The sequence below is a fragment of the Megascapheus bottae genome, chromosome 20 (assembly GCF_031878675.1).
Source record: "Megascapheus bottae isolate mThoBot1 chromosome 20, mThoBot2.hap1, whole genome shotgun sequence".
In the NCBI taxonomy this organism is placed as follows: domain Eukaryota; kingdom Metazoa; phylum Chordata; class Mammalia; order Rodentia; family Geomyidae; genus Megascapheus; species Megascapheus bottae.
In genome coordinates, this window is record NC_143528.1 from 34534888 (window position 1) to 34606976 (window position 72089).

The window sequence follows — 72089 nt, forward strand, 5'->3', positions numbered from 1 at the left end:
TGCTTAGGGCACTGGACTTGATCCTCAGCACCATTCAGAGAGAGAAAAAGAAGCTAGAGTCTCTTCTTCCTGCTATTCATGCTGCTATTGTTTTGACTGAGGGACCATTTGATCTAAGGTCACTTGTTAACTTCAGGGCTATATTCACTTTAGAAACTTTCTTTCTGTGTGTTCAAAGATCCAGTGCCGGTCCAACAAGCTGTGCAGGAAACTTTCCAAATGTTTCCCAGTTTGTGAACCAAAGGGCATCAGGCATAGTAAGTTGTCCCTCTCATATGTGAGGGAGGAGGGTAAGTAAACAGATAACTGAGTTTTGCAGTGGAGGAAGAACCACAAGGACATGGCATTCTCCCTGCCAGTCCCAGTGCTGCTCAACAGTTAATCACCCTCTGGGAGGGAAGACACTCAGGAAATCAAAGTGCCTGGGCTCAGAGCTCTCAGTTAGCCTCATAGCAAAGCACATGCAGTAGGAAATTCTGAAGCCAGACCACTAATCAATGATCATCAGGCGATGAAATTTCATTCCTTCCCCACAGAGGGCAGGGCTAGTGACCACTGTTCACTTCCCAAGACCCCTGTTGTTTAAAGTTTTCAGGCTGGTCTCAGTGCTTTGAAAGTTTACCCAGCCATTCACCGCACCGTGGGAGGGAAAGAGGCTGCATACAATGTAGCCTGCAGGATGGGTGCTCAGTCCTGTTGTCAAGTGATGTACCAGGCTAACTGTGGTATTGCTTCAGCTCTTTCTTCCCCAGAGAGCTAGGTTGAAGCTGTGGACTGTTTCCAGCTTTCCTTGCCATGTTTTCCAGTTGTTCTGTTAGGTCTTTCATGATTCCTGATGTTCTTGTCCTCTCTCTTTGAAATAGTCTGTCCTTACTTTCCTCATTTTTCTCTTTTACAGTCTCACAGAAGCGGCTCCTAATCCTTCATCCTGCCCAGAATTCCTGCTCATGACAACATAGAGAGAAAAGTCAGTTGTCACTCCTTCGTGGTTATCTGACATGAATTATTTCTTTATTTTTCTTGATTAACTTAGAGATGGTTTTTTAGTTTAGCTTTGATTTGATTTGCTTGATTGTTTTTTCTTTATTGCAGACTGATTGTGTAGTGTGCCTGATTTTTGAGTTGATCCCTTTAGCAGTTGATTAATGATTATACCCTTAACTATTTCTACTGGTCCTTCCCTCCTCTTCAAGGATTATTTGGATATTAAAATATTAGATATTACATTAAGGGACTAAATTATTTTTGTTTTTATTTACCCATTTTGCCATGTATTTAATTTTGGACACCTTGCTCTGATGTATCTTTCCACTAGACTATAAATTTTCTTTGTGATTGTTTCTTCATAATTTAACTGACAATTCCAATATCTAGGTCATCTCTGATCTCTCTACTATATTTTCCTGTCTTAGCTTTGGGTTGCATTTTCTTGCTATTTTGTGTTCTTATGTCACACAGCAGAACAGTAGATACAGGAAAAAATAATATTTTCTTTTAGAAGGGTGCTCTTTTTTTTTCATCTGCTGTAACATGAAAGTAAAGGTTAACTCAATCCTGATAGTGTTAGGCAGAGTCAAGATAGCTCATGGCAACTTTAGTTTACTTCTGTTCATAACTGGCTTCTAGTATCTTGAGGATATAATAAGCATTTTATCTTCTGGTAGGATTCTGAAGATTTGCCTCTGACTTACAAGTGAGCCACCAACTCTCAGACATATGGGAGACCTCTCACTACTGGATAGCTAGACTGACAAGCATTTTTTTTTTGCCAGTCCTGGGCTTGAGCTCAGGGCCTGAGCACTGTACTTGGACTTTCTCAAGGCCAGAGCTCTACCACTTGAGCCTCAGCACCACTTCCGGCTTTTTTGTATGTATGTGGTACCAAGGAATCGAACCCAGGTCTTTGTGCATGCTAGGCAAGCACTTTAACCACTAGGCCAAACTCCCAGACCGCTGACAAGCATTTTAAAGGCAGAAAATTCTTTTTGGCTTGACCCACTCTCATCAATATCTTGTGAGTTTGGATTCGGTCATTCTGTCCTACACTCCGCCTTTGGAGATTTGGGAAAGGTCTCGAACACATACATGAACAGTTCTCTCTTGTTTGTTCACTTCAGTTTCCTTGTATCCTTGGTCCTGTGGTAACTTTTCTTCCCCGGTAAATAGGCTAAAAGTGCTGGCCTTTAAAGTTTTTAAATCTAAGTAAGAAGCAGAAGTGGCGGGGTGCTACTGGCTCACACCTGTAATCCTAGCTATTCAGGAAGCTGAGATCTGAGGGTTGCAGTTTGAAGCCCTCCTTGGCAGAAAAGTCCATGAGACTCTTATCTCCAATTAATCACAACAAATGCCAGAAGTGGTGCTGTAGCTCAAGTCAGTAAAGTGTCTTAAGCAAATGGAGCTCAGGGACAATGCCCAGGCCCAGAGTTCAAGCCCCAAGATCAGGGGATAGGGAGGGGGAAGAAGCAGGAATATGTGATAATGGTTGTCATTGTTTCAGTGTTTGCATTCTTGTTTTTGTTGTTATTGCAGTTTTGCTGTTGTTGGTTGTAGTAGGTGAAGCATGTGTTGTGTGCGTTTAAGTGAATGCACATGTATGAGTGAGTGTGTGTAGTTGAGTGCTGTAGAGGAAGGAAGGAAGGATTCATCTCTAGTCAGATCACTCAAAGTGGTGTCTTGAGCCATGATGCATATTTTAAAATCATTATCCCAGATAATGACTGACCTATGGGTCATGCTGTCTGTGCACAACCTCCATTATCCCATCGTCATGCACATAGATCTTAATATTCTTGCAAGAGTCTTCTAATGCCTTGGCACTCATTTTCTGTTTGGGTGCCTACATTAGATCTATCTTCTCCCCTCCTGCTTATGGGTGCACACGAGCACTCACTGGGAAGATGGAAGCATTCATCTGGAGTCTACTTCTGGAGTCTGGTGTTGAAGTCAGTGTTTTGGTGCCATTGCCACTGGCATATAGAAGTAACAACTGTATCACTAAAGAAGTATCTCATCACACACCAACTTCCTTGAGCATTTGGCAAGATTCTGAACCTGAAAAGCTGAGGCTTTCTGGGCTCAGAGTGGATGGCTTTGATTGTTTCACAGGGAAAGATACCATTTGCCATAAAGCATTAACACTTCAATATTCAGTTCCAATCATTTCATTTCAATGCAATGCAATTCAGTGCAATCCAATCTGATGCATTAAGTATTAACTACTATAGGTGCCCAATGCTATATTAGTCATTGTGATGATTACAGAAAAAAGATTGTACAAAGTGGTTCTGTTCTCGGGGAGATTGTGAGCATATAATACTATAGAAATTACTACTACTCAACACTCAACCAAAATTACAGAACAAAATAAGAGAACTCAATTGCAAGTCAGCTTGGAGTTTTAATTCCAGATCAGCCAGTTCATGATTGGACCATTTAATCTCTCCTTACCTCACTTCTTTCCTCTGCAAAATGAAGTATTGTAATAGATCAGTGATTCTCAAATTTATTGTACTTAATATTCCTTTTTATAACAAATAATTTGTAATGCCTCATTTACCAAACCCAAATGAAATTTGCAGATATTATACTTAGATTCATAATAAAAATCGGTGCAATGCACTAAATATAATGTAGAGGCATAGAAAGCAAGTATTTTAAATAAATAATGTGTAGTTCAATATGTAAATTTTTGGATATAGCCAGGCTGGAAAATGTAATGAACTAATCAGATAGTTGCATCTTCTTACAATGAATACATTAGGATTCAGGAATCATAAGAACACAAGCATCCCACGAAGAGGTATGTATCTACACATATATTCTAGAACATAAATGCATGGTGAGTAACCAGTAGCAAGCCAGGCTTGTATATGAAAGGAGAAGGAAAAACTAACTCTACTTGAAGTATTGACTCCAGTTCAAAGTACAGGCTTAAGAAATCAAGAAAATGAGAAAGAATTATGCTTTTATCCAAATGACCCAATATGGTGTCAAAATAATGCCTGAAGTTATAACATCCAATGAGAGTGGAGAAAGATCATACATGGTACCTATGGGAAATCCCAGCGTATCTTGAGGGGTCTTTGCTTATTTGGTGGGACAACCAAGAACAGCACCTGATATGAGACAATTCTTTGTTGTACAGGACTGTTCCCCAGAAGGGTAAGAGCTCAAGCACCCTGTTCTCTTTCCAGCAATGTGCCAATTGCTTTGCAGGAATAACTTATGACACCCAGAAATATTCTTTAAAAAATCTCAGAATTATTTCCTCAATTAAAAAGTCCTTATGACTAATGAAGTTCTATCAGTTAATGTTCAAATAATTCAGAGCCAAATGTGTGGAACAGATAATGAACACAACGACAGCTCATAACGAAAAGGATCAATGAGAACAGAACCATCTTGGTGAAAGGAGTGTTTGAATTTGCCTAGAAGGATACACATTTGGCCGGCAAAAATGAAATGTTGATAGCACAAACAAATAATAAATGCATACAAACATACTTACATAGATAAAGTGAGATAAATATTCCGCATTTTTGACATTTTGTAGTTACGGTTTTCCAGAGTTCAAACTACAATGACAATGATTTGTGATAATAGGTAGAGATTTCAACTTAGCAAAAAAAAAACCCAAAAGATACTTAAACATAGCCATATTGGACAAAATGGAGGAAAAAGATTGCAAACCTAGGAATCCTGTGATTTATTGATTTAATCTATTGATGTGCAGAGTATCCATGTGTGTTTCCACCCTTGCTAATACAGAGCTCTTCCCTGACAGCCCATTGAATGTCTCCATGCATGTTGCTAAGAGTTATGCTTTTAAGATCAGCCAGGGAATCTTTTTGTTACAAGCAGAGTTTTGATGATAGCACTTAAGACACCAAGGAAATATGTCATCACATGAAAGTAATTTAATAGCTGCGGGACTGACAGAATCAAGTACACCTGAGACACTGCTCCCTGTTGACACTTTAGAGGGGCAGCCTGAAGCAAGAGACACCATTGAAAAAGTAAACCAGAGCTGCTTCTGGAGGCAGCTTTGTCTGCAAGTCTGATTCCTGAGGATGTGTTGGAGTGTGGACATGAACAATCCCAGAGAAAGGAACCACATCCATTGCTATGGCTTAGTGTGGTTTGTCCCCACTAAAACTTGTGCTGATGCTTAATTTCTCAATGCAACCCTGATACTTCCCAGAGAAGCTGTCTTGACTTTATTTCATGTGTTTGCTTTGTGAATGAAATTTACATAACACACTCATAGTCTTCATTGTGAACAACATACTATAGGCCCTTTGCCTATAGGTTAGAATATTCAACCTCCACCTCCTTACTTTTTCTCTCTGGGAAAGGAAAATTAACTTCCCTGTAACACACCCCCAACGCACACCACACACACACACACACACACACATACACACACACACACACACACACACACACACACACACACACTCTTCATCAAAATACTACATACAATGCAGAACACTAGGTAACCCTTGGCTTCCTGCCTCCTAAGAGGCCATGCAATTGAGGCAAGGCTGGGATGTTAAGTTGGCGCAAGTGGTGAGCATACCTTTGTGGTATGAAACTCCCATATCCACACACGTGAGACCCTCTGTTCCTGTGCTCAAGTGTTTCAATTGGCATCTCCTAGTGACATTCACCTTTCATATAATGAATTGCACAAATCTCAGACTTCTTAATATGGAGGTAAGTAGCTGCAATCTGTCTTCAGTGATTTTCCTGAAAACACCCCGATAAAGTCTGAACTAATTAGCCTGGCATTCAAGTCCTTTAATGGTGTGGCTAAGTGATTGTTCCAGGCTGTGTGGGCCAGCCTCTCAAACTCTGCCTTCCCCAACCTTCCTCAGCTTCCCAGAGCCAACACAAGGCAAACTCTGATCCCCAGAGCCTTTCCAAGGGATCTTGCCATCTTACAATTTTCTTTCCTGTTTGAGGAGGTTATTAATTATGTCTCTGCATCCTTCTTTTAATTTTAACTTGTTATTTGAGTACTTGATCTTAAATATCACAGGGATAATTATTGCCTAAAGTCTGAGAATTTGTACCTTTTCTTTAGAAGAATATTATTAATATAACTTATTGATCACTGCAATCTCTGGATACACATAAAGATGCCCACTGGGTAAGTGATTAAAAAATACCTTCCCACCTCAGCCTAAATTTCAATGAGAAGAAATTCCACATCTTAAGAACCGGGTTCTGGCTGCTATAACCCCTGCCCGCATTTTATCTTCTAACCTGGAGGACATGGCTCCTTTCTGATGAGCTCATCAGGATGGTAGTCGAGATTCTGCAGATGGGCCCATAATCCAGCATTCTCAGTTTCTTCCCACAGGCTGAGTGTCATCTCTGTTTCAATAGGGGAAGCGAGGGAGGGCTTCAGGCTCCCTTGCTCTTCTCTCATGATCTCCTATCCTTCATTTGTTGGCTACAGGGTTTATTCTTTGTGGCCTTAAGAGAGATGGAGAAGGGGTAAGTGTGACAGCTACCCTAAGAATCTGAGGATTCCAAGTACGCAAGCGAGCACCAGAGACATTGGTAGGAAGAAGCTCCAGGGCTGCTTGGGCTGGCAACTGTCAGGAAGACCTGTTGTCATGGTAACTGTAGATGGCAGAAACATGGAATGCAGGGTGGGGGGGGAGAGAGAAGAGAGAGAGAGAGAGAGAGAGAGAGAGAGAGAGAGAGAGAGAGAGAGAGAGAGAGAGAGAGAGAGAGAGAGAGAAGAGGAGGAAGAAGGAAAAAGGAGAAGAAAAGAAATAGAAACAGTTTATGCAAGGAGATGGGGAAGAAGTAAGGAGAAAGAAACGAGATAAAAGATTCCAGAGAAGGAGGATGAGAGAGCAAAAAACTAGAGAGGGAAAGGGAGATTTCTGGGAAAGGGAGGTGGGGGAGTGACTTGGGGAAGTCATTCTGAGCCAGGTAGGCAATAGCCATGGTTGTAGAAAGGAAAGGACCTGTAAGTAGTGAAAGAAAAAGAGATATCTAGGCAGAAAGAAGAAGAGAGATGAGTGGATAGAGGAGGAGGCTGAGAAGATGAAAAGGTTGAGGAATGAGCAGGCCTGGATACAGGAAGGGAGGGCAGCTAGCTCAGCTCTCAGAATAATCCTTAATTATTGCCTGGTGTTTTCTGTCTCTATCTGCTCTTTGATCTCCTGTGTTACACATTAAAAATGAGCAGTAAATGCCTGCATCTCGTGTCTAAAAAGTCGACGAAGCGAGACTTCAAAGTGAGGAGAGGAACAAATTGGGGGTGGTACGCTTGGCTTTTTGTATCTCCAGTTTCCTGGCCCAATTAGGTTAAATGGAGCCTTGAAATCTCTTTACAGTCTGGATCAGGTTCTTTAACTTGTTCCCATCACCAGCTGCCAGAGTTAAAGAGATCAGGAGCCTGGGCTGGTTAGCCACTGATGACCCCTCCCAGGGGCTGCTTTGAAGTTGGACCCCATGGAAACCAGGCCCATCGGACTCAGGGTAAGGCGCTGGGGCCCAGCAAGCTACTGTGTGAGGACCTTCCTGCCCCTCCAAAAGCAGGAGAGGAAGTTACTGTGTCCTGACTGTCACCACCATTTCTGGATTTCCTTCCAGATGTTCAGAGCCCGAGGCCAGGGGGATCCATGCTCATAATTTTTGGGTCTCCTCTTAAGGTTTGATCTGCCAAGATCAGTGACTTAGTTTTCTCTTCTATGTGAAGGACTAGACCAAGTCTTGTTAGCATTCTTTCTCATGTTGCTCTAATTTTTCTGGACCTGCAGAGGCCTCCCCAAAGAATCTTTTCAGATGTTTCAGCAGCATTTCTAAGTCCTAGGAAGGAAATCCTCTTCCTATCCCCCCTTACACAGATCTTTCTCTCTTCAAACACCTTCCCTTCTTCCCAAGCTTCCAATCTTGCCTGCCATGTCTTCTAGAGTTCTCATTTTACTTCAGCCACACCTATCTGAGAGAAGGAAAACTGATTTGCATTGTATCAGGAAAAAGGAAACAAAAGTACAAGTGGAATATTCCTTATCTAAAAGAATATTGGACTTTGGATTTTGATGGAGGGGTTGGAATATTCACCTATCCATAATGAATTATCTGAAGGAGCCCAAGTCTAAACATGAAAGTCATTTATGTTTCCTTTACACTTACCCACATAACCTAAAGTTAATTTTGTTTGATAATTTTAAGAATTTTGTGCCTGAGACTAAGTTTCATAGTGGGGAACTTTCCACTTAGGGCATTAAGTTAACCCCCCCACACACACACAAAGTTTCAATCTTTGGAACATTTGAGATTTTTGGATATTCCTATTAGCAATATTCTGCTTGTATCCATATCTTGAAGACATGCATCAAGAGACAGGAGTGTCTTTGAGGATTCAGTTGCTTAATTTTCTTTTGAAGAACAAGTGGAATCTCCCCAAGGGGAACACTTACTCTGTTAGCCAAGTCGAGAGCATGGGGTGATTGCATGAATCTGGGTTATCATCTGAGGCTATACATCTTGAATGTGTCTGCAGCATTCATATCTTCCCTCCTTCCTCATTTTTCACTGTCTTGAGGTGGTCATGAAAACCCCTGGCATTGGATCCAGGCCTAGAAGGATGGAGAGAAGATGTGACCATCAAGTCCAGAAGCACTCACAGCAAAGATGGGCAGAGCACAAAGCTATAGAAAGGACACATCTCCTTTCCTGAGGGCAGAGAACAGAGCTGGGCTGTTTCTGCCTATGCTTACCACTTCATACTTGAGGCTAAGTCTGTTATGAGTCTTTTTCAGGCAACCTCCCAGGTCCCCTCCCTTTTGGAGCCCTGTCAGAGTGGCAGAGGAAGGTTCTAAGTGCCAGACTCTCTGAGGGCTGCTGGCAGTGACAGATGTGCTTTTACAGAGCGTGGCCTAGAGACGTGGTGTGCATAGTTTGTGAATGCCACAGAATGGAAAGCCAGACAAGCAGGGTGTGGGGGGAAGATGATGAAAAAAGGAGAACTATAGTTTTTCTTCAGTGGGCTCAAGTAAAGACTTTTCTTTTCCTGGTATTTAAAGGCTGCAGGGACCAGGCACTTCTGCCTGACTTGTGAGCTTATGAACAAATCAATAAGGTGGTTTCTTTTTGTGGTGGTCCCAGGAATACCTTGCATGCTTCTGTATCTTTACAGACCTCTAACAACTCAAATAAAGAAAACATGATGCAATTTGTTTTTTGCATCCTTTCATTTGGTTCTCCATGTACCCTAGGTACTAGCTATTGTAATGAGACAGGTGTAACTCAGTTCAGCTCACAAATGCTGGAATCTTGCCCTTTGCCATTTTTCTATGACATCATGTATGTTGGGCTTGATACACATCCATCTTGATACACATAGTAGCCACTGATTTTGTTAACCAGTTATTTCTAGTTGTTTATCTTTATGGTAATAGAGAAATGATGGCTAGAACATTATCTTTGACAGATACTGTGCATGGAGAAATTATGTATGCCCCCACATTTCTGCCCAGGTGGGTGGAAGTTCTGAGACCTAAAGTCCACCTTGCTTAGATGTCTCCCCAGCTGCAGTGATTGCATGAGCCCTCCATGACAGGAAACTTCCCTCTATGATCCTGGGTTCCTGTAGGATCTCATGGGATATGAAGGTTGAGGAAGACTGTGTTGATTGTGTTGAGCCACTGACTCATGGGTACCATTTGTTAGCACAGCACAGCTAAGCATTTCCTGACTGAATCCCTATCAATTAAACCAGCATTTCTAGAATTCCAATGCCTGCTACCCAGGTTTAGTAAAGCCCCATTAGATGGAGGCTTTTGATTTTTAAAGCAATTTGATTTTTCAATTATGTTTTATTTCCTGATTTCCCCTCCTATCCCTAAGTTATGAAGTATAGTTTTTATATAATGTATCTTGAATATAATGACAGCTTGCTCACTTTTCCTCTCTCCATTCTTGTGACCCCCCATACATTGCCTTCCCCTTGTCCCCAAACATGTTTCTGCTTCTTGATCTTTTTAACCAAATACGAAATTCAGGGATTAATTTAAAAAAAAATCAAATCACTGAGCTTTGTCTTTTCCCCTATCAGTCTTGGTCTGCTTAATTTCCAAGTGGCTGGAATTCAGTTCATGTGGAGGACACTACTGTCTCAAATGAAGTAGAGAGAGCTAGGTAATCATATCAACACAAGTGGCCAAGACAGGTTTTGAATATCACTGCGGGTACCCTTATTCTTGTTCTTCCTTAAGAAGTTGATCTTTAAACCTGAAGAATTTAGAGTGGGGTTAATATTTAGAGATTCTTTACTACTGCACTGGGCCCATACGATGTCCCAGACCAAACATCCTTCTCCTTCCAGGAAAGGAAGTAAGTTCTGAGAAGCCATAGCTAGGCCTACAACTGTGTAATTTCTGAAAAAGCAAGATAACTCCATAGACATTGACTGTTGACATCAACACAATGACTGTTGGCTATAGCAAACTAGGTGACTCCTTCTGTTGAGCTTGTTCTTTTACAAGAGGGTGAAATGGTCTGCTTTATCCCGACAATCATACACTACTGGTTTATTGTCAAATGTGCATTCATTCCATAAAAATAAACCATTCTTCCCTGGCCAGGAAGTACCGTTCTAATTCTATTTCCAGCTATTCTTGTATTCTGTCGAATCTAAGAGGCAGACGGGAATAAAAAAATTCAAGATGGATGAAGGTGGGCTAGAGCTCAACTTCTTCAGGATGAGGATCAGGTATGTGGTCAGATTGAGGGTAGGTACTTGGTCTGGGAACTTTTCTGGATCTCTGGAACTTCATATGCAGCTGAAGGCTGGGGCCAAAAGAGACAAGAAAAGGGGAAAAGAAGGTATGAAGGTGTCCCTGTGAATCTCTGAAGACTCCCAGCCCTGTCCACAACACCACAAACACAGCCTCTTCCAGCCCCATCCTCTCTCCAGTGTTACTAGAATGGTAATTTGAAGCCTCTAATAGTGCCAGGACGCCAGGTTGAAGCGAGAGGGGGATGTATTTATGTTCACATTTGCTAGCCTGTCTTCCCCGGTGACAGGAGGGCTGATGCCACTGCTGATGAAAGCTGCTGCAGAGCAGGGGTTGTCACATCTCCCCTGTGACCAGCCTGCCTGCTGCTCTCGGCTCAGGTTGAGCCAACCCACTGTGTCCTCTCACCTGCTCCTGGCTGGATTCACATCAGCCCCCGTAGCCCATGCATATTTATGTAGAGATGGGAGCACCTTCCTCAGAAGGTTGGCGTCCTGGGTGTTTGTTAATGATTGTCTCCAGCTTTTGTACAAGAGGCCACCAGACAGCAGGCTCCCTGAGCGGGAGAGCTACAGTATCACTGGCAACAATAGGGTTAGTAGAGTGGAAAAGAACAATGCCATACTATTAACGAAGGTTCGGCATCTGCAGCCGAAGCTCTGGGGCATGGAAGAAGTAGTTCTCAGCCTGTGCTGAGCCCAGAGGCGTACCATGAGCCAACGCTATTGTGGTGGCTGTCACTCAGTGACAGAAGAGCATCTGAAACCCTCTGTACACACAATGGATTCTTTCTGGGCATGGATTCTTTCTGGGCATCGGCTATCTGCTGGGTTTTCAGAACTGGCCTTCCAGACCATGCTGCCTTGCCAAATGTTTTCAGCTTTGGGAGATGAGAATCCATTTGGGTTCTGATTCTGCAGGTGAAAAAGCGAATAAAGCTAGTATGTGGAGAAGAGAGGTGACTATTCCATGTCGTGTAGCTGTGATGTCATAGACCCCTGGCGCAGTCTATTACGGCTATGATGGCCTCCACTGCAGGTGGTCCATGGAGATGGTCACACTCCCTCTTCCCTTTTTAACACCTGGGTATACAGATTCCACATTGACTGTTTGAGGAATTCAGAGCTGAGAGAGGCCAGGAGAGAGCCCCAGGTCCACATTCCTTGCTTAAATAAATTAGGAAACTAAAATGACAGCCAGATCTCAAAGGCGATTTTTTTTTCCAGCATCTTATTGTCATAGAAGAAACCATCTTGTGGCCTCATCACCAAACTCAGACTCCCCGGTGTGGTTCTTTAGACCTTAGCTAGTCACCATCTACTCAACAAAGTCTGCTAGTCTCTCCTGTCCCTCAACCTATTACTCCATCAACAATCTCAAGCAGTCTCTGTATTACCTTAAAGACACACACACCCTGTCTGCATCTTTCCTTAAAAAAACCTGCCCTTTATTGACCTCTGTCTGAAACTTTTGAGTGACACTTCCTTTGTGGATACATACCCAGCCCCACCCTATGTTTCCTTCTCAGACATTCCACCACACATAGAATTATACAGACAGCCATATATATATATATATATATGTATATATATATATGTATGTATCTGTGTGTGTGTGTGTGTGTGTTCTGTGAGCTCTTCACCTGCTGATTCAACTGATCACCAATCAAAACTATTCAGAAGCAAAAAATTCCACACAATTCCAAAATATGAAAGTTGAATTTGTTGCATGCCAAACCCTCTGCTGAATCTGCAGGAATGGGGTGAGGCACTGGCTCACCCCAAAGAGACCTCCCAGCTTTGCACAGATCCTCAGCCCTTCCTCACAGTCCTTATTTGAGCAGTGATGGCCGCATGTTTTATTTGTGTACTACATAGTTAGGCCTATCGTAGTTGTGCCTGAATGGAACAATGCAGACTCATAAACATTTGCATAGTATTTACATTTTATTAGGTATTATAAATAATCTAGACGTGATTTGCAGTTTAGGAGGATGGGCAGAGGTTATATGCAATCACTGTGCCATTTCATAGAAAGGTCTTGAACATCTGTGGATTGTAGCATCCCCCAAGAAGGATCTGAAACCAATCTCCTGCAGTTACTGAAATGACTGAGTTTAGTTTCTCTTTACTTCTAAGTCCTTGCTCAGAGCTGGTGTGGGGGGAAGGGCTTCTCTAATCAGTCCCTAGATTTCATTGGCACCCAGAATATGCACACGATGTGATGATGTTTCCCATTTATGACCCTGTATCTTTGATGTCTCCATTCTGTGCATTCCCATGACTTCAAGAAGTATTACTGTCCATGGTTCAGAATGGACATCGTGGAGTGCAGCAATGAATCAGCCTGCCTTCCAACTTGGAGCTGATTTTCTAGAGGAGAGAGAATTAACAAGCTGGTGAATGATAAAGAGAAGAAACATAAACCCGTTGGTCACACGGTGAAGAACTGACATGTGGTCACAATCCTGTTCCATCTGAAGTGAGTAAGGCCCACGTCAGTCATGTCAGCCTGGAGGAACACTGAATTTCCATTTCTGTGTCTCCCATCTCTGGAAGTTCCAGTCTGCTGTGGTAAGCTGTTTCCCTTCTTCTGTTGAACCTTCCCAGTCACTGTCTCTTTCTTATACCCCTATGAACTCCATTTGGTGCTAATGACTGGGAACCAATTTTTATTGCTGCCCTTTGGAGACAATGATGAATGAACGATTCTAATGGGAGGACATTGGGCTTATTGTCACTTCATAAACAAGAAATATCTTTAGATTGATTCCCCCTTTTTCTTCCTTTCACTTACACAGTAATAAAAAGAGTAAGTCAACCTTCCATTGTTCATTAGGGTACAATTGCACAATTGCCCGAGAGCACTGTGATGTTGTCAAGTAAATTGTATAAAGGACACAGGTACCCGGAGGGATTGTAAGACATAGTTGGTGTTCATGATTGGACCACCAGACTCAGAAGTTAGCTAGTCACACAAGCATGATAATGCATGCATTACAAGAAGGCTGCCTTCAGGGAGGCCTTTGCTCATTCATTCCTATCCAACACTTACTGGTGAATGCATTCTATAGCATACACACTGGGTTAGGTCTGGCAATTTAAACAGAAGTAGATGCTTTAAAGAATAAATAAGCAAACTGACAAATAATCGAGTTTAAAAATGATGATTTCTATGAAGGGAACAAATGAATTTCCCCTCCATAGGCTGGTCATATTCCATGTTACTCCTGTAGGTACATGGGTCAAGAAATAAAATGAGCTGACAGTGAAGTAAGTTGTCAGATATCTGTGGCTCATGCCTATAATCCTAGCTTCTCAGGAAGGTGAGATCTGATGATCTCAATTCTAAGCCAGACCTGGCAAGAAACTCCATAAGACTCTTATCTCCAATTTACTACCAAAAAGCTGCAACTGGAACTGAAGTGGTAGGGAGCTAGCCTTGAACAAAAATGCTCAGTGATAGTGCCCAGGCCCTGAGTTCAAGCCCCAAGATTGGCAACAACAACAAAAAGAAGTTAGTCCTGATGGGCCAGGAAAGTCTGTTTCTATGTGGAGGGAACCATAGGTACACAGGTCTCTGGAGTGGGTGGGCATGATTGGAGAGGGAAGAAAGGCTGTGTAGTCAGAACACATGAAAAAAGGGAAAACTAGGCAGGATGAATTTGGAACTGAGTCCCTGTAATTTTTCTTTATTAAAGATGCAAGTGGAAATTGAATCAATGCTTCCAAAACTCCCTTCTCACTTGATAATAACCCTAGGAAATGTTGGCATATTGGTTGGAAGGATATTACAATGATCTAAGCCAATGGTGGGTGACGTGGAGGTTAACTTGGTCTAAGGAATAGAGACAGGAAAAAAATCCAAAATTCCTCCCAGTTTTCTGGTCCAAGTAGCTTACAAGAGGAATGGTCCCATTTATTGACATGAGATGAAGTAGAGAAGGAGGTAGGGGAAGGGAATTTTAACCTATAAATCCTAACATATATAAATTTATACATGTTAGGATAACATATGCTGTGTCTAAAGCTTGTGTACTAAGTCACGTGGGCTTTGAATAGTGATTAGCAATTAGAACTCTTTTGTTTTCGATACTACTGAGATTTGGACTCAGGGCTTCCTATTTGCTAAGAAGGCATTCTGACCCTTGAACCATTTCTCCTCTTCGCATTGGTTATTTTCAAGGAAAGGTCACACTATATGCCAAGCCCAGCCTGGACTGCGGTTTTCCTTTTGGTGCTTCCTGTCATTGCTGGGATGGCAGGAGTGTACCCTCATGAGTAGCCATGATTGAGATGGAGTCATGTGAACTTTTACGTTTCGGGTGGCCTGGAAACTTAATCTCATGATCTCCACCTCCCAAGTAGACAGTGTTATAAGCTGAGACTACAGTATCCAACCCAAAGCTCTTCATTGAGTGTCTACCATGTGAGAGAAATAGTTCTTAGGGAATTGTTTTCTGCGTTTTTTTCACACTTAATTCTCAAAACAACTTCCAATTTTTTTTGTACTGAGGTTTGAACTGAAGGCCTTGGATCCTAAATCACCCAGCCTTTTTTTTGCCCAGCACTGGCTTTGAATGAGATCCTTTGGGTCTCTGCCTTGTGAGTGGCTAGGATTATAGCAGGAGCCATCAATGCCTGGCTCAAAAGAACTTATTGAGGTGGGGTGTTATTAGCATTATAATTTAAGAACTGGTGAAAGTGGGGGCTTAGAGAGCTTGACAAGTAGGCCTGTGGTGGCATGAATGACAGGAGGCGGCAGAGGCAGGATGTGAACACAACTGCACAAAGCCTGTGATCCTACCCACTGTGTGATCACAGGCTAGGTGCTGCCTTGAGAGCTTAGTCCAGCAGGAACTCCTCACCAGCTTCAGCTAAGGGATTTTTCTGCTTTACCCTACCAAGTTAAGAATACTTATCCTGAATCTAAATCATTCTCAGTATTCAATGAGGCTGGCTTTGTAAGACTTGACTTCCAAGCTCAGAGTACTTCCCCAGCTTTCTTAAGACAGCTAGGATGCTCATGGCTGGCAGGACAGCTCAAGGTCAGCCTGAGGCACCTAGACTCTGCTTGAAGGGCTGCTAGTCTCAGAAAGGAAATCCTGCTGGCTTGGTTCTCGGCCAGTAATTCAATTGGAAACAGATGTTTATTGACCTTCATTCAGATAATTCCAGATAGGCCAAATGCGGCTCAAATATAAACTGACTTCTCTGAATTAAATTTGACCTAGACAGAAGAACACCTTTTGCTTTTCCTTAACCTTATGCACTGGTCTCTTTCTATTTACATTTCTTTTCTAGCCAGAGAGAGCACCATGGTTTACCCTGGCCATGTGTCCTATTATGATCCTTCTCTTCCTCTTTAAAAATGAGTCTTTGAAGGCATAGGTAGGAAGATCTGTTTTCAAGCCAATTCCAGGCTAAAAAAACATAAGAACCTATCTAAAAGAATAGAGAAGGTGTACAGTTGAGAGATATGGCTCAAGCAGTAGAACATCTGCTTAGCAAGTGTTTGTCCCTGAATTCTATTATTCATTTATTAATTTATTAATGAATTAATAAATTAATTCACACTACTAATTAATTCACACTACTTATGGTAATTGGTATAATAGCCAAGGATAGGAAAGCTAAATATTTATTATCTATGTTCAAATCCTAGGAGTCTCCTAAACTCTTAAAAGATTATCTCATTCTTCTGATTCTCAATTATTTAAAATTTTTTGTCAGGATAATGTATAGAGGGGTTATAGTTACATTTGTCAGTTAATGGGTACATTACTTCTTGAACATTGATAACCCTTCTCATATTTTTGTTGCCCTTTCCCTCCCCTCTCCCTATCGCAATCATCTTGTTTTCCCCTTTCCTTCCCTATTTCAAGTAAATGAATAAGTGTATATACAAAAAAATAAAAAATAAAAACGAGTCTTGGTTAGAGTGTGAGAAAATACAGGGTGTTCTCTCTTTCAGGTAATCCATCCCTATCAAAGGTTGAGGTGACAGGTAGAATTGAGCCCAGGACAGCTGGAGTTATTCTGAAGAGGGGTGGGGGCTGAGGACCAGTTAGGAGGGAATCATAGAGAGGGGGGAGAAGAAAGACAAGAGCAGACAATGCCCTTCATAAAGGGGTGTTTACAATGGATTTCTGCTAACCTGTCAGAAAGAATGATATTGTACCACCTGGAAGGACATGGAAAGACTTAGAACACATTCTATTAAGCAAAGCAAGGCAGACACAAAGAAACATAAGTTGCATGGTTTCCTTCATTTGATAGTTAGAATATACCTGTAAATCGACATTTAAAACACACGGGATAGTAAAAGAAAAGACATTGGGACATGATAAATTATGCAGGCCTCTAGGAATTTACACAGAGTAAGATCAAAGGAGGATAGTCTTAGGAGAGGATCACATATGTGCAACAGCTATGTGCATCTGACCATATAACATGGTATTTATTGAAATGAACTCTAGGAGGTAGAAACAAGCGGGACAAGTGTGGCGGTCATTCTCAGTAGACACTATGTTGAAAATGAACTATGCAACTTTCAGGTGGGGATGGGAGGGAGGAACTGAGAGAGAGAGAGGTAAGGAATACTGTTGTTCAAAAAGAAATGTACTTTATCTGACTTATGTAACTATAACACCTCTGTACATCACCTTCACAATAACAATAAATACATTAAAAAAGAAAAAAAGAAAAGAAAAGGGATGTTTAGAGTGATGGATTGTGTCCTGCAGAAGATCGTGACCCGAGGCCCCTTTCACTAATCCTGCAGAGCCTGTTATATACCTGAGCCTGTAGTACAGGCTCTCCAGCGACTGTCATGAGCTGATGAATGCTATTCTAAAATGAAGTTGATTAAGGATAAACTTACATGCACTAAAAGCTGTCATGTTGTTTGGCTAGTTCTATGAATTTGCACATATATGTACGATCAGATAACCACTTCCATAGGTCAAGATCTAGACTATGTCTACCTCTCCTTTGTTGGCGGTTTGTCTTCCAAATCTTGCTTCTGCCAAGTACTGATCTGTTTTCTGTCACTGTGATATTCCTTTTCCCAGTACAACCTAAAAGTGGGATCCCCACAGTACTTGGCCTGTGTAGTCTGGCTTCCATTTCTTGGCAAAAAATATATTTGGATTTGCATCTATGTTATTGCATGTATCAATAATTTGTTTACTCTTATTGCTGAATAATTTTTAGTTATGTGGATGCAACAGGATTTATCCATTTAATGGCTTATGCACATTGGGTAGCTTGTAGCTTCAGGCATTTATGAATAAAACCACTGTAACTGCAATGTATAAACTTGTATGTAAGTAGAGATTCTTTATCTTAAGTAAATAAGGTGTTTGCTGTATTGTCTGGCGTTTGGCTTTATAGAAAATCTCCACACTAGTACAACCACTCTGGAAAGCAGTTTGCAGTTTCCTCAAAAAGCTAAAAATAGACCTTCCCTACCACAAAGCCATACAACTCTGAGGCATCTACCCTGAGCATCATAGCCCAGGATATGATAAGGACACCTGCTCAGCCATGTTCATCGCTGCACTGTTCACAATAGCCAAGTGATAGAAACAACCCAGATGCCCCACTATAGATGAATGGATACAAAAAATGTGGTACATATGTACAATGGAATTCTACATACCCAACAGAATAGATAAAATAATGCTATTTGCAGGGAAGAGGATGGAGCTAGAGCAAATCTTGTTGAGTGAGATAAGCTAACCAAAGGAACAAAAAAGGCCCATGGTCTCCTTGATAGGTGGGTATTAGATCCAAACAATACAAGAGCGATGACTTAGTACTCAGATACTCTAGGTCATTGACATGAATTTGGAAATATAAATATATCTGTATAGACATATACGTCTACAATGGGACATATATTCTATAGGCATATATTGCTATATTATATAACTTGATATGTACCTATGAGAAAGACTCAGCTTAATTTGAATTATGTTCTTAAATTTATGTGCCAGCGATTGCAAATAGAAATTCTTTCCTTGAATACTTGTTTATAGAACATGACATTTGAAATATGATACAAAAAAAACTTCAATGTTAATAAAAACTTTTAATAGAAAGGAGAAAAATCTCCACAATGATTTTACCATTTTCTAGTCTTACTAGCAAGACATGAGACCTTTCATTTTCTGAATATTCAACATTTGGACTTATCTGTTTCTTGTGTTTATAAATAAAAAGTTTAAAAATATATTTAGGTCTTCTAATAGGTATGTACTAGAATCTCATTGAAATTTTCATTTATATTTTCCTAATTATTTATGTTACCAAGGACCTTTTCAAGTTTTTTTTTGTCATCTGTGTATCTTGTTTGCTTAAGTGTCTATTCAGATTTTTTGCCCAGTTTTTAAGTTATTTGTTTTCTTGCAGAGACTAGCTGCCTGGATAAGCTTTCATGCATTGTAAACTGAAACTGGCATAAGATCTATATCTACATCTGATTTCCATGTATCTGGAATTACATGTAGGTACTACTGTCCTTCCATGAGTTTATCTATTAAGACAGGTTCCTGGACATTTCTTTTTGCCCAAACTGACCTTGAACCTCATTTTTCCATCTTTCTCTCTCATAGCTGGAGTTATGGGTAAGCATCAACATGTCTTGCCTGGATTTCAATCTTTCAATGTTCTTGGGTTAGATTCTGGGATTCCCTAGGGTGTTCTTAATATTTTTGCCAGAATTAAAAATAACAAATCTTTAAAAACTTTAAATTAAAAAAAACAAATGATTGGAAAAGCAGGCTTTTAAAGAGTGATGTTGGGTCCAGGTAAATGGCTCCTTCTTAATAATCATACATGAGAACATATAAGAGAAGCCTGCACTGAATCTTTCTGGAGTAGGTAAGATAAGCTTCTATTCCCATATCTTACCCAAGGAGCAGCAGGCCTAGTCATTTTCCTAAAGCTAGGTCGAGTGGAAGTAGCAGAGAGGGGATTTGAATGTAGCTTGTCAGACCATAAACCATAGGCGTGGCTTTTCCCCACACGGTTGGCTGACGAGTGAGTCAGCAAGCATGGCACTTCTGAGAACACTTAGTTCTCAGCTGCACAAATGTTCCACATCATGGCCACTAAGGACATTCAATCTGATCTTTGATCTAAAGAAGCACTTGGGAAATGGAAGAAGAATTACCACAATGAGTCATTCCATGTCAGCAGGCAAACTGCAGCAAAGTTTTGATTACTATTTCATTATTCATGTAATTGTCTGAAACAGTGAATGGAAAAAAAGCAGCAGCTGGTCCTGGTAGCTATTTCCTCACCAGGACCTGTCTAGACTACACCCTGCCCTATGAGTTTGGGGCTGGGGACGGTTTGTGTAAAGTGGCCTTTAAAGGATCTAAAGCTATTTGTAGGGATTGAGTGTGAGACTGAGAGAATGTAAGCAGGCTGTGTATATTATCAAGAATGCGCCTTCTGAAATAACTGTTTTGTGAATTAAGGAGACCTTGTACTTCCCTTCTCATCCAAAAAGGAAATGTACAGTGGCCTAAAACTCTATGTAGTCCTTGTCTTCCATTTTTCATGGAAACCTATTTTGATCTCCTCTGGCACAATCTCCTCTGTCCTTAGCTCAAGAATTCTCTAACATTTCATTTACCCTACTGCTAGTCCTTTCTCTTTCCCTCAGAAGTTGTCCAAACCTCACAGCTAAAATCTCTTCCAATATGGAGGAATCCTAACTTTACAATGTAAACTTTGACCTCAGTCTTAATTGAGTCAATCCATCCCCATGCTCTCCCTCCTCTTTCTGGGTTTCGCAAGAAGGATTCTGGACTTCAATGAGTTAATACTATAGATGTGGTCTTTGCCTACATACATATAAAAGGTCATCCCACAAAGAGAGGACTTTGAGTGAGGGATCTGGAATCATACTCTTAAAGGGTGAGTTCTTTCTTTAGGGGCTCTTCATCTACAGTGCCCTTAAGCTGGAATTAGTAAAAGTCATTCTGTCCATTTATATTGAAGATGTAGGTAAGAGATTTAAGATGGAGGACACAAAAGTATCAGGTAAGATGAGGTCCCTGTCCCATGATAGCAAAAGTCTACTGGGGAGGTAACAAGTAAAGTCCAGTAACAATCTAAGATAATACATAGTTGTTAAATTATTCTGGACTTAACATCATCCGGAATATGAGAGTATATTGACATCTATGACTTTCTTATCTAGGCTGACTGTCAGCATAGACAAGCATATACCTAGAACATAGTAGTCAGTAAACATAGGTTTATTTAAGGAAAGAATAAATGAATCTAGAAGCCTACATTACAGATATAGTGATACTGTTAAAATTCAACTGATATATGTTAAGAAAATTACTTAAAAGTTATACAGTGTATATTATATTTTGATACAGTCATGAATATTTATCTTTTTAACAATAATTCCAATCAAGTCTTTTATGGAAGAAACTTAAACCACAGTGAATGGCCACAGGCACAAATCACAGACATGGGGCAGAGGTTGGATTTGAACTCAGATCCTTACTCAGATCTCCTGTGACTGCATTGCTGTGCTTTCTCTTCCATTTCACATATGGCTTCCTGTAGTTATCTCTTTTGTGTGGCTTCCTTCCTTCCTTCCTTCCTTCCTTCCTTCCTTCCTTCCTTCCTTCCTTCCTTAGTACCCATAGATTTCATCTTGATTTTCTGGTTCATCCAGAAAGGTCAGTATTCCTCAGCTCAAGATTCTAAATAGACTTGTCAAGTCTAATGCCACTTGATGGAAAGGGCCAAACAAATATGAGTAGAACCCAGCTCTATTGCTTTCCCAACACCAAAATGCATTAATAAAGTTAATTAGCATTGACCTGGAAAAAAAATCGCAACAATAACCTCCTGGCATTAGAATCAAATGCAATGAAGCACAGGCAATAAAAACTCCATTACCGTTCCCTTCCCAGAGGCTGCTGATGATCTGAAGGGGAGGAAAGAGGCGGAGGATCCCATCTCCAAGCATCAACCTGCCTCTTATAAGGTTCATTGAGGAACTCTGAATTCCATCTGGTAAGGCAAAATGCAGGCAGGCATTCAAATGAGCTGTGTTGCAGTCCAGGTAGAATTACCTGTGGTAGGTAGGACACGTGACTTCTGATGGGGAGGGGTGGTGAGGCAGGCTGATATACATATTCTTTATTTCTAAGTGAATCTATAAGAATCTGTGCAAAGCCTGGAGGAGGCAATAGACCACTGGAGATGGCCACTGTTTCTCTGCCAAATGATGATGTAACTGATGTGACGGTAAAGATGTCAAGCCCATTTTTCCAGCAATTCCTTGTCTCCATGAGAAAGATTACTTAGAACAATGAACCTCCTGGTCTACCAAATGAGTAGACAACAAACAGAATGGGGTTAGGGCCCTGGGAAATCACATAATCCCAGAAAACTAGTGCCCAAGAGTCTTTTGCAAAGAAACATGTCTGATGACAGTAAAGATAATTCTAGCTACCATTTCCTGGCAGATGAATGATTGGTTTACATCTCTCTTGCTTAGAATTGTTTCAGACAGTGTAAAAATCTGTAAAAAGTCATTACTGATGCTTACCTGAAAGATCCTGGGTGGCGTTAAGTCACTGACATTTCCTGTACAATTCCCCCTCCATTTTCTGGGGAAGGAGTTTTCCATTATTTGCAGATGGCCGCTTCATGTCACTCTGAAGGTGCTAAGCATCTAGCATCTACCACACAAATAGGCCCTCCCATGGCTTCAGTGTAGTGGGATGTTTGTAAGCAACTCATTGGATCTCTGCCTCTTTTGTAGAAGTCATTCCAAGGACTAAGTTGGCGCATTGCAAGAGTTTCAAGGTCTTCTTTCCTTACTCTCCACCTGGACCTCCCCTCTCTGTGGCTCCATAATCAGATCCAATTCAGAGTTCCCTGTGTTAAATAACCATGTGGGGTTCCCTCATACTGGTGCCACAGTTCTGCAAATTCTCACTGTTCCATGGACTCAGAAAAGCATGATGGGAGTTTCTGTGTCCCTTGAGAAGAACAGAGGCACACCAGAGGCATACACTTTCAGACGTTGCCTCCAACTACAGAGGACGTTTGAGGAGGCGGGCCAGGGCTCCTGAAATTGGAAAGGAACACCTACAAAGAAACTGTCCCTTTTTATGCAACACTTGGAATATACATACTTTGGTCCCAAAGCCATAGCAATGAGATGCTCAAAAACGAAAGGAAGGTAGAGTGAGAAACAAAAGCCCAGGACTGGATACAAGGAGAGAAAAAGGACTGATTGTCTGAGTACCTGAGGAAGTTTTAAAATATTTTCCATTGAGACAACTTGTTCACTAATATTCATTTCCACCACCACGAGGTCTTTAAATATTAATGTATTTGGTGAACAGTGGTTCAAAGTAGTATGGAGGGGGGACAGACTCATAGGAAAAATGCCCTCCTTTATCTCCCCTCCTTCCATTCACTGCATCCATTAAAGTCCTCAAGTCTGACCTCCATGGTTTGCAAATGGCCACTTCATGGTGCTCTTTGCTTCTCATTTATCTTCTCTGTTGTCACAAACCAAGTCCTCATTTAAGAAGACCTGAGATTATCTATGAAATTCAGGTTCTGATGCAGACTACTCCCATCTTGTTTCCTGCATTTATTCTGTTGACAGCACACCTACTATTCTTCAGAGATTGCCATCTCCATCCTCTTATAAGAATTTAGTCCAGAAACATACATTTGTCCTATGCTTGTCCAGAGAAGTCCATGCTTGGAAGTTATTTTTCTACATGCTTATTTCTACTTCTGGTACATAGGCTCTTGGGCTTTGTAGATGCCAATATAATGACATTAATTTCAAATGTTCACTAAGCAATTCTTGTGTGACTTTGCATGTGGCTTCTCATAATCTTTAAAGGTAGGTACTATTATGAGTATTATTATGCCAAGAAGAAAGCCAAAGGAGAAATACACAAATACAAGGAACAGAACCTGTAGGGAAATCAGATAAATTGACTTCAACATTTGACCTCTAAGTCATTACTGAGTCTTCAAAGCAGCCAATGAGCATAGAGAGTCTGCATTCTGCTAGTGGGCCTGGTCAGTGAGTTCAGACAGAAACAGAAGGCATGTGAGTTCATAAGGTGGGGAGGAGAAAGACCAAACCACTCTGGAAAGATGAGACAGGCAACAGGAGTGAGCCAATAGGAAGAGTCTAAGGTGCTAGTATGTTTGAGGCCTCCCTTTTGACCTGCTGGCTGACATTGCAGAGGCAGCCTTCAGTGTGATTGTCTCAAGGGTGCTGTAGAGGTCTTCCTTCTCTCCAAATGCCTCCCTCAGCTGCTCGATGGTGCCTGAAATTGTACCATTTCAGCCTAATTCCTTTAGCTTTGGCTGCTATTCCCCGGCTAAAATGCAAATACTCCTGGGAGAGGCAAGTTATTAAACTTTATTAGTCTTTTATATCTCATGGTGAATTTATTGATCAGACCCTTCTCCTTAGAAATGGCTGGGTTTAAGGGAGAAAGATGGAGGCACTTTAAATGTCCCAGGCTCTGGGGAATGAGGTCATTCAGAAGGCCAGGGGTGGAGGAAGGGGGCTTAGAGAAGATTAATGAGAGTTTGGAAGCCTAGAAAGCAAACATTCTCATGTGAATCAGAGCACAGCACAGAGCCATAGGCAGTCTATGTTGTGTGGTTTAGAGTAAACTGGTTGAGGCTGAGGGGTCACAGGTCCCAGCGTTGGGCAAACCAAGCTCCGTGGTCAAGATGGAGCTTGAATTCAGTGCAGGAGCCTTCATGGCCCCTGTCTGTGCAAGAAAGCATCACGGGAACCTCATGGGCCCTATCAACAGGGTTCTTTCCTGTACACACGAACAAGTTCTTGAGAGCAGTGTCCCTATATCCCTTTGGATGACACCCAAGTCCTGCACTTGACAGGCACAGCTCTCTGCCATGTTTTGTTGCTTGTCTGTGGCTCTTCTCTGGATCCTTTGCTGGAGATGATTTCAGCTTAATTCTCTACCCTGGCACAGCAAGTGCTTTTCTAAAGCTCTCCCTTGCTGTGTACCCAATACTTGGGTGACAGTGAAAAATGGGTTAAGAGAGAGATCCTATTCTAAGAGCACATCAGGGTTTTGAGAACAATATTATTTTATGTGTTTTCAAAAACATTTTGTTCTGCCTTTAGATTTATGTGGTGGCCTTTATTACTTCAATAAAATATTTAAAACAAAAAATAAGAGAGAAGCCTGAGGTTTCCAGTGTCCATTTCTCTGGAGCCAGCACATATAGAAATATCCTCTAATCTTTGTACACATGCCTAGTTCCTGCAGCATTAACTCTCATGAGATCCCGAGGTGAAAAAATTAGTCAAGGCTGTAACTTGGGGGTTGTACCTTTATTTAACTATTGCTGTTTATCAATTACTAAAGAAAAAGGAGTGCTGGAATTCCACCACAGGGCTTATAATTTTTGTTGACCAGTGATTCATTACAGTGTTTGTGCCTTACTTTTGAAATTGAAATAGCACACAACAATGTTTTAAAATGGGAAAGCAGGAAATTGCTCTACTTAGCAGTGGCAACAAGATAGCAGGGAAATCTAGGTTGGATGGATTGCAAGAAACACTCAACTAAGGTACCGGACACCGGGGCATTGAATCAGCTTCAAGCCAAACAAATTGCAAATAAGCTTTGGTGGCAGTGGTGTCCACTTCAGGACCACAGGTTCATTGATTGCATTTTTCAGTCACAATATTTGTAATTATTTATTTGTCTACCATATATCAAACACTACACTTATCAGAAAAAGCAGACAACTGAATGTAATGCCTTCTTCCCACTCAAAACTCCAGTCAAGCTAGGCACGATACTTCACACCTGTAATCCTAGCTATGCAGGAGGCTGAGATCTAAGATGGAAGTTCAAAGCCAGTCTGCACACTAAAGACAGTGATACTCTTAACTCCAATTAACCACTAAAAAATCGGAAGTGGCACTCTGTCTCAAGGGTTAGAGCGGTAGCCTTGCGCTGAAGAGCTCAGGTACAGCACCCAGGCCCAGAGCTCTAGCCCCACCAAAAAAAAAAATCCAGTCAAAGAACCAATTGTAGTAGGCCTTGCACACGTTGCATAATTGTTAAAGCAAAGGACGAAGATGTGGAGGTCAGTAAGAAGCCAAACCAGGTGGCAGAAGGTACAAATCTTGCATTTCTCAATTTCCACTGGAATTGTGCCAGCTTTATAGTTCACCTGATAGTTAAATCTACTTCCTTCCCAGTGGAGTTTGTTTTCTTGCTGTGAAGGCAAACATCTCTTTCTCAGGGGTTGATCTCAGAGTGGTGGCTGGAAAAAAATCCAAGTGGCCTCCATTTTAGTCCATTCAGAGGTACCTTTTCCTTGTTGCCTTCCTGTTTCTTCCATGGAAAGGTTTGAATCTGTATCCTTGCAGGCATTCCCCCAGGCTTTCAGCCTATGGGTCCGTGGTTCAGCTTGCTTGGAAGCTGAATCTTCAGATATCTGACCCTCTTACCTCTAGGCTTTCAGCAACTCCATCCCTGGGAAGCCATAGAAGTGTCTGTTTCCATCATTGCCACTGTCAGGACAGAAACTAACTTATTGCAAAGTTGCTTCCCCAGTACAATTCCATCATCTCAGTTATTCATCACGGAAACCCTTTGAGGCAAGGGTCATTAACCCCACTTTTATAGATGAAAAATGGTTACTGTGAAAGATGGAGTGGCTCTCTGAGTTCACATGGAAAAAGAGTAGATTGAGAGGTTTACTCTGATCTATGAGTGTGACACCTATTTTTGGGTCAATGATGTGTCTGATTTGTATCTCATTTGATGTGAACATCAAACCCTCAGGTAAGAATGTGGGCTCTTTAAAAAAGCACATTTGCAGCTAAACAGATGGGTTATGATTTTTATCATTGCATATAGGTGTCCCCTTATCTCTGTGTCATTCTCTCTGGTTCCTTCTCACTGTGCCTCCACTCCTGAAATGTCTGTTAGGCAAAGAGAGCCAATGATACCATACAACCTGCTTCCTGGGCTCTCAGTGTTTGGGGGTTAGGAATAAGCATAAGGAGAGATTTAGCTATTTAAGACGGCACCAACCTGCAATCCCTTTGAAATTGGTTGTTCTAGAAGCTCTTTTAGACTCCTGGCTGCCCTTTGGCTCTGCCTCAGGCTGCCCACTTAAGAAACCACTTCATCATGCCTCCTTGTGATTATATTTGCCCCAGAACTGAGCTCAGAGCTCCTTTTAAATTAAAAGGTTTTTAAAAAGACCTCTCTGAACAGCAGAACACTGGGGAGCGGGAGGAAGGGAAGAGTGCACGCATCACATTGTAGTCTATTGGCTCTCTTTCACTTGGGTTGAGAGTCAGAGCCAGTGTTTAGGGATAGCACTGAATGATCTTTCAGAAAAGGTCAATACTTGATGTGATGGCGAGTCCTAAAACATTGCGTGCATGGCATGCGTGAAGGACTTCTCTGAGAACACAGTCTGAGGGTTTGAAGTCCTGCTCCAGGAATCACCTCATTCCCAGGGTGATTTGTGTCATGACAGCATCGACTTAACATATATTCTCTTGATATGTTACCCTCCAAACGATGAAAGAAGTTGATATTTTCCCACAATGTTTAATAATGGAGAAGATCAAATAAGGCAGAACAGTAGCCTTTAAAAATGTCTAGGAACTTTGGTGAGGGATAATAGCAGATTGATTGCTGACAGTCGTTATCTTTCACCCTTGCCATGACCCCATTATGGACAGAATGGACCTCTTCACCCCTTCGTTGAAGAATCCTTCCATCAAAGAGATGCTTATAGATAGGATACTAGCTATCTTTTTTCACTGAAGGATTTTATTAACACTGATTTTTACATCATATTTCAAATGCCATGTTAACAAACAAGTATTCAAGAAGGGAATCTCTATATACAATCACTGGCACATAGCAACTAAAATTCAACTGATAGTTTGCATGTCATAGATACATATAGATCTATATAACATTATGCCTATAAAGTATATATCCCATCATAGATTTTATATCTATGTAGTTATATTTATATCTCCAAGACCGTGTCAATAACCTTGGGTACCTGAATATTGAGTCATTGCTCATGTACTGTTTGGATCTAACATCCACATATCAAGAATACCATGTGCCTTTTGTTCCTTTGGTCTTATCTCACTCAACATGATTTGCTCTAGTTTCATCCCCTTCCCAGTGAATGCCATTATTTTATCTTGTTGGTAGCTATGTAGAATTCCATTGTATAAACGTACCACATTTTTCATATCCATTCATCTGTAGTGGGGCTTCTGGGTTGTTTCCATCACTTGGCTAATGTGCACAGTGCAATGATGAACATAACTGAGCAGGTGTCCTTATCATATCCTGGATTATGATGCTCAGGGTCAGTGCCCTGGAGTGGTAGGGCTGGAGTGTAGGGAAGGTCTACTCTTAGTTTTTTGTGAAGCCTCCAAATTGCCTTCCAGAATGGCAGTACTAGTTTTCATTCCCACCAGCAGTGCAGTAGGGTTAGTCTTTCTCCATATTCCTGCCAGCACTTGTCATGAGTTCAGAATCTTGGCCATTCTAATTGGGGCAAGGTGGTATCTTAGGATTGCTTTTGTTTGCATTTCCTCTATGACCATGGATGATGATCATTTTCTCTCTTTTTTTGCCATTTTAACCTCTTCTTTTGATAAGTCTTTCTTTAGCTCCATTGCCCATTTAGTGATTGGTTTGTTGGGTTTGGGGAGGATTCATGTCTTGAGTTCCCTGAAGATATTGGATATTAACCATTTGTCTGATGTATTACTGGTAAATATCTTTTCCCAGTTGGTTGGCTGTCTTTCTACTAGCTGTCTTTTGAAGTTCATTTGAGCAGCAGAGCCACCCTTCTGCCATGCCCATGAGAAATTATGCCTCCTCTAATCCACTACTTGGACTGGGAATGATTCCCTTTAATCCCAGACATTTAGGAAGCAGAGGTAGGAGAATCACAGTTTGAGGCCAACCTAGGCAAAAGCATAAGACACTATCTAAAATAAAACCAAAAAAAAAAGCTAAGCACAAAAGGGCTAGGGTGTAGAATGCTCTAGACAAGCTCTGGGTTATTCCCTAGTAGTTGAAGGAGGAGCCCTCCTGTCTCGTCAGGACAGCATAGAGCTGTTCTGGTGGAGAGAACGCTTCATGGCTATTTGTTTCAGTTTGTCCATTTGTATAAGAAGGCCTGTTTGGGGGTCTATACAGACTTCTTTCCATAAGCTATTCCATTACAAAACTCTTCTAGATTTCTACTTCATGTCAGTATAATGCTGGGTCTTGTGGAGACAAGAAGAGGTTGAAGAAATGACTCATCTCCAGAAATATCAACTTTTCCAAGGTGACAAAACAAATACTGCCATTCAACCTGGTGTCTTATTAGGGTGTCATCATGGTTATCTTTACACATCAATGATCTTTGGATCTGAAAACTACACGATGAACCAATAACTATGTTTGTCTTTGGTTCTTGCATCTACTCTCACACACACGTGTGCACCACACTAAATGACTGAAATAAGAAGATAGTGTTTATTGTTGCCATGACTTTATGGGTCCTACATGTGTTTTGAAAACCAGTTGTCTGCAATAGAGGAATCTGAAGTGAAGAAGGCATGCTATGCTGTTTGTCATCATGGGGTGACTATAGAGGTTAGAGATGGGGTGACTCTGAGGTCAAGTTCCTTCTTGATCACTCCTTGGCTATCCCTCTTGGATTAAGAGACAGTGTGATGTGGTCACTGATCTCAGCCTGGTCAGAGCTTGGTCTGGTGCTCATTCCATCTCTGTATTGGTTGAATGACTTTTGGCTTATTGTCTCATTTTGCTTGTATTGTTGTTTCATATCTTTAAAATGGGGTTCATTTTTATACCTGATTAGAAAGAATGTATCTGCTTGCAAGCTCTAAATTTGTATGCAGAATCTCTAACTTTCAATATTTTAGAATATGACTGTGTGTGGAAATAGTGCCTTTAATGGGATAATTAAATTAAAATGAGTCATTAATGTGGGCCTTAATCCAGTATGGCTGATGTCCTTCTATAAAGATTAGGACACACACACACACACACACACACACACACACACACTCACACACCCCACATGGAAGACTAAGTGGGACACACAGAGAAGATACCATCTATAAGCCAAGGAGAGAGGCCTCAAGAGAAATCAACACTGCTGACACTTGATCTCGGGATTTTTAGCCTCCAGAATGGCAAAAAGATGAATTTCTGTTGTTTCAGCCACCCAGCCTGTGGTACTTTGTTATGGTGGCTGCTGCAGATTAATTCAGTGTCTAAACCCCCTGGCATAGAATCACAAGTGATCCTTGGAAGTGTAACAGATTGCCCTCATCTTCTTTCTTCTTTTGCTCCTCCACTTTTCGCCATGATCCTTCCTCCATTCTTTCCTCTTCTGCAGCTTACTGCTTCTCTCTAAAGACCCCCTCAGCTTCCTCCCATTTCTTCTCCTTGTCTTATTCTTTTACTTCCCCCAGACTACACAGAGGGAGAGCTGCAGTAGGGAAGTGATCAAAGGAGTATTTATGCCCACATAAAAGGGAAAAGGAAGACTGACATTTTCTCCAAGCTGCCCGGAGTCACAGAAGAATAACAATCAGGTGAAATGCTGAGCCGCTCGTGATGAATGTCTCTGTTAGGATTATGGAGTTTAACTGAATTGGAATGGGGAGAATAGGAGCGTTAGACTTTGTAATGTCTCATAAATACCTTTCATTTCACTAGCAAAACAAGAAACCGCTGTACAGGGAAGTCCTGTCTGTCCTTCCCCTTCATATAGCCTGGGATCCTGTAAAGCCTTTTGGCTTATGAACCTCCATTGTCTGACTTCCCACATTCAAATGATAGGGCAGGATGGGCAGGAGGTGACCCGGGTTGCCCTTGGAAAGTGCCCAGGCCCATCCTGCAGTTTCCTTATTTGGCAATCAGCTTGCCTTTCAGAAAATACACTTTTCTCCACAAGAAAAAAAAATGAGTGTAATCAGACTGCCTGGCAAAAGTGTTCTGAGATTTCTTGGATGAGAGACTCTGTGTAAACCCAGGGCACTGTTGTTTTCATACCTGACTGCTGGGCCAGGATAGCAGGGAAATAGGAAGGTGACGCTAGAAGGCGTCTTTGGTGGGCAGACTTCCAGCCTCTCAATCACACCTGACAGGGGCCCCAGAACATTCGACACAGAGCAGCCAGGGAAAAAGGCAGAAGTGAGCCAGATGGGCATTCAGGAAGAAATTCTGTAAGAAGTAAGAGTGAGTGTGTAAGGCCAGACAGGAGACAGCCACACCAATGCCAGGAAGAGCAACCGGCTGAGCCCACTGCTTCTCCCATGCTCTCTTTGCATTTGAAATAGCATTTGCACCCTCTTATCACTTCTGGATTTCAGATTATACAATTTCCAGAATCCCTTATTGGCAGGAGGGAGCCTAGATTAAGGGTTAAGGGAAGAATGAAAAGTAGAGAGGGAGGTGAGGAAGGGTTTCACTGTCTTTCAGAAATCAACGTTACAGACACATTGAGGCTCTCCCATCCATCAGCAGGATGCATGCTCCTTTGAAAAATCTTCCTGGTGTTTACAGGGAGCATGCATTCCTGGGTAATATTAGAACAAGCAAGGCAGAGTCTTAACAGCTTAGTGTGGGTCTCACAGGGTGGTAAAAAGTTAGCCCTGATCGTCTTTTTCCGTGATTGCTTGTTTGTGCCCAATGCAGAACATCACTTTGAGACAAGAAGAATGTGAGGGGCTTCCTGGCCCAGTGACAGAGACCTTTCTACACCTCTCATTCCTCAACCTGGGGCTTGAAGTGTTGCTGCAGGAAGCCACTTAATATGCACAAAGAAGGAGTCATAAAGCCCAAAGCCTGTGACATCTAACGTGAATGATGAAGGACAGTGGGGCACCCTGAGTAGAAGGCAAACTCCTGCGCCTCATTATGAATGAATGGCAGAGGCTCCACCTGGCATTGCAGCCAGAAGCTTCTTCCATGCTGGTATAGGTGTGTGCATGTTAGGGGGTCTTGCGCATGTGCAATCTGTTTACAAACACAAGAGAACACATACACATACACTGCCATCATGGGTGGCAGTTGAAAGTAGACTTGAGGATGGTGTAATCTATGAAAAGTGACTGCCATGGCTGCGTCCAATCAGAATTTTCCACTCTCAGAGAAAATCACCTTCTCAGCATTAAGAATAATTACAGAATCCACCCTCTGGCTTTGCTATTCCAGCTACCGCAGAAACTAAAGTTAATAGTATCAGCAGAAACAAAGTTAATAGTATCAGCTATCACAATAGGGCAAAACCTAGATACATCAGGCCATATAGGATGAGGCTAAATGAAAGGACCTTTAGGATATGGAAATAAGAGCCATACAATGAGTGATTGTTGTTCTTAATATACTATGTTATTTCTCATCTCTTTTGTTGTCCCTTGGTTATCTCATATTGTTACAGTATCTTATCTTGTTATCTGGAATATTGTATATATGTTTATTTGAAATAGGATAGGGAGGAGGGAAAACAGATGAAGGAAGGGGATGGGGGAGGGAAATGGGGAGTAAGACTTGAGAAAGGGTATCAATGTTTGTGAAGTAATGCACCTTCTGTCTGGTGAATAGAATGTAACCCTTCTATTAATTACAATAAAAAAAGCAAAAAAAATACTATCAGCAATCAATGGTCTTCAGTCATGCAATCTCATCTGGTGGCTGGAGGTTCCTGGTCTCTGCACATACTTGGATACACATAGACATCTTTCAGAACATCATTGCTCTCACAGCGGCAGGAAAATCCACCTCCATCCTCAACTCCTATTGGCTTTTTGTCAGAGAGGTTGACCTCTCCTTTCCAACAGATTTGTCTTCTCTGGAGAACTCTGGAAATGCGATCTTGGGTAAGGTCACAGGATGTTATGGGAAGAATTGCCTTGGGTGAGTGAGTCACCTGCTTATTTTAATTAAAGCCACAGGAAAGGCCCAATTGGCCAACTTCAACATCCCTATTCTTTCACACGGACCATGCATCTTCAAGCAAATGTCACTCTTGGTGGCACAGGATTGCATGCCAGTATTCTTTCAGTAAACACACTGAGGTGTTCACAATTTCTCTACCTCCTTGGAGTTTCTGAAAGGAAACGCCACCATTTTAACATATCATTAAATGACAGCCTTTCATGACCTCCACAGCAAGAATATTGAAATACTCTCCCTTAGCTCTGCTTTAACCTCAACCCCTAGTTTGTTGCACATTGACAATCAAGCTGAAACATTCATACGAAACTTTGCCAACGGGTAAAAGAAAACCAAGAAGAGATGTTCACAAAAAAACCAATATGGATTCAGACAATTTGGCTTACCAAGGGATGGCCCAATGCTGGAAAGTAATACTTTCTCATTACACAAGAAACTTGGGGGTGGGGTGGGGAACTAGATGCTTCAGGGAATTCTTACCTTTAAATCTGCTTATCTTTCACATCGTTTTAGATGAAAACACCAAAACAACATATAAGTCCTTGTTCTAAAGAATATTTCCTCATACCTGCCTGTACATAGAATTTGAGTTTAGAAAGAGATTCTGGGATCATCTAATAGAATGCTTTGTACATCCTGATGCTTTTCTGAATTACAGAGCTTGTTAAAAACAGAGACTACTGGGCCTAGCCTCAGGCATTCTATTCCAAATGCCTTGGGAGGGCACTGGGAATTCTTACTTTTAATAAGTACCTGAGATAGTGTTCCCTCTTGACATTTAAACATAGGCCAAATAAGGCTTTATGTGAGACATATTCAATTTCTTACTAACAAGATAAAAAAATTGGGCAGTACTTCTCTTGTTATTTCAGTCTGGTGTTCCAGAAGTAGATCTTACCAGTCTCCCAAGAACAAAAAGTCTCTGCTTCCAAAGGGAATGTTTCCTTATTTGTATGTGTACTAAAGAGTGTAATTCCAGGTTGGCAAAGAAAGTTCTAGGTAAGCACGTAGTACACTTTATTTAAAAGAGATGTGCACACATATCATTCTTATTATTTAGACCCACGGAAATACAAACTATTTCTAGGTGTTTCAGTTAAGTGCCATCGATTACCAAGGGATTTGGAAGCCAGACTTAGTGCAAGTTAGAAGAATGGACAGAACACAATGTTGGTATTAAAACCCTAAGTGCTCAGCTTAACTCTTTTGAGTTCCTTTACCTATGGCAAATTATTTCCCCCTTTTAAGCTCAGCCTGTGGCATGATACACACACACACACACACACACACACACACACACACACACACACACACATACATTATGCATCAACACATATTTAGATACTTCCCAGTCATAAGGGTGTACATCAAGGAAGGAAAAATCTATTTCTGTTTCCTCCACTGCTGTACTAAGTCTTTTCTTGACCAACAGATTCTCCGCTTGGGAGTAAATCTCTCAACTTAGATAGTAGCAGTACAAACAAAAATCAAGGAGGGCAGACTCCATGGATCTGCTGTGCAAGTTCATGGCTGATTTTCCTGACTAGACATTCGATGAGGAACCCCCTTATAACCATACAAGAAAAGTATGGGAGATAACAGAAACAAGCGATCCTACCTCCCTTCCTCATCTCTGAAGCCCAGAAGGTAAATTCTAATTCAATTTGCCATCACCAACCTCCTTCTTTTCCCACCCTATCCCCTCTTTGTTTTACTCTTCACCATCCTTAGAGTCTCTTCTTCCCTCCCTTCCTTCCTTCCTTCCTTCCTTCCTTCCTTCCTTCCTTCCTTCCTTCCTTCCTTCCTTTCTTCATTCTTTGCTTCTTTCCTTCCTTCCTGACATGATTCCTTTGGATTCTCTGTGCCTTTCCATTCTGTGTAAGCAGATGATTCTCTTGGTCTGGCTATCCCTGCAGCTTTACACATTGTTTGTTTGTTCATTCTCCTTTCTCCTCATCCTCAACTGCAGTCTCTGACATAGGAAACCAAGTTGAATACAGACCCCCAGGGTGGAATGAGGCATAGATTGAATGACAGTGTGTGTATGTCTGGAGATCTTACAGGACAACAGTCTCCAAGCTCTAAGTATCCTTTCCTCCTTGTGTCTTTAGACATAGAGATTCTACTTCTCCCTTCCCCATTGTTTCCTCTCTTCTCATTTCTCTTCACAGAAACTCAGCAAGTACACATTCCCCAACATTGTATTAATTCTACAAATTGCAGGCACAGGAAATAATTCATAGGGACAGAGAGTGGAAATAACTCATTCCCTAAAGTTACCAGCCATATTTCCCTGGATTCACTCAGGTACTAGCAAGAAGTTGTTGAGTTTCTCGGGAGAATCTGTTCCATTTAAAAACTCCATAGTGGTGTCTGCATCACTGCTGAATCTTGCCCATTGCTCAGCATTAAACATTTCAATCTCTTTTCTTTTATCGTAAGTGACCACTCCCAAACCCTCCCAGGCAGGTCAGGAGAGGCCTGAACGTCACTTATGGCTCAGTGCCTCTCAGAATAGAGATGCTGACTGTATGACTGACATACATAGGAAGTCAAATGCAAAGGCCAGTTGTCACAAAGATGTATCCAAGCAACCTTGATGCTAAGCAACAGATTAGAACTCATAGGTCTTGGTCTAATTCAGAGCCAGCTGCACAGAACTTGGCCTTAGTTGGTAGAAAGGCTTGATTTTTTATCAAGGAAGGGTTAGATGATGAGGAGAGAGGAAAAAGGGATGGAAGAAGGAAAAATGGAAGTAAGAAAGAGAAAGCAGATTTAAAGGGATTTTAATACATAGAAATTGGGTTCTAACTACATGGAATGCCATTTCTGAATGTCATTAAGGCCAACATCTAAATGGCTGGCCTGAGGGTTTTTAATTTTCAGAGTAAATGGCAATAGTTAAGCATTTGGAAACTTTTGGAACATGCTATTTGGCTGGTGACTACAACTTCTGGGATGTCAAAATTTTTCCCCAGATCTGGATCATCTGTGGTTCCAGAGTTAGTGTCCTCTTATTCCCAGAGGCCTGTGTGTGGCATACACAGAGGGAGGGCTGTGAGGGTCCTGGCACAGAGATAGGGATGCGACATTGGGGCAGAAAATGGATAAGAAGGGGCTGTAGGTGGAGGAGAGAGATGTGATGATCAGGTCAAGATGGATGGATGGTCTGTGTTATGGTAAAAATCAAGTAGCTGCTGGATTTCTACATTCCCACAAATGTTGTTAGGAAAGAGAATGACCACAAATTATTTTCTGACCATGAGACAAAGTGATACAACAAACATGGATCCCACCAAGCCTAGATCAGGATCGGGGGACACTGACTGGCTGTCAAGCTAGGTTAATTCAGTGGCAGACTGAGTGACTTACGGTCTTGAGGTGCAGGCATCTTCTGGCATCCAAGTCTCCATCTCAGTACCTCTTCTACTTCTGACTCTACCTCCCTCACTCACTCCTTCATCTGGATTTCTCATGCTCCTGCTACAAGCCTTTCACTGTCCTACCTCCTCCTGGCCGCTGAGAGTAGCTGCAGTGTGGCAGATCTCACGTGGGCACTTACTAAAACCGCCTCACACACACTGATAGGATGATCAGGTGCCATTCCAGAGGACTTGGAATGGGGTCATTTAGAACTGTCATTCCCCTTTTCTACAGCAATTTGTCTGTATCTGTTGTTGTCAGCCATCAGAACCTCTCAGAGTCAAAGGGAGTTATCGGAGCCTCAGAAACACTTGGCATATGGCTACCAAGGTCTGTGCCCACCAGCCATACTTCATCCCAGATTGAGATCTATCATCATCAGCCAAACTTCCAATTCTGCATTTTACAAATCTCGGGCTTTTGTGGTTTGTCTCCTCCCCAGGGTGATTCCCAGGCACAGCTCTGCCTGGAAAGTACCAGGTGCATTTGGTCTGCCGTTGATGAGATGTCTCTTTTTGTTTGGCTTTTAAAATCCAGAGAAAAAGGCCACTGGGAACAAGCCCAGTGTAAGTGCCAGATGAAGGTATGTATTCTGAAACAGTGAGATGTGTGTGTGTGTGTGTGTGTGTGTGTGTGTGTGTGTGTGTGTGTGGTATAATGACAAATATAGATTTTTAAGGATGTATAGCACATACACACACACACATACACACAGGCAAAGAAACAGATATTTGGGGGGGGGGGAATATATCCTGCCATCTGCAAGTTGCAGAACCAGATGAAATGCCTTTCATTTTTAGTAGAAACCTAATATTTAAGTATAATGGGCATTTGTTGTTGACTGAACCCTATTCAAATGTTGGCAGATCTCCATTTTCTTACAGGATTCTCCTCTCACCAAAACCTACTCTCCTCTACCAATTTTAGTCTTCCTTTCAGTTACAAATTTGTTTCTTGCTGCCATTAACCAGACACACATAATCACTGTGAATTGGCAGCAGAGAGCTGTTTACTCTCTTGAGGAGTCTTTCTGGTGAAGAGTGGGACAAGTACAGGAACTGCAGAAGCCACATCTATATCCATGGGCAAAATGACATTATGACTTATGTCCAATTTCTGAGACAAATTAAGGGTAAATCATTGTGTTTAATGCTGAGGGCTGGTAGTTATGTTTTCCTAGATCATCTCGGTGATTTGATTTGGAGCTGTGTTCTTTTCTTCAGATCTACTGGAGAGTTTGTGACCCACCCCCAATTGCTTTTGGGTGGATTATTCTTCTGTTAAAACAACTAAGATTGCTTTCTGTTGCTTGCAATTAAGAACAATAATTGATGTGTAAATTTGGATCAGAACCAAGATAATAGCACCTCAGGGACATGGAAGGCAAGCCTCGATTTGATTATCCAGCTTCAATAATCTTGAAGACCATAAATATTCAAGTCCAATTTCAAGCTAGTATTCTAATAGTAGCTTTTTGGTACCAAAAAGCTTACCAAATTATCATCAGTGGTATTCTTCACTACTTCCTCCATTAAAGGCAACACAGGACATGAGAATTGAATCAATGATGGGAGAGCAAGATTTTTGAGGTCATATTTTCTTCTCCTATCTTTCACTGAAACAGCCAAGGCAGATTTGGAAGGAACTATGGCTTGGGGAACTAAAATAATCCAGTATATCCAATAATATAAAATGGTTATCCATCTTCAATTATTCTAAATGTTAACAACTTTGACTTGCTGTTTAGTTATTATAACCCTAGAGAGTTAAGATTTTCATGACAGTTGGAACTAGATTTCTAAGCTTAAACTGTGGTCTGAAAAAAAAAACCCAAGAACTTTCGGGAAATATAGCAAAAGATTCTCCAACTCCTTCCATATTTAAGGCTGAGGCAAGCAAAATCATGAGCAAAATTTCATCCTGTTAGTCGCAAGTATTCACAGCTTCATTACATTTCTCAGATGAAAGGAGAGACATTAGTTAGCAAAGAGGGACACTGTAAAATTACAGTGATGGATAAGAGGATTTGACAACTCTTACCCCAATAAAAAACAAGCTTGTCTTTTCAGTTTTGCCTATAATGAGTAAATAGCCTTGCAAGAAAAAGTCACTTATTTTGATTACCACCCTTACTCTTTTTTTTCTAAAGCAGATACTTATAACTTGAGCCACATGTCAGTTGCCTCTAGAAACTCATGGAATAAAGGTCATTATATTGAAAAGTCTTGCTGGTTTTTTTTTTTTTTTGCCAGTCCTGGACTTAAGCTCAGGGCCTGAGCACTGTCCTTGGATTTTTCTCAAGGCTAGAACTCTACCACTTGAGCCTCAGCACCACTTCTGGCATTTTTCTAAGTATGTGGTACCAAGGAATCAAACCCAAATCTTCGTGCATGCTAGGCAAGCACTCTACCACTAGGCCAAACTCCCAGCCCCAAGTCTTGCTGTTTTTTATTATAACAATGCCATAAACCTGCAGAAACCACAAAAATAGTACCATCATCAAATTTTATGATATATTGAGGTGATATGGTGAAATAAAATATTAAATTCCTCAATAATTGCCAGTACCCTGTGAACCCCCATATCACTCCTTTTGGGGGGTTTGACTATGTGACTTTAGTCCATGGAATATGTTTGCTAGATAATGATTGTGTGATTTGGCTTAGATCTCTGCTTCTAGAATTCACCTAGAAAATGCATATCCCAGGCACCTACTGGTCTCTGAAAATGCAGAAACATTTAAGGGAAATCGCAGATTACCCTTCAGTTAAAGTTTTATGAGGCTAGACTTTGTGTCCCAGCACTACAACTATACTAGCTGTATTTTTATCAGCCTGCCATTTTGGCTACCTTTTAATCACTACAGAAATAGTTGACTAATATAAGTCTTGTCCCTACTTTAGTCCCTGTTTATCCAATATAAAATGTGGAGGATAGGACAGTGAATTAGTGAATGCGCAATCAGCCTCCAGTAGGAACTGTTGGTTCAGATGTGTTTCCTTTTTGGAGCAAATTAACACCATCTCTGTATACTGTGGGATCTGGAAAAATACTTTTATGTGTATTTCAATGACACATTAGGAACAAAACAGAACCAAAATTAAAAGTTTGACTTCCTGTAGCAAGGATAGCAATATACCCTTAGGGTTTTTGCTCAGGGTTGTAGTAACTCTGGCTGAACATAAGAATTCAGTCCTCAGGTAACTTGCTAATCTTCATATGGAATATTTATGTGGTCTACTACATTGATGGTACTAGGCTGAAAGGAAGCACACAACTTCAAAAGATACCTGTGTCTCAGAGCAATGAGAAGAAATGTCATGATAATGCAGTCACTTGCCAGCCTCAGTCAGAGTCATGAGAGATAACCCTCCAATGCAGGGAACAAGCTGTCATCTTCACTGCTCCTATCTTTAGGAGAGACATACAATGCCTGGAGGGATAGATACCATATAAGCTATTTTGGTATAATGGTGTCACCCAATCTCATGACAATCTTAGATGGTCCTCAAGGTTATGAACATTGAGTGGCAAGCAGCATTTCTACTTGGTTATTCATAGATCCAAGAAGATTAAAGTGTCAGAGATAGATATGGATGCTTTAGGGATTCAACAACAGGGCTTAAAAGCAAAATGTCATATTTGGCATTGAGGATTTGGGAACTATTTCATGCTTCTATTTTCCCTAGCAAATATTTTCCATTCTTCTGTAGGGAAATGTGTTTTGGCTTGCTAAAGGAGCCCGTAAGTCACCTGATAATATGCCCATCATAAACAAAGCCTTGCCTGATCCATTCAACCATATATTCCTGTGAGGCTGCATAACTCCAAAATCAAAAAGAGATGCTATATATATTGGTTAAATTACTTCTGCATGAGAATATAATTTAGTTAAAAATGTTTCCTATATCTTCTGGGTATCGACTGTCAGACTGAACCCTTCCTCTACATAAGCAGCTAAAGTCTTCTAAAGAGGAAAAAAAAGACTAGTTGCTTATGTATCCCTCAAAAAGTGATATACTATAGTATTTGAGCCTTAATAAGAGATTGGGTCTGGTAGGTAATGGCCAAGTAAAAAAAATCTCTAAACCATTCACCTTGTGGGCTAGGGAAATAGGAGAGAAGCTAGTAGGTCGTATCAAATGGGTAGTGTCAAAAAATGCAAGAATTCCTAGCCCTATAGTACATTGTTCAAGTATTAAATACAGCAAGGGTGGTTTTTGAAAAATATTTTTATTATCATTAAGTAGTTGTATATTAACTAGCTGTACACCAAAGCAGTTTATGGATACAATGTGTCTTGATCAATGTGACCCCTTTCAACATTCTCATTCACTCCTCCCAACCCACCCCTTTTCTCACTTTGATTAATGTTTTAGAATATATATTAAATGGTTAAGTCCTTTAAAGCAGCCATTTATATATATTGCTCTGTATTACAGCAAGCCTTTACTGAGCATATGTTATAAATTTGTGAGAGACAGAAATTATAGAGACGAAATGTCCTGTATTGTCCTTAAAAATAGTCATTATTGCCCCACTATAACTAGAGTTTTAACAAATGATTCATTCATTGAAGATTGCTTTACCAAAAGTCGTGTATATATTGGTTGTGGTTAAAAAAGATATTTCTATTTGTGTGTGTGTGTGTGTGTGTGTGTGTGTGTGTGTGTGTGTGTGTGTGTGTGTAAATAGAATACAGAAATATTAAAACAGCCACCTCTCCAAAAACATTGCCATTTTCTGGAAAGAGCCTGACCTCTACAAAGCATATTTCCTCAAGTCTTGGTTATGTATGTCTAAATTTGGAGATTAGAGGATATAGTTGCTTTAAATAAAGGAAATAACTAAGCTATGTGATTAAATTCAATTCAACCAATCTTTACAATTATATATATATATATATATATTTGCCAGTCCTGGGCTTGAGCTCAGGGCCTGAGCACTGTCCTTGGACTTTCTCAAGGCTAGAGCACTACCAGATGAGCCTCAGCACCACTTCCGGCTTTTTTTATGTATGTGGTACTAAGGAATAGAACCCGGGTCTTCATGCATGCTAGGCAAGCACTTTAACCACTAGGCCAAACTCCCGGCCCTACAATTATATATCTTTAAGCTGTCTTGGGACTTTGGCTGTTGACGTAAGACAGTTACAGAACAAACTATGATGTACATATTTAAGACAGAAGAAAGAGTGCCGAAATAGCAAGTATGCTGCATGTACTTATGTATGTTTATGTCTTTATGTGTGCATGCATGATGCATGTGCCTCTTTTTGTATCATTATTTTCTTTTTTAGTTCCTTTTAAAATTGGATTCAAATATCTATACAAGGGAGCCTCAATATAACGTCAATTTATGAACATAATGCATCTTTACTAGTTTCCCCTCTTCCATCCCACCTCCCACCCCACCCCATATATCCCAGTTCCAACTGGTCCTTTAAGTTTTCTGGCCCTCACACACATTTAATCTAGAAAGAGTTAAGGCAACTTTATAAGTATGTATCTATAACAGAGGAAACCAAATATAAAATATTCAAATGAGAAAGATGATAGAAAATACCAAATCAGCAATAAGATGTCACAAAAGTTCAGTCCCCTGGACACATTTTATATTTAGAAGCAAAAAGAAAATTTAACTTGAAACTACTTTTAAAAAGCAGAAAAAATATGCTGTTTTAAGTAAAGCAAAGAGTAGGCTAGAGGAGCAGAAACTAATATTTATTCAGTAATGATTCCATTTAATCCCAATTTAAAGTCTACAGAAAAGATGTTGATGTGGTGGCTCATGCCTGTAATCCTAGCTACTCAGGAAGCTGAGGTCTGAGTATTGTGGTTCAAAGCCAGCCAGAGTACTAAAGACCATGAGATTCTCCAATCAACACTAGAAAATGGGAAGTGAGGGTTGGCTCAAGGGTAGGGCAGTAGCCTTGAGCTGAAGAGTTCAGGGACAACACCCAGGTTGAGTTCAAGCCCCATGACCCACAAAAAAAAAAAAGAAAGAAAAGATGTTGATTTCTATTCTAGATGAATAAAATGTGTAGGATGTAGTTTAAAATGTTAAGTTTGTACATGTATATAAGACTAAGGACAGTACTGTTTCTATTATAACACAAATGAACTTGGGTTTTAAATTCTGCCTAGGAAAGTGCTGAATTGGAAAAAACAAGTGGTTGTTGGCCAGAGAGAGACGTTCTCCATTAGTACTAATGCACTTTGCCAATGCTAGAGACTGGATGAGCTCAGAAACCCCATTCGATTGATTGTCCACCATAGTAGTGCCCTTTTGTGGTCATCAGAGGATGGAAGATAGTATTGCCACAGCTACTCCTTAACAAACATGCAGCCATCTTGACGGAGGGAAGGAAAGGCAACAAGTATTTTCACAGAAAGTTCAAGGTGAGCAAATCAAAAGAAGGCGATCAAAATACTGAAAAAGGAGGATGGCAAGGTGTAAACATGGAAAAGTCTTTCTCTTCCATTTATTAGTAATTACTAGCCTCCTTGGCAGGGAATTACCCTCTATTAATTAACTTTATTTATTGCTGTTGGCAGAGTGACGATACAGTAAATCAAGCAATTAGCAAACTTCCATATTACACTGAGAAGAGAGGTAACAAGATGTGAAGCATATTTGCTTCTGGCTTAATGTTCCACCCATTTCTCTTTTCAGGGTTTTGATTTTTGCACTATTGTGGGAATTTGGTCAGCACAGGGAGAATGTTCACAGGGAAGATTTGGGCATCAGTGGGAGAAGCCAAACTCCTTAAGTGAGTTATTGAGAATAAGATGAGGAAACTACCTGCTGAAGCAGAAAATGAGGAATTATCTCAATGACTCCATTACTTTGTTTAGGAAGGCCCACATTATGGTTCCAATTTCTCATAGAAGTTGGAATGTCCAAAAATTCTTTGTTAGGTTTCTTAAGAGCTACAGAAGAACTGGGATCAAATAGAGACAGATATTAATATAAGAAGAAAGGCATTCTCATCTTCTGGAAGAACTCTCCCAGTTGAATGCTATTTACTGAAGTCCCTGGCTCATCTGGCATTATAGTTGGATTTCTTCAGCTCGGTGTAAATGGCTATTTCTTCCCTGTTGGTCCTGCCTGGCTTTTAGTGGATGGCCTTTCATGATTCCCTTTGCTCATCCAGTGTCACTTTCTACCTTCCCTGGCCTCCAGCTGATGCCTCTTGATTTCATTTTCAACATACTTGACGATAAGGTCTAAAATCAATCTGACAAAAATATTGACTTGAAAACCAGTATCCCTGAGATGAGTGGGAATCCTGTCTACTGGCTGACGCATACTAAGGGGGAAAGATGGGAAAGATTGTAAGATAGAAGATGATGTTTCCACCTGAGAATCAGCTCTCTGACAGTTCTCACTTCTTTGGTTTCCATTCTAACCCATGGTTGCCTAACTCCAGACTCTGCCTACATGATCTTATTACCAACCCTTCTTCCAAGTTTCCATTAAGAGAATAATGAATAAATAGGATACATTTGTATCTTGAATATATCTTTCTTTCTTATTTCTTATCTTTTTGATAGATTTTTTTGTAGTTTTTAATTGGTGACAGATTACATATTTTTAAATACCTAAACCTGTGTTATTGTTATTTTCTCAAATTTGAGTCATTGTCACTGGAGAATGTCATGTTGACATTTTCACCCATCCTAAACTAAGTTTCAAAAGCACTAAAAATGATGGTTTACATTGAAGTTTGGCATTAATATATACTGCTTTCTGCCCTAAATATTGATTTATCTCATATAAAAACCATGACTAGCTAAGCACCAGTGGCTCATGTCTATAACCCTAGCTACTTAGGAGGCTGAGAGTAGAGAACTGTAGTTCAAAGCCAGCCCAAGCACAACAGCTGGAAGTGGTGCTGTGGCTGAAAAAGGTAAAACACTAGCCTTGAGCTGAATTGCTCAGGGAAAGTGCCCAAGCCCAGAGCTCAAGTCCCATGACCCACAAAAAATGGCAGTCTTGTTTAAAAAGTTCCTTTGAAGTATTTACTCATCAGTACTAATTTTTCTTACTTTTCTCTTCTTTATCTTCATAATATCATAATATTAAAACTTTCTTTAGCATGCAGGCTACTCTATAAATCAGTGTCTTCATTAAATAGATTGTATGTTTTACTTTTGAAAGTTCAGTCTTAATTTATCCTAACCTATCCAGTTTTGCATGCTGTGAATAGCATCGCTTCCCCCAATGTCTATCATTACATGGACTATGTTTATGTGAAAGGTCAAAAGCAAAAATAATTACAGTATACTATGTGGACATAGTATCCATATATTATATAGGGAAGTCAAGAAGTTGCAAGGATCTTTGGAGGTTAATGTTATCAAGGTAATTTCATTTAAATCACTTCCCTTAACTTGATGTTTCTATCTACATTCTACAACATGCCCACTGTGGCTGAAATTACATAACTTACTACACTTTTAAGCTTCTCAAAATTGTTTTTCCATCTTTACGCATCTTGAATTGTCAGAATGAAAAATGAACAGGTGGTATGTTGGTGGGCCTTTCAGGATTGAATTTGGGAACATTGTTCCTTCCTTCTCTATCCTTTTGGTGATCTTTGTTAATACAATTTTCCCTATTATATGATTTTTAGTACAGTTCCTTCTTTGCTTCAAAGTAGTCATTTTAGTGTGGCTGGGGACTGAACTCCAAGTCTTGTGGATGCTAAGGGAACACTGTCACGTAAGCAGATCTTAATTCCATGTCTGCTTTTTATGAAATGTTTTACATGCCTAAATTCCTCTTGAACAACATTTACAATTTTAAGTTTTGATTCTCTTTTAGTAGTTGAAGGATTTCTAAGTGTCTCATTCTTGGAGTCTGATTTTTGTTCAGCATAGTAATGCTGTCTTTGAGTATATTTTTTTTTACTAGAGATGTATAGGTGTTACATTTTCTGGGCACTTGCCTATCTGCCTAGAAAGCTACAGAGACTTTAAAATCATAGCTTAATAAACTCCTACCCTTTATAACTCAAACTCTGGTTTGAGTACTAACCAAGAAGAGTTCTGAGGCCAGTATGAAGCTTTACCTTTTTTTGAAAATATCTAAATTAAGGTTTTTTTCAGGGGGAAGGGGCACATAAAGAAAAGAGAATGCCTCTGACAAACTTAAAACAAATAGGATTTATGGAAAGATTATATGGTGGAATTGAAGAGTTGAAATGCAAGCCTTAGGAAGGACAGGAATCAAGATAATCACAGATACTTCCTAGATTCCTGGAATGATGTTACTGGAGTTATTAAACATAGCTTGATATTTCTATATCAGTTTCCCACTTCCAGGAGAGAAAGGGAAATCGGTATCCTACAGAGTACCATGAAGCTTTGGCCAGGATGTTGAATTCCAAGAGGCAGAAGATTTGACAATGCCAGGTGGGGACTGCATGAAGAGTTAGGGACCTAGCATGATTAGTGGTTCTTGGAGAAACCCTATTTATTTTTTTCTGCAAGAAATAATTGAACTTTCCCTTATCTGTATTATTTAAAAAATCCAGACTAAGTTTAGAATTCCAGATTTTCCTTCAACATTAAACAACTTTCTTTTAGCACACTAGGTCTCTTGTTTTTACTTTCTTGTCTCTTCTGCAACCCCAGGATTTCTTCAGTTACTGTATTGGTAATCTTGGTGGTGGTAAAGGGTTTTTTGTTGTTGCTGTTATACTCTGAGGCACTCATGGTTGTCTTCTAATTAAATAAACGTCTGCCAAGTCAATTTCTATCTCATGAGATCCCAAAGAAAGACTTTTACAAAAGTAGACTCTTACAAAAATTTTTGGAATTATTTCACATCTACAGAAAAGTTGCAGAAAGAACTCATAACTCATAAAATTCTCATACAAGCTCACATACTTCCCATAAGCCCTTGCTTAGCTCTAGGTTAAGGTCAATATTTTACATTAACATGGTGCATTTGCTGTACTCTAAAACCAGTATTGTCAAATCTTTTAGTTTTCTATTGTTGCTGTAACAAATTATCACCAATTTTTTCCCCCTTGTATGGTTCTGGAGGTTCTACATCTAACATGAAGTGGTGAATCTTTGTTTCCTTATATCACAATACAGGTCCTTAAGTTCCCATCTCCTCAGCTTACAGGTGCACTGTCATTTCCTTGTCTCTTAGCCCCTATTTCCTTCTTCAAAGCACAACACTTCAACCACTGTTTCCATTGTCTTAAGTCCTTCCTCTGATTTTGACTGCTTTGCCTCCTACTTGTAAGGTCCTTTGTGAGTCTGTTGAGAACACTTACATAGTCCAGAAAAATAAAAGCCACATTTTAATCACATCTACAACGTTCTTCATTCTCTAGAAGGTGACAATAGATTCAGAGGTAGATATTTTGAGGTGAAAGCGGTGTCACTCAACCTATTGTATTATAAAATATTATTAATGAACACCTATTGTTTGTATTTCTTTAGTTCTTTATTGGTGTCCTTTCTGTGTTCCAGGATAGTACCCATGATTTCACAGCACACTCAGTTATTATATATCTCTCAGGCTTGTGTAAGATAATGTCTCAGACAAAAAAATAAGAGTTTAATTTTTCCTTTTTTCCCCCTAAAGTTTCCTTATAATTCTCTGTGTCATTCATTTCTCTTCTCAGTTCATTCCACTATATCTATCCTGTTTTGCTTCTTTTGCTTCTATTTCTCTTGCTTTTTATCTTTATTATCAATCCTTATTTTTCTTGAAACCAGTTGTTTCCTGTTCTTTTGAAAATGTCAGGATGTTTCCAGAAATTCCTTTTTTTTACCCTGTAGCAGATGTTTTTGGAGGACTGCTCTTCCTCTGAGTCATCATGAGATGTGTGCTTGAGTTAGTGCTCAGGGAAACTTTCATAAGCACTGCAGACTATCTGTTCTTGGTGTTTGCCAACACCTGGGCTTGTGGAAATCACCCCTCCCCAGTGTGTGTCCAGGGTAAGGAAGGGGGCTCAGGAAACAAAGATGGGGACCTGTGAAAACTAAGGAAGGTGTCACATTTTGACTTCTCTTCTGAGATGAGATCTAGGTATGCGTTACCCATGTCCCTTATGCTTTTGGACAGCTCAGTAGACTGTTTCTCAGCCTTGGTATTTATTATTATAGGGGTCATGTTTGCCTTTGTTTAAGGTATGGAAAGTACAAAAGATAGAAACAGGGGTAAAAACCATATAGGAAAGTTATTGGGCATAGAAATGGTATTTCAAGACATAGGACTGACTGCTAGGGTAAGAACATAGTATGTGATAAACTCAGAACTGAGTTCTGAGTAACTTCGTGGGTTTGCACTTTGCCAGTTCTGTTTGGAGGGAGCAAACTTGGAATCATACACATGGGGAAATCCTCAATTTTCTAGTGGAATATGAGCTCAGCATAAGCTTCTGAATGCTGAGGTAACATTGTACAATGGAAAGAGACATTCTAGTTTACAGATGAACTGTATAACCAGAAAGAATTAGGTTCAAATACAGTCATGTCCAAGAAAAAATGTTTTTTTCTATGATGGGTTAAATATGCAATGGATGTCCTCCTAGAAGACTATAATGGAGCTAAAAATTCCTGTTGCTTTGGCAGGTTACAGTCATCATAGTCATAACACAACATATTCCTCACATTTGTGGTGATACAAGTGATACCTACTATAAAGAAACCTACCATATCCTCACAGAATGCATACAACTTTGCATAGTGTACAATGTATGATAATGGTAATGAATCTGTGATTGATTTATGTGCTTCCTCTGCTATAATTTCTTTTCTTTTCTTTTTTGTTGGTCTTGGGCCTGAACTCGGGGCCGAGGTCCTGTTCCTGAGCTCTTCAGAGCAAAGCTATCACTCTACCCCTTGAGCCACAGCACCACTTCGTTTTTCTGGTGGTTAATTGGAGATAAGGGTCTCATGGATTTTTCTGCCTGGGCTGACTTTGAACCATGATCCTCAGATCTCAGACTCCTAAGTATCTAGGATTACAGGCGTGAGTTACTAGCATCCATTAAAGAGAAATTTTATAGCTTGTTTTTGTTTGGTCATCCATGGGGCTTGAACTCTGACCCTAGGTACTGTGCCTAAGCTCTCTAGCTCAAGGCTAGCACTCTACCACTTGAGTCACAGCGTCACTTCCTAGTTTCCATTTTATTTCAAAATATGCTCCTACTCATGAAAAAGGTTTATATGAAATATTATGGTACATTACACTGGTGGCAAACTTCTGCATCTCACATTCAAATCATTTTCTCTTTTACTAGTCTGCTATTGTTTTGCTCATCATAGTCCTAGGACCAAAAATTGGCTATGTCGCACACACATGTGGAGAGAGAAGGGGAGGGGATATGACAGAGCCTAGTGTGTGTGTGTGTGTGTGTGTGTGTGTGTGTGTGTGTGTGTGTGTGTGCATTTCATATAGATTTGACCTAGGTATGAAGCAGGCAGTTCTGTAATTTTATCCAGGTTAGTGTAAAATGTTTGCACAATGATGAAATGATCTGACAACACATTTCTGGAAGCCTTTTGATATTTAGTGACTTGTGATTGTAGTATATCAACCACACAGTAGTGTAAAATCCGGGTGGTAGAATTTCCATCTCTGGAGCTCCAATTCTGCATCTGTAAGATGGGTTTAGTGAAAGAACTTAAAGGATTTTAAATAGCTTCACTGATGTGTAATTGGTAATCATTAAACCTCTCATTTTTAAGTGTGCTTGATACATTTTAACATACGTATGCACCCATGAATCTATCACCACAATTAAGATAATTGGCACTCAATCATCCTCTCTTTGTAATCCATGCCACACACACCTCCCCTACCTCTGCCTTTTCTTTAGGTACTGCTCATTGTAGATGTTTACAGGTTCTACAGTTTTATATAAGTGGAATCATGCAGTATGTACTCTTTATGCTGCGGATTCATTCATTCAGTGTAATTATTTAAATTCTTTCTTATTGTTGTGTATACCTAGAGTTCCTTTTTATTTTATAACAGAGAAATCTTGGGAGTTTTTATGTTTTTACTGGAGTTTTCGTGGTTTATAATTTTATCCTTAAGTCTTATCTTAGTCCATTTGTGTGCCTATGAGAAAATATTCTAGATTGTTCAATTTATAAAGATGATAACCTTAATTCTTGTATTTATGGAGGCTGGGAAATCCAAGGACAAGATTCCAGCATCGTGATGTTGCAAGTGCTATTCTCTAGCTCGAGATGCTGTCTCAGTTCTGTGTTCACGCACCGTGAAGCCCAGATTGGAGGAGAACTGCTCTCTTCAACCCAAAACGCTACACAAGGGTGTTCATCCCATTTGTGAGTGCTCTACGATAATCACCTCACAAAGCCGTACTTCATAATACTGGTGCATGGAAGGCAAAGTTTCAGCACAAATCATGGAGAAGATGCCATAATTCCAACTATAGAGAGTTCCATTGCACAAATTATAACGTAAGTGTATTTTTGTTTTATTTATAAAAATCTTACTTCCCTTTGTTTTTTTTCCTTTGAGGTAAGGATTATGTGAAAGTCCATAATATGCTACTAAACAAGTATTTACTTACTTTTCCATCCACATATCTCTCTTTGACTTCTTATTTTTGTATTTCATTAGCATATATAAAGTAGAAATTAAGAGGCTTCATTATGGCACAGGTCCATGCATGCAGATAATGTACTTTGATTATATTTACTCCCTTCTACCACTTGATTGTTATTCAATTTCACTGTGGTCAGAAATCCTATAGTGAATGACCAGAGTCTTTCTCTAGGGTTGTTGGGACATTTTTTTATGGCCCAGAATATAGTCTATTTTGGTAAATATTTCATGTGCTCTTGAGAAGAATGCATACTCTGTATTTGGACAATGTGGGGTGGAATGTTCTGTAACATTCTATTTAAATGTAAATCAGGCCAAGTTGGTTCATAGTGTTGTTTAAGCCTTTCATATCCTTAGTGATTCTTTTCTTACTTGTTCAGTAAATTATTGAAAGGGATAGTGAAATCTCCAAATGTAATGTGGATTTATGTCCCAGTTTTCACTTTATATAGTTTGAAGCTCTGTTATTTGGTGTATAAACATTTAGGATTGTTATGTCGTCTTGATGAATTGACCTCTTTAGCATGTTAAAATAACTCTAGGCTTGGTGCTGTTATTAACTTTGAAATCTATATTGTCTGATAGGAATATAGCCACTTCAGTTTTCTTTCTTTATTCCTTGAAAACCTCACTTTCTCTCTCCCTCTCCCTCTCTCTCCTTCTCTCTCCCTCCCACACTCTCTCTCTCTCTCTCTCTCTCTCTCTCTCTCTCTCTCTCTCTCTCTCTCTCTCTCTCTCTCTCTCTCTGTCAGACATTTTATTGCTATGACAAAACACCTGACATAAACTTACGAGGGGAAGGATTTATTTTGGCTTACAGTTATCTGGCTTCATTGTTTTGAGGCTGTGGTATATTGTGCAGCAAAGCGGCTCATCTAATGGCAGATGGAAAATAGACAGAGGACAAGAAAATGCTAAGGACAAGTGTAGACCTCAAGGACATAGACTTGCTGGCCCACTTCCTCTATCTAGGCCTTACCCAACAATGTTTCTAGCAGCATCCCAAGTACTGTCTACAGCCCTGCTTTTGCACACACAATCAACCCCAAAGCACCCATATTAGATTCCCTTAAAAACTTAATATTCTCTTAGATATGATGTCAACAGCACGAGCAATGGAAACAAATACAGACAATAGGACTGTAACTTATCAGCAGGTCAAGAGACAACCTATAGTACAGAAGAATATTTGAAAATTCTATGTTAAATAGGAGGTTAACATTGGAATATACATGGAACGCTGTAGGTCAATAACTAGATTAAAAATAGGTAAAGGTTTTAAACAGTCATGCCGCCAAGAAAGATATACAAATAGCTCATAGGTATAGGAAAAATGTTTTACCTCATAAAATCAACAGGGAAATGCAAATGGAAACCACAATGAGATATCACCTATCCCCACTTAGAATGGCTGCTGGCACAAAAAGATAGGAAGTATGGGCAAGAATGTAGAGGAAAGACAACTGTTACAGTCTGGGTGGAGATGCAAATTAGTGTAACCAATATGGAAAACAGTGTGGAGATTCCTGGAACAGACTAAACCAACACCACTATGTGACCTAGCAATCCTGCTACTCATGTATGGACACAGGAAGTAACGTCAGGGCCTCCTGTGTTCATTGCAGCATTATTCATAGCCCAGAGGTATAAACAAGCTAAATATGCACCCGCAGATGAAGGAGAAAGAAAATGTGGTCTATACATACAGTGAAATAGTATTGATTGAGTCTTTAAAAAAAGAAATCTCACCACCTGTTTCTGCATGGATGGAGCTTGAGGGTATCATGCTTTGTGAACTAGTAAGGCTGTCACAAAAAGACAAGCATTGTATGATTTAATTATATAAAAAAAACAAAGGTTGTCAGCCTCACTGAAACAGAAAGCGAATAGCAGGAGTAGAACCATATTGAGAATATTGCTTAATAGCTACAATCTCTGTTATGCTCGATAGAAAAGTCCTAGAAATCTGCTAGACAGTGGGTATATTATTGGCAGTATAGAACTATATCCTGAAATGATAGATTTTGTGTTTTGTGGGAATTTTCTTTCATCACAGCCATTTTTTTAATTCCATTGGGGTAGGGGACAGCCGGCTGGGGTTTAAAGGTTACACTTTGAGTTGAGGCAGTTTTTAGATGCTTTCAGAATGGATGGTGGAGATAGCTGTGCACCATGGTAAATGTGTTTAATATCACAGAACTGTACCTTTAGCATGGTTAAAATGCATCTTGATTCATGCTCGTGTGCTTTCCAGGAGCATTTAGTTAGACACAGAGGATTCTACTGCTTGGCAAGCATCCAGTTCTGGAATGAAAGCTTATAGTTGATTTTTCAGGCATCCTGAGCTGTGCTGATACTCTTGGTGTTTCCTCAATTTGTCAGGCCATACATGTGTGAATTCAAGAGCACATAATACCACCTAGAATCCTAGTCTCAGAAAGCTGAGACTAAGGGTTGCAGTTCAAAGCCAAAAAGTCTGTGAGACTGGAGATGTAGCTCAGTAGTAGGACATTAGCCACAAGCAAGAAAGCCTAGTGAGAGCACAGATCTTAAGTTCAAGCATGTGCACATGTACACACACACACACACACACACACACACACACACACACACACACACACATTCAACTTCCTTCCATAAGCTTTGCTTCTCTAAGCTGGGAAGAGATTTAAGCTATGGGGCTGTGTTGGGCAGCTAGCTATACGACTGTCACTACTACCCTTCCATAAGTTAGGAAGGTGGAAACTGGCCCTACTGCCTGGAAGTTCCATTGAGGACATTTCTTTCTTTGATTCTGAGATGTGTTCAGTCTATTACATTGCTTAGGATGTACATAGGACTCTTTTCTGCTAACTTTTATATCTGGAGTGTTGCCACAAACCAAGGTAAGCTGAAATCCAATGCACTTCTTGACGACTCATTATAAGTATATTGTACAAAAAAATCTTATTTTTAAAAAATAACAAAAAGTAGCACCCATAAACTCTTCCCCTATTCCTAAAGATAGAGTTTCTTTCTATTTCATCCAGGTGAGAATTGAGGGGAAAAGCATTTATTTCTGTGCCCTTTGGTACATGTAAGGACAGCATAGGTATTTATTGAACATCTATTGTGTCCAAAGACTCCAGGAAAACAAAAGCCAATAATAAAAAGAAAAAGTCAAAGTTAGGTGCAATGAGAACATCGAGACACCGTCCGATGGACTAGACGCTTGTCCACACACCCATTTCCTCTAGATATTCTCTAAACAAAATCCTGCGGTATACATGCAGCTGAAAAATACACTACGAATTGAATACTTGTATCACTTTTTCTTTTTGCCTGGGTCAGTCTTGCACTGCCATCTCCCTGCTTATGCACCTCCTCATAGCTAGGATTACAATATATGCTACTGTGCCTGCCGTGTCTGTTGAAGTGCCCTCTCAGTAATGTGTGGTTCAGGATGGCATTGGGCTGTGAGCCTCCAAATCTAGCACTCACATCTAGCACTAAGCAGTTCAGTGCTGTGGGCACTCCACCTACTCAGATCTGATGTGTGAGCAAAGAGGGGATGGCGATGGTACTCTTTGTGTCTTAATAGGAAATGTGTCTGTATGATTCATCTCCAGGATTACTGAAGGCAGAGGATTCATATTCATTGGAGCCCCTTCCGTAAGAGTAAAATTACCCATGTTCTGCAGCTAGTGCTATCTTAGAGCTGAGGAAGAAGCCTCTATTCTAAAATAAGAACCTCCTACAGCAATCAGTTCCCATAATACCTGGGATTGTAGCATTATTGACTCATTCCTTTCATTTGCTCTCCCAGGATTTTTTGATATGCAAGCAAATAATTCATCCTGAACAAATTGTGAGGAGTCAGACCTGCACGCACTGGTTGCTTTGGGAAGGGAAATGTAAAAGGTACAGAGAAAGCAATCTGTTACAGCCTAAGAAAGCATTGATTCACTTAGAGTATACCTATTTGGGAAGCGTCATGCCAAGTTAGCTTAAGAATAGGAAAACCCAGTGACCAAAGCATTCTTAAGGCTGAGACTTACTTGGGCCTCAGGAAAGACATGAGCATTATTTCTTACTGCAAAAGAGAGGAAGCTGGCTTTCTTTAGGAACCCAGCTCTGATCACTTCCTTGGGCTTTATGTCCTCAGAATAGTTCCTTCAGGTTCCTGTGGCTCTGGGCTTGGACTTTCACTTAGTTCATATGACTGTTAGCAGCAGTGAATGAAGCCTGCTGTGTTTGTCACTCCCCTGGGCCATGAGTATGGATAACTGGAAACATCCAAAGAGAAGGACTGTGCACCTGTTCTTTTCTATCTTCCCACTAACTGATAGCTTTTCAGGCAACAATTTCAGTCTGACACCTTCACTTGTCACTCACTATGTCATTGTAAGAGCTGGATGTGCCCTCTTGGAGCTTAGGGAATGGAAAGAAACATGACAAAGACAGTAAACAGTCCATTCATAGAGACAGAGCAAAATATCAGAAATCTCCCTTTTTCTCTACCAATAAAGATCAGAAAAACATTCCTAGAAGTATCCAGAAACTGGACTTGACTGTGCAATGGTTAACTCCCTTCAATCACCCAATCATGAGCAAAGAAGTGTGAACAATGATGACAGACTCCAAACATCATCTCCTGGAGAAAGCAGAACCTGAGGTCTGAGGGTCATTTCCTAAGAATGCAGACACAATGGTCACCTGAATAGGGGCAAGGCACAGGTGCAGAGACATGTGTCATTGGGCCTTCAGTTAGCTAGGGAAATGTGTCTTCCAGCAGTTTGGTCTCTTTTTACATCTGGAAGACTGGAATATTAATTTATAGATGTACTTGAAGAAATGTTTGCTTACACAGAAACAGGGTAAGGCATTATCTAACCTCCATTCTTAGAGTAACAATTAAGCAACATGACTAAATTGGATTGAATGACCTACAAGGTGGGTTTCCACATAGAATGAATGAATGAATGAATAAAGAAAAGATACTGGCAGAAGTCTTGATTCCCAGAGTGTAATATCACAATATAAGGAGAGGAAAAAAATGACTTGTCTGTGTTGGATAAATTAGTTCTCAAGCATTGCTCTTGAAGACATAGTCTGGCTCAAAAAGAGAACTCAAAAAACAAGGCAGAGCCTTGATATTTGGATTCTTGTATTGATATAAATAACTTGATTTAACCCACCACTAAGTGCAGGTGAAGTTCTCATTGTACTGCAGCCTTTGTCAGAATTACGTGAGGTCATAGAGACTCCAGCCAGGCCCTGGAAGGGTGAGTGTCAATCAGGGGAGATCAAGTGCAAGCAGCCAGGCATGAAGAGAGATGAGGTAGGAACTGACAGGCCACCCCACCCCAAGCAAATGAGAGGAGAGCGAAAACTGAATCAATTGGTTGTCTGAAAATTAACTGATTGCTGTGGAGACTCTTCACACCATTGAACTGACCAACTATCCTGAGACTCTATCGACACAGCGCAAGTCCCCTGGAGAAAAATCCAAAGATGTGGGTTGTTGGAAGCATTGATGGTTTGAGTGGTTTAAAGAGAAAAGAAGAGACCATCGGGATTTCACTGTTGGGATCCAATTTGTTAGCTTGGTTTCCAATATTTGAGATTGAGGAGAAATGGTCTGAAAGGCAACTGATCATTTTCTGAGACACAGGAGATGGAAGCAGCCTTTGATCTGTGCCCTGCATCAGATGTGTTGAAGGATGTCGATTGGGTTTCCTAGAGTGGAGGAAGAAATTTAACACAATAAACTCATACCGGAATGTCTTCTGTAGACCTTGTTGGTCCTTTCTCTCTCTCTTCTGTGACTGATTTTTGCCTAATCACCTGGATTTTCAGGTAAATGCAGCTAAAAGAGATGCAGAGACAAAAGGCAAGTATTTTTATCCCTCCAGGTCTCTCATGGATGGGTGGCAGTGGCTGGCTCCTCTCAGACCCATGCCTTTGCCATTACCAGTGGCTGCTTCCACCCCACACTCCTCCATATTCAGTGGAGCTAGCAGAGTTCCCTGGTTCCTCATTGGAGGACATTGAGTATCTGCAGTGATTTCTCTAAACCCTGCCCACATCTCTGAAATAATCTTTACCTGAAATGCTCTTGAATTTTTCTTTTTTTGCCATTCCTGGGAACTGATCTCTGGGCCTGAGCACTGTCCCTGGCTTTTCCTCAAGGCTAGTGCTCTACCACTTGAGCCACAGCACCACTTCTGGCTTTTCTGTGTATATGGTACCGAGGAATTGAACTCAGGTCTTTGTGCATGCTAGGCAAGCATTCTACCAGTAGGCCAAACTCCTGGCCCTGAATTATCCTTTTAAAGCCATGATTTCCATTTTAGACCCTATTGTAGGCTCAGTCACCTACAATGCTCCCTGGAAAGTGCTCACTGTCCACTTATGAGCAGAGTCGTGCAGAGTATCAGAGGGGAAAGGCATAGTCAAAATCTATTCACATCCCTCAAGTTGCTGCAGAACTTTCTAAGGCTCTGTGGTATTCATCTCTGTGGCGTAAAATAACAAGAGCTACCATTGTTTATTGTTTTGCCTTCCAGCCCTGTCTAAGCTTGTTTCCTCTTGGGAAGACTACTTAACTTACAGGGTTTCTGGGGGGAATAAGTGAATGGAATTAACTGCTCAGTTCCACTAGCTGAAAAGTAGAAGAAAGAAAATGCAAGCCCAGGACCCCTGACTCCAACTTTGGGGTCATTTCTACCAGACCATGTGTCCTTGGACAGCCCATTATTATTGCACATCTAGCATAGTCGTGGTAGACCAGGAAAATGGCAGGTACTGTACTGGATGAATTCTTGGGAGGAACATAGAGGAATTCAAAGTGCTCCCTGCTCTTTTAGAGTTCAAATGTGTTTTTTTTCTTTGTAACTACTAGATGGTAAGGACAGCCAAAGGTTCATAAAGCATCTGTGAATGGACAGTAAAATGAACTAATATATCACCATAAACCATAGTAACCTCCACCATTACATTGATTTTTTTTCTCTCTTTAGTTTGTTGTTCCTGGGGTTTGAATTCAGGTCCTGGGCACTTTCCATGAGCCTCTTTGTGCTCAAGGCTAATGCTGACTTCAAACTATCATTCCCAGGTCTCAGCCCCCTGAGTAGCTAGAATTATAGGCATATGTTACCAGCACCTGGCTATCGGGACTCCATTATATACTCATTCTACAAACAGCCTTCTGAGGTGGTTTCTAGTATTCTCTGCACAGGAATTTGCAAATGGAGAGCAATACCTGTTTCAGGTTATTCAAAGTCCAACCTGGTCAGTCCAATTTCAAAGCCTGGAGCTTTGATCTTGAGTCTTCTCTGCTGTTGGAAGACATAAAGTGTTTCAAAGTGCATATTGCTTTTTCTCTTTCTATGGGACATTACTCTTCAGATGCTTGGACAAGAGGACAATGACCATTTCCAGGCTGATAATGAGCTCTCCATCTAGGCTGGCACAGCTTCTCTTTAGGGTATACACAGAGGCCCCAGATCAGCTTGAAAGGAGGATCAGTTGTCACATTTTGTCACCATGGGGCCCCCACACTGAAGAACATTCCTTTTGTTGCTCATTCTTGGGTTTCCATGCATGCCTGGCCTTTTCCACTGATTAATAATTGAAAAGAGATGAATAGCAAATCTCCTCCCATTGATAATTATCAAAATCCTTTGTGGGAGGGGGCTCCTACCTGGGGTCTTATAAATATTGAATCAAGATCTTTCCAGTTCTATAAGACTTTGCAAGCCCAGGAAGATGCCCTGTGGTCCCCTTTAACTTGTGACTTGGTGGCCTGTTACAGACTCAACCAATCAGCAAAGACAAGAGAAAATTGCTGCTAACTTAGTCCAGGATGTGTGTACACCATAGTAGACAGTGCATGACCTACCACAAGAGCCTGGATCTAGGCCAGTGTTCAGGGGAGCAAAGGTCTGCAAGGAAGGGTTAAGCAAATCATCTCTTTATAATTGTTCAAAGTCCTTTTGTATTACTAGGGTCACACACTGCAGTTCACCATTGCATTTGGACTAGAAGCTTGAGCTCAATTACTCGAAGCAGCCTACTTCTTAATGTAAATAATTTAACTTAATAAATAAATGAACATTGAAGTCTCTTCAGCTGTTCTGGCAGCTCATTCATCTCTTGTCTTCTCAGAGTGTCAAGTTGTGCTTGGTTGCCAGGACTTTTCAGGCCTGCTGGCCTTTTCCTGTCCTGTCACAACAAACAGCATTTGTAGGAAAGACATGTTTCAAGTGCTTTCTTGGCATCTTTGCAATCACTCCGTAGAGTCATTGAAACAAGCAGCCAATTTACAGGGCAGTCAAAGGGAGAAGCTAGGACAGCTCTGGACCCCCTCCTTGGAGACTGGGTGCAGGTACCTCAGAAGAGGGCAATGTGGGAAGGGAGATAAAGAAGAAAGGCCCAGTGGTGATATGGAAGGAAGCTGGAGACAATGTGGGAGACCCTAAGAGACGTGAAGAGAGATGCAAGTGAGCCTCAAGTACTAGGGCTCTCCACAGAGATGAACCAATATGCTAGTTATGGATTATAAGATATGTGAGAGGAGTTATACTAGGAGTTTTCGCTCACATAGGTATGGTAGCTGATCAATTAATTCTACAACATGTCATCTACAAGCTGGAGATCCTGGTGTGCCAGAAACATAGCTTTAGCTCAAGTGCAGTTCCCTGAGGACTCACAATAAAATCAGTGTAAATGCTATATTTTTAAAGCCAGGGATTCTGGAGCTCTGATGTTCAAAGGCATCTCCACAACACCGACATAAATTTCCCTCTTTCAATCTCTTTTGTTTCTCTTTCTACTCAAGCCCACTAGACGGGTTAGCCCCTGACTACACTGAAGACGGATTTTGTCCACGCACACACCAGTGTCATCTGGAAAGGCCTCACATACACACCATGACTAAGGTGTGGCCCATTTTCTAGTTATTCCTTCATTCTGCAAAGCTGATAACCTGAAAATACCCATTGGTTTCTGGCCATTGACTAGGGAAAGTCAGTAAGAGATGGCAAGTAATTATGCAATATGGCAACCAGAATCAAAGTAAACCCAAGTTTAGTATGGACCACCTGGATGGAGTAAGTCTTATGCTCTCTGAACTCCCTTTTCTTCTCTCTACCTGGTTCAGAAGGGAAGCCAGCTCCTCATGTGCAGGTGTCACCAGCAGAGCTTACTCATTGGCTTCCCACAACCGGACCTTCTGGGATGCTCTGGTAGCATTGGCGTGCTGCAATCCATCTCAAAACCATGAGACAGCGAAAGCGCAAGAGAACTCACCATTATAAATAAATATTCATATTCATAGAACCCACTGCTACTGTGCCATCTATCCATTGACTGGTAAAATAACTTCATGCCATTTCTACCCCAAAAGGAGAATTAGCCACGCAATTTCCTAGATGCCTGTGAGAGAAAGGAAGGAATAAAGAAAGGTCAGTTCTGGCCAGAAAATTCACCCCTATGTCAAAGAGGTTTGTTCCCATCAGTGAAAACCCCAGCCAGGCACCACAATCCAATTAAAGTAATTGTTGCCTAAACGGTCCTTGCAGAAGAGAAGCAGCCGTGGAGGGCAGGGCATAGAATCCTTCAAGGAAACCGAATGGCTTGAAAATGCAAGAAACGATTTCTATAGATGGAAAATGAATGCAATGAATCTGAGTGTGGCAGGAAATCTTATGAGAAAATAAGACTTTGGGAGGATTTATTGAAAGACATAATTGCAACAAGTATATTGATTTTACATAGATAAGAAAACAAATGTTGGCAGGGATTGGATTTGGTTTATTACATTTATTTCCCCACAGAGTTAATGCATTTAAAGACATGGTTTATTTTTCAAATGGAGAAACATTGTTTTCAGAGACTTTTATTAGGTTCCTGCCGATTCCCCTGACTTCCCTTTCTAAGGAAATTGGTTTGTATTTGAGGGTGGGAGATCCTCCTTTTTCCGGGAAGTTCCAGAACTAAAGGCTGTTGGGGACTGAGAACAGTCACTTCTTCTTTCTCCACCCTGACTGTCACAAGAAGAGCAGCAACAGGCAAGAGAGGAAGAAAGTGCCATGAGTAGGTGCTCGTCCCCCACGTAAACATCTAGATACTCAGTATTTAATCTCTCAATGTCCTGTGTCATGCCTATTAGTAGATAGCTAAATCTACTAACCAGGTAAGTAGCCATGTCATCAATAAGAAATCTGAGAAGCAAAAAAAAGAGGCTCTGGTAATTGGCTTCTACACTGAAATCCTTGGATACATCCTAAAAATTTCATTAGCGAGCATGAGTTTGCAGCGTCACCATGCACGAAAGTTAATGAATTGATAAGCTGGCAGCTACTCTGTTCACCCCTTCTGCTGTCCACAATGTAGTTGTAATTCCCGTTTCTAGGCATAGATGTTGTGCCTCAAAAGACAATGAAATCTAATTAATGTACTAGCTATGTCCTTTGCCATACAAAAAGCTCTGCAGTTTAATGCAGTCCCACTTATCCTGCCTTTCTCTGATTTGTTGTGATTCTTGGTCCTTATTAAGAAAGTTTCGACCTGTGCCAAGGAGGTCTAGTGTATCTCCTATTCCTTCCTGTAAAGTTTTCAGTGTGTCAGCTTTTACAAACTCCAGGTCTTTGATCCATTTGGAGTTAATTCTAGTACAGGGTGACAAAGAAGGATCCAACTTTAGTTTTCTGCAGGTGCTTAGCCAGTTCTGCCAGCACAACTTGTTGAAGAGGCTGTCTTTCTTCCATTCTATTTTTTTGGCTCCCTTGTCAAAGATTAGGTGGCCACAGGTCTGTGGTTTAATATCTGGGTCCTCAGTTCTATTCCATTGGTCTTCAGGCCTGGTCTTGTGCCAGTACCAAGCTGTTTTGATAATTATAGCTCTGTAATAGAGTCTAAAGTTTGGAATTGAAATTCCTCCAGCGCTGTTCTTTCTGCTAAGAAGTGTTTTTGCTATACAGGGTCTTTTATTATTCCATATGAAATTTTGAATTGCCTCTTCTATTTCTTTAAAGAATGCTATTGGCATATTGATAGGTATTGCGTTGAATTTGTAGATAGCCCTTGGCAAGATTGTCATTTTCACAATGTTGATTCTTCCAATCCAGGAGCATGGGAGGTTTTTCCATTTCCTTAGTTCTGCTTTAATTTCCTTTTTTAGGGTTTTAAAGTTTTCATCAAAAAGGTCCTTTGCATTCTTAGTTAAGCTAATTCCTAGGTACTTTATTTTCTTTGAGGCTATTGTGAAAGGAGTTGCTTTCCTGAATATTGCCTTGTTCCTCAGAGTGGGAGAAGATCTTCACCAATCATACAACAGACAAAGGCCTCATATTTAAAATATAACAAAAACTCAAAAAATTGAATCACTCCAAAATTAATCTCCAAAGTAACAACCATCCCATTAAAAAATGGGCCAAAGACTTAAAGAGAGTCTTCTCTGAAGAAGAAACAAAAATGGCCTATAGACACATGAAGAAATGCTCCACATCTCTGGTAATAAAAAAAAAATGCAAATCAAAACAACTCTAAGATTCCACCTCACTCCAGTTAGAATGGCCAGGATGAGGAAAACGAATAATAACAGATGCTGGAGGGGATGTGGCCAGGAGGGATCACTACTACACTGTTGGTGGGAGTGCAAACTCGTTCAACCACTATGGAAAGCAGTATGGCAGTTCCTCAAAAGACTAAACATAGAGCTCCCATATGACCCAGCAATTCCACTACTTGACATTTACCCAATCATCCAAAATCTAGGGCATACTAAATCCACTAGCACAACAATGTTCATTGCAGCACTATTTACCATAGCAAAGATATGGAACCAACCTAGATGTCCCTCAGTTGATGAGTGGATCAACAAGTTGTGGTATTTGTACACAATGGAATTCTATGCTGCTGTCAGAAAAAACGACATTGACCCATTTGTTAGGAAATGGAAAGACTTAGAAAAAATCATATTAAGTGAAGTAAGCCAGACTCAAAGGAACTTAGGCTCAATGGTTTCCCTCATTTGTCATAATCAGTAGAAACCTTGGGCTCTACTAGCAGAGATCTGCAATAGAGCAAAATCTTGATACATAAGGCCATATAGCATGAAGCTAATTGAAAGGACCTCCAGGATATTGAAACAAAAGCCATATAACGAATGACTGTTGTCCTTAATGTACTATGTTATCTCTCATCTCCTTTGCTGTCTCTTGGGTATCTCATATTGGTATAGTATCTCACTTTGTTATCTGATATATTGAATTTATTTGTATTTGGTTATTTGAAATTTGATAGGGAAGGGGGGGAAAACCAAGATGGGGGGTGGGGAGGTGGGGTGGGGGGGAGGGTAATGGGGACCAAGACATGTGAAAGGGTATCAATGTATGTGAATTAATGCACCTTCTATCTGGCAAATATCATGTAACACTTTTATTAATTACAATAAAAAATATAAAAAAAAGACAATGAAATCTGAAAAGGTGATCTTCCTAATTCTGAGGTGTGTAAGGGTAATTTCATTCCCCCACTATTCACTGGACAGTGGAGTCTACACCTGATGGTGTACAATGAAAGGAAGTGAGGTCTGCTGAGTTCTACAAAGGTGTTCCGTCAAGCTTAGTGTCCATGTGAACAAGTAGACCTGGAGAGGAAGGAAAGAAAGAATCTAGGCTTTCTGGATTGAGGCAGACAATACTTACTTTTCACCGGACCTTGGTACCTGGTGAGCTTTTTCTATGAAATTCATTGTTGTCAGCTGGCTCACTCAACACCTTTTCTCACAGCATCTTCTCACCCTGAGGCACGTAGTATAGCAAGCCTTCGACTGAGTCCATCTCTGGTGAGAAGGTAACCTTTGGTACAAATTTAAGGTGTATGTAAGAACACCTAGTGCTCTTAGTGTTTACGCAGTGCTTTTGTATGACTTCATGCAGGTCATGGATTGTTTTACAATTCCTAGGACTGAGATATCTTATAAGGGGAGAAATCCAGATTCAAAGAAGAAGTTAAGAACCTCTCCTTAATTCACCCAGAGCATTCAGGGTGGGATCCAATGAGGTCTAAAATGCAAGGCAGAACCTCCAGCTGCCTTGGAAATGATTCCTCTAAGTAGCAGCCACGCCTTTCTCTGAGCATGCAGAAATTTCCCCAAAGCATTTCCATTTTCTCATCTGATAACGTTGACCATGCAAATTATTCAGCATTAATCCTGCTTGCTCCTAAATCTCCTGGCAGTTTTTCACAAGTAACTAATACTTGTTTTAATCACATCCGAGACGCAGCTTTATGTGCCGCTTGCAACAGCATGTTCAATTATGATTGATTGGAATTTAAGTTCTGATTTCTCTTAGAACATAATCAGTCCTGAATGGGAAATTTTTACAGTGACAATTAAAATAATGAAAGTGAACTTTAAATGACATTCATACAGTGTCACCTGGGAATAACTCCAGAGCGCTGGCCTCGCTCCTGCATTTGGAGAGTAGTCGGGCTGTTGAGCAGGGCTCCTTGGCGCCTGCCACTATAGATCTATCTATAGTGGCACATGAGGACTGAGGTTAACTCCTCTAAAACACTCCGTGCACGTTGCCTGCTACTTAATCCCATATTCCTCTGGGTGGATTTCTATTTACATCTAAAAGGTATGTTAATTGTGTGAATGTGTAAACAGTCATCAAATAACCCCACCAAAGGATTCTTCTGGCTTTGGGAATTCTCTTCTGGAAAAGGGCAGAAATGAGAGAGGTGTTTCTAAAGGGTAGATCTGTACCTTCTGGAGTATCACTGATCTGAAAGATCAACTCAGTACTGAGGTTTCTACCCCAGCCTGGATTCCCCTAACAAGGTCTAGATGAAAAACCATTGTCTCTAACTGGAAACTTAAGTTTTCATCTGGACTCTGTCACACACAAATAGAAAGTAACTGCCTGTAAGAAGGAAGATGATGTAATTGCTTATGCTTTTAGAATGGTTTGATTATTTTCTACCTGACCCAGGACTGTCAAATTGCTCTGGCTTTGTACTTCAGAGATCTTGTTCGTGAGATTTCATCCCAGACCTTTCATCCCAATTTCTCCATTGCTTCCTCTTATCTATCAGTCTTCCACTCTAGTCTTGACTTTCTTATCTTGAGCAAATCTGTTGTGTACATATCCCTTGGGTTTGGCTTGTCATATCCATCTCCTCTTTGCTATAATCTGTCATGATGTCAAGTCAATCCTGCTGGCCCCCTCCTTGGCTATCCTAGACATCATGCTTAACCTAGTACTGTAGTAAGATATCAACAGTCTTGTTGAGTTTGAACTAGTAACTACCTCTTTTAGTTTTAACTTTAAAAATATCAGAGAGTCATGAAGATGATTACTGAGAATAAAAGTTGGCAGCAGAAGAAGCCGGGAGTTTGGCTTAGTGGTAGAGTGCTTGCCTAGCATGCATGAAGACCCAGGTTCAATTCCTCGGTACCACATGCACAGAAAAATGCTGGAAATGGTGCTGTGGCTCAAGTGGTAGAGCGCTAGCCTTGAAAAAGCCCAAGGACAGTGTTCAGGACCAGAGCTCAGGCTCCAGACTGTCAAAAAAAATTGGCAGCAGATATTTTCTTATGCTATGGATTTTCTGAAAGCTTGTTATGAGTGCATTCTCTCTACTGCTGAACACCTGAGCATGCAGATATCTCTTCATTGCTTTTAATGACTTCATTACAAATTACTTCTTGCCACTAGATTATAAACAGGGACCATCAGTTACACTTCTCTGTCATGGTGTCTGCTGCGGTTCTCAGAATATTAACCAGTGTCTGTCACACTTCATGAAGATGTGGTTATTATTCTTCACAAATCAGAAGAAAATGTAATAAGGTGGTGCTACTCCATTTTCAGGTGTGATAACAAAATATTCGAGGCTACATAAGCAGAAAGGTTTATTGTGGCTCTTACTTCAGAAGTAGAGAAGTACAAGATTGTGGTGCCTATATCTATTCAACTTCTGATGAGAGCCTCATAAAAAAGATAACATGAGGTGAGGACACACCTGAGACCGAGAGAGAGATAAAGAAAGAGAGAGAGAAAGACAGACAGACAGACAGACAGAGACACAGACAAACATAGACAGAGATGAGGTACTGATCTGCATTAAAACAAGGCATACTTGTGGTAATGAATCCAGTCCTGAAAGACCTATTTTAATCCTTTATAAGACCTAATCCAGTCTCAAGATAACTTAAGACTTGGGTCCATTTTTGAGGATGGTACCCCCTTGCTCTTTTCTGCCATTAGACCTCACCTCTTAAATACCGTTACTTTGAGGAACAAGATAGCAGAGGGCATTTACTAAGATCAACACATTTGCCCTTAATCTGTTTCTGCCTTCTGAATTTGCCTGATGGCTACCATTAGCCAAATCCAACAGGAATCCAGAGGGCAAAAGATCCTTGGAGTGACCATTAGTCTCAGAATGCAGGATTTCCAGTGTTAAAATTGGAAAGTCCTTATCAGACTGGGACAATGGTTTTCCTAGAAATGGAAGGTCATAAAGGCTGGTCTAGGCATGATGGAGAATGTAGATATGTAACTAATATATATATATATATATGCATATATATAGAGAAAGACATATAGACGGATATGATAGGACCCCAATAAGTATCTATAAATCTGAATTAAGAACCAAGGTCATTGGTATTTGTGAATCTGTATTTAATTCTTGAGTTATAATGTCATGACCATGCTATGGAATATGATAGATAAACAAAAATATTGTAATTTCCACCATATATTCTTTCTATCATAGTAAGGCATTTTCTCTCATTTCTTCATTTTTTCACTAATGGATGTTGAATTTTTTTGTATCACTGCTTGCAAAAATTTAGAACTATTTCTACAAGCTTCCCTCTTTTAAAAACATGATTAATTACATTGATTGGTTTTCATGCCTTAACCTTGTATTTCCATTTTATTTTCCTGTGATCTTTGATGAGATTTACTTTTTATATGTGGATGGATTTAATTGAAAGTTTTTCCTTTCTTTTATCTTCTTGTAAGGACCTTGTTTCTGGATGATGCTGGACTCATAAAACTGGAGAGGATTTCCCTTTTACTCCTTGTGGAGAGTTTGTGTAATATGGGTTTTCTTTGCAAAACATTTAATAGAATTTCACAGAAGAGTTGGTAAGGTCAGGAGGTCTTATTATAGGGAGGTTTTAAATTCTCACTTCAATTTATCTAATAGATACAGGGTTATCTAATAGATAGAGGGTTATCCAGTTTGGGTAAGTTTTGTTTTACAAAAAAAGGTTTTCCATTTTATATGGGTGGTCAAAAATGTTTGCTTTTTTAGCACTAAATATATATACTTTCCCACTATCATTTTAATGCCTACATACTATTTTTCTTTCTTTTTTCTTTTCTGGCAGTACTGAGAGTTGAACTCATAGCCCTGTACTTGCTAAGCTGGTGTCTTACCACTTAAGATATACCCTCCACCCTTCTTGCTTTATTTACTTTGTAGACAGGGTCTTGTGCTTTGTGTCTGTCTTTCAGTGGCAATCCTTCCACCACTACCTCACGCATAGCTAGGACTACAAATGTGAACTATCGCTGTCTATAGGCTCTTTTTGAAATTCATGATTTTATTATGGGCATTTTCTTTTTTTTTTTTTTTGCCAGTCCTGGGCTTGAGCTCAGGGCCTGAGCACTGTCCTTGGACTTTCTCAAGGCTAGAGCTCTACCACTTGAGCCTCAGCACCACTTCCGGCTTTTTTCTATGTATGTGGTACCGAGGACTCGAACCCGGGTCTTCATGCATGCTAGGCAAGCACTTTAACCACTAGGCCAAACTCCCGGTCCTATGGGCATTTTCTTTCATTGATATTTGATTTTCTTCTTAGAGATTTTTAAATTTTGAAATGGAAACGAGCGTTTTGTTGTTGTTGTTGTTGTTTTGTTGTTGCTGCTGCTGCTGTTGCTTTACTTTTTGTTACTTTTCCTCCCCACCCTCTCCCACTCTTTATTGCTGCTTTTGACTTTCTATACTTTTGTTTTATATGTAACCTTATCTGTTTTGGAGAGCATAAGGTGGTGCACAGAAATGGTGGGACAAAGGCTGAACTAATGTAGCAGAGATACTCATTAGACACTATCTAGAAGAGGAACTATACAACTTGTGGGGGCAGGAGGAAAAACCTGGGTGAAAATGAGGGAAGAGATAACAGGGTTCAGAAAGAAATGTACTCATTACCTGACTTATGTAACTTATGTAACCACTTTTTACATCACTTTTACAAACATTTTTTTCAAGGACAGAACAGCAAAAGACAATTTCCTGGGTCTTCCCATTTTGTCTTCTAATGCATAGATTGCTGATTGTGATAATTTCTGATCTTTATTATTCCCTTCCATGTACATATCTTATTTTCCTTTTCTGATTAAGACAAACTCTTATATTAGCAATTTTAAGTTTCTTTAGTTATCATCTGATATGAACATTTTAAAGTTATGAACATGCAGCTTAGCCTTTTAGCTGCATTCTGTAAATTGATATCAGTTATATTATTGTTCATTTTGATGTTTTCTATTTTCCTGTTATGAAAAGTTGCCTCAAATAGAGTCTTAAAACCATTCAAATTTATCTCATAATACTGAAGTCAAATCCAAAATCTGAGTTAATATCAAGGTACTAGCGGGCCACTACGGTGTCTTGAAGTTCTAGGAGAGAATCCACTCTCTTGTCCTTTCCATGCTTCCCATACTTCCTGTATTCCTTGGCTTGTGGTTGCTTCGTCTGTCTTCAGACCCAGTTATCTTCCATCTCCTCTTGGAAAATTAGTTCTGTGCAAAGTATTTTTTCCCTGGCTCTAATCTAGTTTCTTCTCAGTATCCTTTAATTCTGACATCCTATTGTAGTTTAATTAATGGTATTGGAAAAATCCTTTTAGCATGTAAAATAACTTATTCACAAGCTTCAGGAATTAGGGCAGGAATCTCTTTAGGGGAGAAAAAGAAGCCTCTTTATTCAGTCATTATTCAGTTTATCATACTATCTAATTTCATTCCCTTAGAGGTTCAAACTATTTGCTAATTTCTCTTGTAATTGGATTAGACATACATTACTGAGATTCCTGTTACATGTGAATTTTTTAAGGATCTTTATCATTACTGTAATGGGTTACCTGTTTAGAGCTCTTTCTATTTACATCTTCAAACCCTAATTGCAATGTGATGATATTGGAAGTGGGCTCTCCCGAGGTCATGAGGATGAAGAGAGGTCACAGTGACACCTGCCCTGTAAGGATACAACACACACTGCCTGGAGCCCAGTAAGAAGGCCTCTGCTTAGTACATGGTCTCTCAGGCACACTCCTCTCGCTTTCAACCTCCAGCACCACAGGAAGTCATTTAAATCATAAAAATGTTTCTTATTTTATTATGGCAACCTAAGCCATTTAAGAGATCATGTTTGAGTTTAAGTTGGTTTTGATCAGAAAATACACTCCTGATTCCAGCCCTTTGAAAGGTATCAAGCTTTATTTATGACTGAGCATATGGTGTATCTTGGTGAGCATTCCATGTGTACTTGAAAAGATTGTGTCTTCTGTTGTTATTGGTTATAATGATCTGTAAAAGGTAAATCATTTTTGCTTGACAATAGTACTCAAATATTTGTCTTTATAATTTTCCCTCTACTTTTCCAATCTCTAGGAGAGAAATACTAAAAATTTCTTCTAAGATTCATTTCTTTCTATTGACTATTGCTTCATATTCTTTGACACTTTGTTGTGAGGCAAGTATGTACTTGGGAATTACCTTGTTTTCTTGATTAATCATCTCTTTGCCTGATCATCTTTAGTATTACCCTTTATTTTCAATAGCAATTTTACATCAATTGGTATTGTCATACCAATGCTCTATATTTCCTCTTTTCACTGAGTGTTTCAATCCTTCTATTATTTTACTTTCAGTATATCTGGATGTTTTAATTTAAAGAATATTTCATTTTAACAGCATAAAGTTGAATATAGTCAATCATTCTAATAATGTCTGCCTTTTAATGAAAGGATTTTTTCCATTTATATTCATTTTAATTACTAATATCGCTTGTAATGATTGTTCTTGGGAATATAATACGCACCTTTAGCTTCTCTCATCTACCATGAATATTACACTGAACACATACAGTACAAGAGTCTTACAGTAATATACTTCCATTACTCACATTCTTTCATTTGTAATCTTGTTTCCAAGATAACTATTTACTACAACATGCACTTCAGAACATAATATTATGGTGCTTTGTTTGCTGTTTGCTGTTTGTATTTGTTTTGGTAGCACTGATGTTTAAACTCAGAGGCTTATGCTTTCTAAGCAAGGATTCTATTATCTGATTATATCTCTAGCTCTGTCTGGTATTTTCTTTACAAGTCAAATGTCTATCTAATAAAATGATGAATGTTAAAAAAAATCTTATGCCTTCCAAAGTATTTTCCATTCCCAGCATCCTTTACTTATTTTAATTTAATTTCATTATAAAGTTAATGTACAGAGGGGTTACAGTTACATGCATAAAGGAAAGTACATTTCTTGTGGAACATTGTTATCCATCCGTGTTTTTCTTCCACTTCCCTTTCCCCCATGTGTCCCACCCCACAAGTTGTAAAATTTATTTCCAACATATTGTCTTGTGAGTATCACTGTTGTGTTGATTTACCCTTTGTCCTTTGTCTCAACATTTTGTTGTTCGCCTTCTCTTCCCATATATACAAAAGCAAGGTACCAAAACCAATCGTAACAATAGAAGATAAACCACAGTAAAATAAAAATGAAAATAGAAAAAGAAAAGGCACAGTACATTAAAAATAGCAATAACTAGGCTGGGAGTTTGGCCTAGTGGTAGAGTGCTAGCCTTGAGAAAGCCCAAGGAAAGTGCTCAGGCCCTGAGCTCAAGCCTAGGACTGGCAAAAAAAGAAAAAAAGCAACAGCTTTTTTTAATGGTCAAATGTGCATAGCTGTTGAGCTATTATGATCTTCTTCTGGGACTATCCTAGACATATAATAATTATTACAATTGATTTTTTTCTCTGTTAACAATTTTAAAACAATATCTGTATGTATGTGTGTGGATGTCTATATTAGCTCTTGAAGCTAATGTACTTTCCCCTGTCTTTAGTTTAATAGTCTCACTATGGTGCCTTAATATGGTCTTTTCGGTCTTTTTCTGCTTAATTTATCATCCATTAAATTTCTCGATTATACAAATCACTCCTGTGTAAATTAGCAAACTGTTAACTATCTCTTTTAAATAGTATAGGTCTCATTCTCTTCTTCATAGGCTACAGTTATACATATGTCAGATCTTTAAAGATTACATCTGTCCCATACCACTCCAAGGTTTTACATTTTTGCCACTGGGCTGTGCCAGACAGCGTCATATCTTATGAATTTTGTAGCATGCAAGTAGTCTGTCAAATTTATCTAGATAAGGTCTGTATTTCTGATATGGTTTGTTGTCATGTTAACATGCCCATTTCATTTGTTTTCTAGATTCTACGTAGTTTTCCAAGAATCTTGTCCATTCTTCCCACTATTTTGTCTTCGTATATAAATATAAATACATTAATTAAATATTTTTTGAAAAATCTAGCTGCTCACTCCATTACCTGGCTTATTAGAGAGTCTGTATCTATGAAAGGCTTATTTCTTTTTATAACTTTATAAAGTTAAGTAGCTGTACAAAGGAAATGTCTTATTTCTTGATGTTTCATTGCTTCTCTGGAAGGCAATACAGTTACTGTATAACACAATTGTTGATGAGACATCTTAAAGATTTGTATTTAGTTGAACTAGTTTTGAAAGGAAAAAAGACACTTAATGTCTAAAAATAGATGTGTTAATGAACTGAGAACATAGTTCTAAATATTAGACTCTGAATTTCAGACAGAGACTCAGCTTCAGTGATGGAATCACTGAAGAGATTTTCTTCCAATATTTAGCTCTAAATATATTTTTTCTTTTGGAAACATCTAATGTGTGAATCATCTTAGCCACTGTTGCATTCAGTGTTTAAGCTGGGAACAAGGCCTCACACCTGTAGTCCTAGCTACTCAGAAGGCAGAAGATTCTTGGAGAGCTGATGTTCAAAACCAGCCTAAGCAGAAAAGTCTATACAACTTTGTCTCCAAATTAACCAGCAAAAAGCTGTTTGCCTTACCTGGCCTCACCCTGATATCCATAGCTATTTTTTGAACTGCCTGAGGTTGTTGATACAAACATGGTAATATGAGCAAAAGTCACCCTAAGTATAGTTTTTAGTTCTGCCACAAAAACCTTGGTTCCTTTAATCTTACAGATGACTCAGCTTTTGAAGGCTTAAAAGACAGTTTTGGTCTCAGATCTTTATTCTGAGATGAGAAAACTAGAGCTGTTTAATTTAACTAGATCTGAAACTATCAATTTCCTTGATTGATCATAATTAGTTGTACATTGATCTTAGTGAGCATAGACTTGTGCTCTGCCCCATGTGAGCTGCTTGATGGTAGAAGCCATATCTTGTTTTCTAGGACTCTGTCCTGTCCTTCATATATGACATAGGGAAGGCAGATGTGATTGGATGAACGACTGCAAAGATGGAGAGGCTAATGTACTATGTTATCTCTCATCTCTTTCGCTATCCCTTGGTTATCTCATATTGTTACAATATTTCACCTTGTTATCTGATATGTTTTATATGTGTTTAATTGTTATATGAAATTGGATAGGGAAGGGGGAAAATCAAGATGAGTGGGGGAGAGGGGAGGGAAATGGGGACCATGTCATGAGAAAGGGTATCAATGTTTGTGAAGTAATGCACCTTTTATCTGGTGAATATAATATAACCTTTCTATTAATTACAATAAAAAAGAAAAAGCTTCCAAGGTATCATTTTCATGGAGAAATGTTGAAAATGTTTAGAAACAGGAGGGCAGTGATCTTCACGCTAATCACTTCTCTTTAGCATGGCAGTAGAGGGCCTATTCAGAGAAACTACACACACAAAGGGGGAAAGCATAGTTATTATTAGAGAAGTAAAACTAGGTTTGTTTATAGATGATATAACTGACTATATAAATCTCCAAAGAAATTTCCAAAAGAAACAAAATAATAAAATAAAATCTCCAAAATCTAATAAATGAACACAGCAAGACTGGGAATATCAGATCAATATGCAAATGCCAGTGGTGTTTTTAAATACCAGCAGTAGAAAAAAATTAAAAATCAATACTAATTATA

At 40.0% G+C, this 72089-nt stretch overlaps 1 long non-coding RNA gene across 1 annotated transcript; it reads left to right on the forward strand.

Moving 5' to 3' along the window:
• Window positions 1-35448: 35448 nt before the first annotated feature.
• Window positions 35449-42634, forward strand: LOC150049385 (uncharacterized). The gene is made up of 3 exons (XR_016538997.1): window positions 35449-35563; window positions 36674-36814; window positions 42378-42634. It is a non-coding gene; the product is annotated as an uncharacterized LOC150049385 (long non-coding RNA).
• The last annotated feature ends 29455 nt before the right edge of the window (window positions 42635-72089 follow it).